The sequence below is a fragment of the Cheilinus undulatus genome, linkage group 3 (assembly GCF_018320785.1).
Source record: "Cheilinus undulatus linkage group 3, ASM1832078v1, whole genome shotgun sequence".
Lineage (NCBI taxonomy): Eukaryota > Metazoa > Chordata > Actinopteri > Labriformes > Labridae > Cheilinus > Cheilinus undulatus.
Window position 1 is genome coordinate 54,296,594 of NC_054867.1, and position 72,089 is coordinate 54,368,682.

Genomic DNA, 72,089 nt, shown 5'->3' on the forward strand with positions numbered 1-72,089 from the left:
GCCATTCCACTGAGAGCCCTGAGAAACCAGCGACTGGCAGAGAAACTCAGACAGAGCCCCGAGAAACCAGCGACTGGCAGAGAAACTCAGACAGAGCCCTGAGAAACCAGCGACTGAAAGATAAACTCGCAGAGAAACCAGGTCAGAATCTCAGAGAAACACCGACCACTGTTAGAAAACCTCAAGGAAATACTTGGAGAGAAACCAACAGAGAACACTGATAGAGAACCTCAGAGAGACACGGGTCGCCAACAGAGAACCTCTCGATCATCAGAGGAGCTCTGAGAGATGGAACTGAGCAGAACCATGCTGATCACGACTAAGGAGATTTGCTGATAAACCTGAATACCATCCTCATCAGTCCGTCTGGAAACTAAAAGCCCTCCAGGATCCATCATGGCCGACAGCAGCAGCCCCCCGCTGACGTCCTACATCATGGACGAGGAGACGCTGAAGAGGAAGCAGAAGGAGAAGCTGAAGAAGCTGATGGCTACAGGAGGAAACCCCAGACCTGCTCGCTCCCTGCTCTTCCTGACCCTGAGGAACCCCTTCAGGAAGGCCTGCATCAGCATCGTGGAGTGGAAGTATCCTCAGAGTCCATCTACAGTTATACATCTATGTATTTAAAACCTTTGATAGATCTATACATAGATCAGCTCTGAGTATCATTAGGGCACCCATGTCATGGAAGGAAACAAACAGGAAGTGAGTTATTTTTCCATACTAGGTGATTTAAACCAACATGTCAGAGGGGTTTCAGCCAATCAGCTCTTAATTAGCTCTTCTTACCGTCAACTTCTTACAGGTTAAAAGTCACAAAGAGATTTTGTGGTAAAAAGTAAAGGGTCAAAGTTTGGTGTGAATTCATGATTTTATGAAGGCAGATTCACTAAAAACAAAACACTTCAACCTCGACACAAACCCCAACAGGAAGTCAGACATTTTTATTTAATCTTCCAAATGATAAAGGGTCATTATTTCAACCACCTACTCTGAGAGACTTGACCTGGTCTTACCGGTGTTCTAGTCCAGTGGTTCTCAAATGGTTCTCAAAGAGGCAAGTCTAGATGTGCCGTGGGAACTTGTACAACCATACGTTGTAGCCTACTGTAACCAGGCCTGCCCACAGATCTGGGTGGAAAAACCCAAAGAATGGGCCCTCCCCAGTTGTGATTTATTGATGATGTCAGTCTATGTGAGTTGGATTAGCATTGGTGCTAGCATCCTGGCTAACAGTTACCTCATTTAGAAGTGAAAAGCATGGCAAGCTAATTTTGTGATGACTGGATTGGTTCTTTTGACAGCTAAAAGCATTTTGCTGCTTTTTTATGCTTTTTTTTTTACCATATTTGACCCAGTTTTGCTACTTTTTTTGAATGTTTTGCCACATTTAACCAATTTTTGCAACCTTTTTGGCCAATTTTGCTATTGTTTGTCCATTTTTTATTCTTCCTAATCACTTTTAACCCCTTTTTACCACCCTATTGTAACTTCAAACTTTTTTTTGCTACTTTTCTGCCACTTGTGGTCTATTTTGCCACCTTTTGGACACTTTCAACCCATTTATGCCACCTTTTCGCCAATGTTCACCCACTTTTGCCCTTGCCTTCACACACTTTTCTGCCCAATTTTGTCCTTTTTTAAAAAATCACTTTTAACCCATTTTTACCCCCTTTTACAACATTTAACCCTTTAAAGCCACTTGTAATCACTTTTTGCCACTATTTTGAAACTTTCAACAAGTTTCTGCCAATTTTAACCCATTGTTTGGCCACTTTTTTTTTTTCTTTTTACCAATTTTTGCCCACTTTTGCCCAATTTTACCATCTCCATGATCCCCCAGTTGGCTGGGCCCTGAAAGCTCTCCCCTTATAGGCCACCTTGACTGTAACATTTTTTAAATAGTCTATTTTGTATCGATTTAAATATGGCGTACCTTGACATTTTGCCTTAACCTTAGGTGTGCCCTGGGCGAAAAAAGTTTGAAAACCACTGTTCTAGTCTACTTACCTGTATTAGCCTTTAGCGCTTCCATGCTAGCCATGCTACTTTCCTATTACTCCTGTTCAGACCTTTTGAAATCATCATCCTGTTAGCCATCTTTGCTAACTGTGTTGCTCTGGCTGTTTATCTACCGATGCCTGAAGAAGACAGCAACAACACCAACAGTAACCTGGTCTGTCTGTCCGTCTGTATGTCTGTGTGTCTGTATGTCTGTGTGTCTGTGTGTCTGTATGTCTGTGTGTCTGTATGTCTGTGTGTCTGTGTGTCTGTATGTCTGTGTGTCTGTGTGTCTGTATGTCTGTGTGTCTGTATGTCTGTATGTCTGTGTGTCTGTCCATCTGTATGTCTGTGTGTCTGTGTGTCTGTATGTCTGTGTGTCTGTATGTCTGTATGTCTGTGTGTCTGTATGTCTGTGTGTCTGTATGTCTGTGTGTCTGTATGTCTGTATGTCTGTGTGTCTGTCCATCTGTATGTCTGTGTGTCTGTATGTCTGTATGTCTGTGTGTCTGTATGTCTGTGTGTCTGTATGTCTGTATGTCTGTCCGTCTGTGTGTCTGTGTGTCTGTGTGTCTGTATGTCTGTGTGTCTGTGTGTCTGTGTGTCTGTATGTCTGTGTGTCTGTCCATCTGTATGTCTGTGTGTCTGTATGTCTGTGTGTCTGTATGTCTGTATGTCTGTGTGTCTGTATGTCTGTGTGTCTGTATGTCTGTCCATCTGTATGTCTGTGTGTCTGTATGTCTGTATGTCTGTGTGTCTGTCTCTTATATTATTTTCTTTTCATACTTTTAAACAAAGACAGATGTCAGCAGAGGAAGGCACGGTAAATCAGAAATGTAGCCTTATCAACCATTAATCTCTGTATAGACTCATTAGTTAACAGTGATGCTTTATTTCTGCGTAAAACCCCTGAATGTTAACATTTAACAGGAATTACGTCACCTTCTTTAGGTGATTGACTTTTTCACATTAAAAGCCTCCTGATTAAACTTCACTGTCCAATTATTAGCTGGTCTCTGAAGTCCAAGAGGCCTTATGTTGTGGAGTTAACTGAATTTAACAGAAGTTGAAGGTTTGGATGTTGACTTTATAATCTAACATGTTAACCCAGGTCTGGATCCTGATCATCAGTCTGTAACATTCGGTCCTGATGTCATTATCACATATTCTATTGCATCTCTATGTATTGTCATTATGATATAGTTTTGATGCGTATAATACATTTTCATATTTATTTTATAGTAAAATGATTTCATTTTTTCTATAAAAAAAAATGTAATGTAATTGTGATAATTATATCATGATTACATTACATACATGAAAACTACGTGTCATTTTTTCCATTATGACACAGTGACTGTTTAATAATTATGTTGTCACTGAACCATAATGGAACCGTTTCAATGTCATAATAACATTATTCTAATTCAACAGTCACTAATGACATTTAATGATATTAACATAGTAACAATGATCAGTAGAGGTGCTGGTGTCCTGGTGTTAGGATCCTCTGATTGTTCTGTTTTTACAGCATGTTTTCACTCTAAATGAGTAAACTTGTAACATGAAAGTGTGACAGAGATTAATAAAACATTTTAAAAATCCGTTTGTCTAATCTTGTTTTTTACTTAATTGTTATGGTGTTCTTTTAGTTCCCTCACTTATTAGAGCCTGAGTTAACCCACTGATGCTTTTTTAAATAAAGAATGATGAATGCTGATTTTGATGAATACTAGATTCTATAAAATCATCTTTCTGATTTTATAAATATCTTAATTCTCAGTAAACATGAACATATAACTCAATCAACTGAAATTATTCCTTTTATTCTCTTAATCATCATTTATATTTGAATTAAGAGACTGCATGTAAGATGGGGAAAGTCTAAGTGAATGAGTGCAACCAGCACATCAACGTATCCAAATACACTGTTTCAAACGGTCATGTTCCCTGGTGGGACTGAAGTCACCTAACTTTGCATGTAGTTCTCTAGGATTGGCTTAAGTTTTCTAGGACTGACTAAAGTTCTCTAGCTTTGACTGTAGTTTTGGGGATTCATTGTAGTTCTTCAGGACTGACTGTTGTTGTTGAGGATTGACTGTAGTTCTCTGGAATTGACTGTAGTTCACTAAAATGGACTGTAGTTCTCTGGGATTGACAGTAGTTCCAAAGAATTGGTTTCTGTTCCCCTAAACTGATGGTAATTCTCTGGGATTGGCTGTATGTCTGTTGGATTTACTGTAGTCCTCAGGGACTGACTGTAGTTCTCTGGGATTGACTGTAGTCCTCAGGGACTGACTGTAGTTCTCTGGGATTGACTGTAGTCCTCAGGGACTGACTGTAGTTCTCTGGGATTGACTGTAGTTCTCTGGGATTGACTGTAGTTCTCTGGGACTGACTGTAGTTCTCTGGGATTGACTGTAGTTCTCTGGGACTGACTGTAGTTCTCTGGGATTGACTGTAGTTCTCTGAGACTGACTGTAGTTCTCTGGGATTGACTGTAGTTCTCTGAGACTGACTGTAGTTCTCTGGGATTGACTGCAGTTCTCTGAGACTGACTGTAGTTCTCTGGGATTGACTGTAGTTCTCTGAGACTGACTGTAGTTCTCTGGGCCTGACTGTAGTTCTCTGGTATTGACTGTAGTTCTCTGGGATTGACTGTAGTTCTCTGGGATTGACTGTAGTTCTCTGGGATTGACTGTAGTTCTCTGGGATTGACTGCAGTTCTCTGGGATTGACTGTAGTTCTCTGGGACTGACTGTAGTTCTCTGGGATTGACTGTAGTTCTCTGGGACTGACTGTAGTTCCTGCGGTCTCTGTGTTTACTCTAATGTGTGTTTACTTGTTCTAACAGGAGAGTCTTGAGTACATCTTCCTCATCATCTTTTCCATCGAGTGTTTCCTGAAGATCGTTGCATACGGATTTCTGTTTCATGCAGATGCTTATCTGAGAAACTGCTGGAACATTCTGGACTTCGTTTGTGTCTCTGTGGGGTGAGTCCACTAAGACCCTCATTAGAGGTGATTTACTGAAACAGGGACAGGCAGAGAACCGGGTTTCTGATCCATCTTCACATGGAGGGAAGACTGAAACAGAGATCGGCAGTGTGAGGGTCAGTGTAGTGAAGCATAGCAAAGTTAAGAAATGTAATAACAAAATAAAAATGTTTATGTAGCTTGTTCAAGGCTCTGAGAGCGTTCCGAGTGCTTCGACCGCTTCGACTGGTGTCTGGCGTTCCCAGTAAGCTCCTTCTCTGATCATCCTCACATGTACCAGTTCACCTGTTCAGGTAAGTCTTCAGCAGTGTGTTTCTTCAGGTCTGCAGGTGGTGATGAACTCCATCCTCAAGTCCATGCTCCCACTGTTCCACATCACACTGCTGGTCCTCTTCATGGTCACCATCTACTCCATCATGGGCCTGGAGCTCTTCAAGTGCAAGATGCACAAGACATGCTACCACATAGGGACAGGTGAGCACACCTGAGGAGGTAAAAAACCACGACACAAGACATGCTACCACATAGGGACAGGTGAGCACACCTGAGGAGGTAAAAAACCACGACACAAGACATGCTACCACATAGGGACAGGTGAGCACACCTGAGGAGGTAAAAAACCACGACACAAAACATGCTACTACATAGGGACAGGTGAGCACACTTAGGCACACCTGGGCAGGTAAAATAACACACTACAAAAGACATGCTACCACATCGGGACAGGTGAGCACACCTGGGCAGGAGAAACAACACTACACAAGGTGTGTTACCACATATGGACAGGTGAGTGCAGCCGGGCTTACCTGGGCAGGTAAAAGAACAAACTACACAAGAGGTGTTACCACATCTGGACAGGTCAGGAGAGGTCACTACCTTATTAGTGGGTACAGAGAGTTTTAAGCATGAAAATTAACACATGAAAACGTGAAAAAATTCGACAGTGACTTTTGATGGTATCTAAAATAACGATGGTGTCAGATAAATGGAAAAATAGGACGCAATTGCAGAACCAGGTTTCTTAAAAAATAAAGTTATTCCAGAAGGATAACTAGCAACAAGCAATGTTTGGGAAAGGGATGAAAAAGAACCCAAGGCTAGTTGGTAGCAAACCAGAACTAAAAATCTCCCCAACTTATTCAATAGTCAGAAAAGAGAACAAAACTACTTGGTCACAATCAGGAGCAATCAGCTCACACACACCTGGCACTGCAAGGGTTGATCACACCCAGTGAGTGCCCTGTGTGATCTCCCTCACAGACAGTGATGATCCTTAGTCATACTTTTCGCTTTAAGAGAAAGAGCAATGTTGAAATTGCACCAAAGTTTTTGTTAACATTTGGGAAAGTGGTTGGAATAAGGGCAATTCTTTGATTTAGTCTTAAAATTTATCAAATTTTGTGTTTCTTTTTTTGCCCAGAAATAACTGAGAAGCCTTCTGTTTTGAATTGAGTTTATGATTTTTTTTTTATTGTTATTATTTTTACATTTTATATGTGTACCATATATATATTATTTTTAATTATATTTAACATTTTATCAAATATTATCACCAGAGTGAAAGACAAGCTGTCTGTTTTATTTTTATTATTCTTTTAATTATGTTTACACAGTGTTTTGATTATTCTTTGGATTATATTTACACATTGTTTAAATATTTTGGCAGATATAATCGCCACTGTGGAGAATGAGAAGCCGTCTGTCATATTTATATATTTTTAAAAATTGTATTTATATATTGTTTGAATATTTTGGCAGATATAATCGCCACAGTGGAGAATGAGAAGCCGTCTCTTATATTTATATATTTATGAAAATTGTATTTCTATATTGTTTGAATATTTTGGCAGATATAATCGCCACAGTGGAGAATGAGAAGCCGTCTCCGTGCGCTCAGGCAGGAAACGGTCGACGCTGTACGATTAACGGTACGGAGTGCAGGGCAGGTTGGCCCGGTCCAAACAACGGCATCACACACTTTGATAACCTGGGCTTCTCCATGCTGACGGTCTACCAGTGCATCACCACGCAGGGCTGGACCGACGTCCTCTACTGGGTGAGACACCACACTGCAGCTGAACACGGAGGGTTAAAGATGGAGGACGGTTTAACGACGATGATTCCTAATGTTCCAGTGTCTAAGATTTAAACACTTATACATAGATAATAACTCGTGTTTTTGTAGAACCACTGCTCCTAACCTGACTGTGTGGATGAGATAATAGAGATCTAAGTCTGTGTTTGTCTGGGTTTTGGGTTCATTACACACCTGTACAGGTGAACGACGCCATCGGTATGGAGTGGCCCTGGATCTATTTCACCACGCTCATCCTGGTCGGATCTTTCTTTGTCCTAAATCTGGTTCTGGGTGTTCTCAGTGGGTAGGAACGCTTCCATCTTTTTATTCTTTTATAGTTTTTTTTTTTTTTATTGGCATCATGTCTCTGTCGCTGACATGATCCTCATCTGTCAGCTGATTTGTTTTATATTTTATATTTTAGTTTTGGAATGCCGGCTGTTTTAGGATTGTGTCTTCTTTCCTGTCTGAGAAATCATGAACTGACTAACAATGTTTACATGGACGCAAAAATCTGAATAAAAGTCAGAGACAGTAGAAACTTATTATTTTAAGTTTGATTGTACATGTTGGAGTTTATAAAGTTGGTTAAATTAGATGTGTTTGTAATTTTATACATTATCCTTAACACTATTTTATTTCTGTAGGAAGTTGATGAAGGCACAGTTGGTTATTGATTATTTCATGTTATAAATAATTATTTATTGATTGGATTTGTTTGTTTATTAACAGCATAGGATTATTTATATTTGTTTCTATTCTGGTGGAGGGGGTCAATAGAGGCTAAGTTAAGGTTAATGTTATGAATCTAATTATATATTGGTTTTATTTTGTATTGTAGAGAGTTTACGAAGGAGCGTGAGAAGGCGAAGTCTCGTGGAGAGTTCCAGAAGCTGAGGGAGACTCAGCAGCTGGATGAAGATCTGAAGGGTTACATGGAGTGGATCACACAGGCCGAAGTGATCGACAACGACCAGGAAGGCCAGGGTGACTCACACTGACACTAACAAAGGGTTAATTTAAAGAAACGCAACCGTCTAAGTTCTGCCATCAACAACTGAAGCTTAGCCTTGGTTCATGCAGGAACAGGAAGTCAAACAGTCAGCTGTGATCAGCTGATTTCAATCATCAGTTATTTGGTAATTAATGGTTGAATGTATGACAAGAGTGTTCCTTACTGTACGGCGTTCAAATTAATGAAAAAACTAAAAACACTGTAGTATCAATGCAAGACCAGTAGGTGGCACTACTCTTCCTCCTACAGAGTGGTGAGGTGGAAACATCCAAAACTGTTCATGTAGACGGACAACGAGGTGTGGACATCGCTCAAAGGGAGCATAACCTAACAAGGAAGAAAATTTAGGAAATGTGGACAGGAAATAGTTTAGAGTTTACCTAGACCAGGGATGCCAGACTCAATCACAGCAGGGGCCGGATTCTGAATTTGGGTCCAACCTGAGGGTCTAACTGGGTCCAAATTTCCCTTTCCCTTTAACTGGTAACAACCTATAGGGGGCAAAAATGTAACATTGATATAAATGATTTTGAGATTTAAAAGAAAAAGTCAAAAATTAAAATCATGATTTTTTCACAGTTGAAGTACTGAATAAAATTCAAAACCATGAGTTTAAAATGTCACAAGATGAGAAAAAAGAATTAAATTTTGAATTGAAAAGGTCAGTATTTGGGATTAAAAGTTATAGTTAGTAGTTGAAACTGTCAAGATATAAGAAAAAAAATCTAAATCATGAGTTTGGAAAGGGAAAATATGAGATCAAATTCAAAATCAAGAGTTTAAAGAGTGTAAATATGAGATAATATTCAAAATCAAGAGTTTAGAAAGTGAAAAATGAGATCAAATTCAAAATCGTGTGTTTAAAAAGTGTAAATATGAGATAATATTCAAAATCAAGAGTTTAGAAGTGTAGATTTGGGATAAAATTCAAAATCAAGAGTCCTCAAGATCAAAATAAGAGATCAAATTAAAAATACTGAGTAACAAAGTCCAAAGATGAGATAAAAATGTAAGATTTTAAATAAAAAGGTTAAATTTTGGGATTACAATTCAAAGTTTGGCATTGAAAATGTCAAAATGTAAGATAAAATTCAAATTCATGAGTCTAAAACATCAAAATGTGACTCAAAAATTAAAATGGTGAATCTAAATGCAGAAAATCAAAGTCAAAACTATGATTTGAAAAGGTCAAAATGTGATATAAAAACTCAAAACCATAACTTTAAGTCATTCCTGTGAGATGCAAATTAGAAAATACAAAATGAAAACACAAATTTCTTTTCCCACATTCCTGAATTTTTAACCAGAATCTTTTTACTCTTTCTAATTCTTCTGACTGAAGGAGATTTTCAGTCATCCAGGTTAAGTTTACATTATTATACTGGGGGAAATCTGCAGACCTCATACTGGTGGGCCAGTTACGATAAAAATATGATATGATCTGGTGGGACGGGTACAACTGTACCATGGGCCGGATTTGGCCCCTGGGCCTTGAGTTTGACACCCCTGACCAAGACAGTCCAGCAGGGGTCAGTCATTTAAAACGACTACTGGACAAAACCTTTAGAAGAAAAACATGGTTAATTAGAGGGACTGTGACTTTTAAATAGTCATCAGAGATGACGAGCGAACACAGAAATAAAGACCACAGTCCTCAGGTGAAATGGTTGTCATCTGAACACATCTGTAGTTAGTTAAGATCTGCTGACTGGTGTCTTTGTGTTTGATTCCTCAGGGCTCCTGGACACAGAAAACGGCGGCTCTGAGACTGGAAGTGTCAGTAAGATGGACACCATGCAGCTCATTGTTCATTATTAGTAAGTGAATTTAACCTGACACGCCAGACGGCGTTTGGGAAAGGGCCGAGCCTTCGAAACAAAACTTTGAGGGTGATTGGATGAATGTTCTGTCCGTCACATCTTTACAGGCCAGTCAGAGCAACAAAACTTGTGACGTAGCCGCTACTGAGGAGTAAACTCCATAGAGAACTGCATAATGTGAACCATGGCGGCTGTAGACATGTCGGTACACGACGACACTGCTGTTCTTTGTTCTTCTTTTAACCAAGAAATGTCGTCAAGTTCTGATAAAACTGGCGCTTTAGCAGCATCCACGCTAAGCTGTTCCACCATAATTGCACCGGCCTCTTGTTGCTGCCTGTTTACGTCACGACTCCACCACGCCCAAAAGTACCGCCCCTCATCACTGATTGGTCCCATCATTTTCTAACCGGGCCCAAACGGTTCAGACGGGAGCTTTGCAAGATGGATTCGCCAGTGAGAAATACAGAAATCCATCAGCTTTGCAAGGTTAAAGTGAATTTAGATTCTTTAAACTGTAACAACCACTTTATTAGGTACACCTAACTTTTATTAACACAACACTGATGCATGTAGAGGTGGTGAAGACTATGAGCTGAAGGTAAGAGTCACTTCAGTTAGCTTTGTACCTTTTCTGATGCTGGCTGTGACCTCAGCACATCATCACCTCGTCTACATGCATAAATGTGATTGGCTGATCAGACATTTTTGTTACTTGGCAGGTTTAAATTCATTTATCATTAACTCACTGAGTGCCAGCCCTTTTAGAAAATGGAAAGTGGCTTGGGCCAGCGTTTTCGGCCATTTTGAGTCATCTTTCAAGACCCACAGAATATTTTGTACTATGACTCTGAAAACACCAAATAGCTCCAAAACACCACTTTTCTCTAGAAAGCTGAAAAAAACGCATTTTTGTGAAAGAGAGTCTGTCAAGCAAAACAGAGATTTGAATGTTATAATTTTGCCTTCAATGAAATAAAAGACATCTGAAAATTGTATTACAGATGTTATTTTATTGTAAAATAAATAAAATAAATAAAAATACAGCACAATACAACTGGACAGCCGCCACGGGACCTCCGATACGCCCACGTCCTCTCCTGCTTGCGTGTCCCCTGGCACTGCCTGTAAATTATAGAAGTAATATAATATATAATATGTTTTATACATGTAATATATTATCTATAATATAGAATTTTTTTGTTCTTACCTCTTTTTCTGCCAAGAGACGGTGTTGTAGAACTGCATGGGGCTTGCTCATCTCTCAAGTCTGCTTCTTAAATTGCATGGGTGTACGCATGAGTTATGGCTTTATTTGATAAATTTGTCTGAATAATCAGGGGGATCCTAACGTTAACTTACCTCCATCGCTCTGGGACGGAGAACAAGATCCGCTCCGCTCACTCGGCAGCCATTCCTCAGAGTCCGGGTCAGAAAAGTCCGTCTCTGAAGTGTCGTCGCTGTAAGCATCCAGCTGGCCAGTGGATGCCTTTTTCTCCGACACACGGGGGAGACCTCGCCGCATTCTTTAGCCTCTTGGCCAGCTGAGGCAGATGAATGAACGCGCTGATGCCTGGACTCGCTGTCGGTTTCAGTGACTTACCAATTTCTCATGCAAAAGTTTAAAGTTTCTTCCAGCGTCTGCTGGTGAAACTGGCCACTTGATCCCTCAGATTTTTGGGGGGCATTTTGTGCCGATACTGAATATTTTAGAACTTTTAGCTTAGATCACCTCCATCCCTGCGTCTCCTCTTCATGCTTTGATCTCAGTGGCTTTGAGCTACCGTCGTCTGTGTTCTGACTACGTATCCCAGAACCCCCAAAATTACTCACAGGGAGCGTGAGAGTGCCCCCTTGTGCCAGCAGCTGAAAAAACAGTTTGACGTATATATACGTCAATGGCAGTCAATGAGTTAAAAATAATAATAAGTTCTATTTGTTTAGTGACATAGTTTTCTTATTAATAAACAATTCTTAAATTAGTTAGAAAGTTAAACAGATCCTTCCTAAGGTCTGATAAAACTAGATTGTTTGATTGATCATTGGCGTACCAACTATTACGAACTATTGCGACTGTGTTAAATCACAGTCACATCTGAACAGGTAGACTACAGCTGTCAGAAAACAGGATTCCGCGTTTACATGGAACAGGATCCTGTTTTCTTTAGGAGTTCTCCAGGTGGCCAACCAGGTTTCTCAAACCAGGATACACAAAAAAAAAAAAAAAACCAGACAGATATCAGGCACCTTTATTACTTTCTTCTTCTTTGACTTTTTTGATGGTGGTTTCAGACTCACTACAGCCACCTCCTGGTGGTGTTAGGGTATTACACCAATACTCTGGTAAAAATCATAGTTATCTTAACTCAAGTTTATAAATGTCCTTCCTATTCCTGTGTTGTAAATTAATGACTGATTAGAAAGGTAATAATCCTCATCTTTATTTTAATGTTCTCTCAGTAAACTGGCTCGTAAGTGGAACCGCTGGCTACGACGCCGATGTCTGGTTTACGTGAAGTCCAGACTTTTCTACTGGTGGGTCATCATGCTCGTCTTCTTCAACACACTCGCCATCGCCACCGAGCATCACCAACAGACAGAGAGACTGACACGGTGGCAAGGTGAGAAAATCCTAGCAATCCTCTTTAGGTCAACATTATTTTACAACTCTAACTGCAAAAAAGTTGGGTCGCTGTGTGAAATGTAAATAAAAACAGGAGTCAAAGACTGTCAAATATTATAAACCCATATGTTATTCACATTAGAACATAAACAACATATCAGATGTTAAAGGGGCTCTATGCAAGATTTAGAAAAATATCAGTGTAGCAACACCGCCGACCATTAGGGGAACTACAACAACATTGTGTTGCTCGTCCACGACGGCGCGCTCCTTGTTCATGAACGAGCCTCCGGTTTATCAGCTGATACACACGCAGACCAAGGTGATTTACCAGCATCATGTATACAGAGGAGTTAAGTGAAGTAACACTTTAAAGTTCCACAAACTAAAAATGAAAATGAATAAAGTATATTTAAACCTCTAGTGCAGACACTGCACAAAATTAAATATTGATTCATATGGGGTGATTAAAAAAGGATGATATTTTTGTGACCATTTCTATGAATGAACAAGTTCGCTACTTAGTGCAGCATTGACCAATTTTATTGTCTTTTTACATGTGTAATGTGAAAAGGACGCATTTTTAGGCAGAAGCAACAGGGCAAACTTGCTTAGCTCTGATAATGGTGCCTCGACTGCGGATATCAGATAGTCCAGTGCCAGGAAGCAAGAAAAAGATGCAGTATTATCCGGAAAACACTAAATGAGCAACGTGACATTCTCATTGTTTGGATAGCATCTTCGTAAGCAAGCTAACATGATGTAGCATATGGTTTATACAACATAAAACACTACATTGTATTTCATGGTCCGGAGTGATGCCTTACCTTTTCTACGGCAATCTCTGGATCCGTATTTATTCAGAGCACTGAGCGAAGCTCCTTCCATTTCTCAAATGCTCCACTGAAATAGTCAAGGCCTTCCCTGACAGAGACGTTGTCTGGATGGGAGCATATGTCAGTCTTAAACCTCTCTTTGTTTCTCAGCATTAATAGTTCCTTTCCAGATGTTAGAGCTGCCCACGCCATAGGGACTAATGCAACCCCATACCATCAGAGATGCAGGCTTTAGACCTGAGCCAGGAGAACAAGCTGGATGCTCCCTCTCCTCTTTAGTCCACAGGACATGGTGTCTGTGGTTTCCTCTGACCACAGAACAGTTTTCCATGTTTCCTCAGTCCATGTTAAATGAGCTTTGGTCCAGAGAAGACAGCGGTGTTTCTGGTTTCTGTTCACATATGGCTTCTTCTCTCCATGATCCAGCTTTAACTGTCATTTGTGGATGGCACGGCCAACTGTATTGACAGACAGTGATTTCTGGAAGTGTTCCTGAGCCCATGCAGTGATTTTAGTACAGAATCATGCCTGTTCTTAATGCGGTGCCCCCTGGGGGCCCCTGAGGGCCCCTTCAGCCTTGTCCCTTGCTCACAGAGCTTTGACAATTGTTGACTCCTGTTCATTTTGATTTTACACAATGTCCCAGCTTTTTTGGGATTGTGTTTGTACATCCAAACCTTCACCTGTGTCTGTCCTCAGATAACGCCAACAAGCTCCTCCTGTCCATGTTTGCCTTGGAGATGCTGATGAAGATGTACGCTCTGGGTCTGCCCTCCTACTTCATGTCTCTCTTTAATCGATTCGATTGCTTCGTGGTCTCGACTGGGATCATGGAGCTGATCCTGGTCCACATGGGGGTCATGTCTGTGATGGGGATCTCCGTGCTGCGCTGCATCCGCCTGCTGCGCCTGCTCAAAGTCACACGGTCTGAACCTGTCCATTCACAACAGCAACACCTGATCAGCTGATTCTTGAGGCCTCTCTGATTGGTCAAAACTGAAGAGCAGACCCTGATTGGTCTTGTAGCTACAGTAACACCTGATGAGTATTATTTCCATAGTATTGAATAATCTCATGTTTATTGATGTGTTTGTAGGTACTGGACGTCTCTCAGTAATCTGGTGGCTTCTCTCCTGAACTCAGTCCGCTCCATCGCCTGTCTGCTGCTGCTCCTCTTCCTCTTCATCGTCATCTTCTCTCTGCTCGGGATGCAGGTGTTTGGAGGGAAGTTCAACTTTCCTGACCGGCCAAAACCACGGAGTACCTTCGACAGCTTCCCTCAAGCCCTCATTACAGTCTTCCAGGTAAAAACACCAATTAAGCCCTAATCACCGTCTTCAAGGTTGGAACACCACTAAAGCTCTCATCACAGTTTCAAGGTAAAAACACCAATTATGCCCTCATCCCCGTCTTCAAGGCAGGAACACCCATAAAGTCCTGAATACTGGTTCAAGGTAGGAACGCTAATAAAGCCCTCATCACTGTCTTTAAGATAGGAACACCAATTAAGCCCTAATACCCATCTTCAAGGTAGGAACAACACTAAAGCCCTCATCACAGTCTTCAAGGTCGGAATATCAATGAAGCCCAAGTCATTGTCTTCAAGGTAGAAACACCCATAAAGTTTTAAATACTGGTTCAAGGTAGGAACACCAACAAAGCCCTAACCCCTATCTTAAGGTAGGAACACTAATAAAGCCTTCATCACCATCTTAAAGGTAGGAACACTAATAAAGCCCTCATCACCGTCTTCAAGGTAGGAACACTAATAAAGCCTTCATCATCGTCTTCATGGTAGGAACACTAATAAAGCCTTCATCACTGTCTTCAAGGTAGGAACACTAATAAAGCCTTCATCACCGTCTTCATGGTAGGAACACTAATAAAGCCTTCATCGCCGTCTTCAAGGTAGGAACACTAATAAAGCCTTCATCACCGTCTTAAAGGTAGGAACACTAATAAAGCCCTCATCACCGTCTTCAAGGTAGGAACACTAATAAAGCCTTCATCATCGTCTTCATGGTAGGAACACTAATAAAGCCTTCATCGCCGTCTTCAAGGTAGGAACACTAATAAAGCCTTCATCACCGTCTTCAAGGTAGGAACATTAATAAAGCCTTCATCACCGTCTTAATGGTAGGAACACTAATAAAGCCTTCATCACCGTCTTCAAGGTAGGAACACTAATAAAGCCTTCATCACCGTCTTCAAGGTAGGAACACTAATAAAGCCTTCATCACCGTCTTCAAGGTAGGAACACTAATAAAGCCTTCATCACCGTCTTCAAGGTAGGAACACTAAGAAAGCCTTCATCACCGTCTTCAAGGTAGGAACACTAATAAAGCCTTCATCACCGTCTTAATGGTAGGAACACTAATAAAGCCTTCATCACTGTCTTCAAGGTAGGAACACTAATAAAGCCCTCATCACCGTCTTCAAGGTAGGAACACTAATAAAGCCTTCATCACCGTCTTCAAGGTAGGAACACTAAGAAAGCCTTCATCACCGTCTTCAAGGTAGGAACACTAATAAAGCCTTCATCACCGTCTTCATGGTAGGAACACTAATAAAGCCCTCATCACTGACTTTAAGGTCAGAACACCAATTCATTTCTAATTACCATCTTCAAGGTAAGAACAGCAGCTTCTCTGCAGGCACCTGGGGCACCTTCCCAGGCCTGATCCAGCTCATCACATACTGGGTGCCCAGCAATGGGCTGGTCCAGGCAGTGGGGGGCAGGTGTGGGTTCTCTTTGGGTACTCTGAATTCTTAGGCTAATTTGCTGACTCTATATTGCTCATAGGTGTGAGTGTGTCTGGTTGTTTATCTCTTTAAGTCAGCCCTGTGATTGGCTGACAGCTGGTCAGTGTGTCTCCCAATGACAGTTGGGATTATCTTCAGCCCTCCGTGACCCTGAGTGGTATCAGTTGAATATAGATGACTGGATGAATGTAAAGATGGCTGTAATGATGGCATTGACGATTTGAAAGATTGTGACTCTGATCTAATGCTCAACGATGTTTTTCAGATCCTGACGGGTGAGGACTGGAACGCCGTCATGTACGATGGTATCATGGCTCACGGTGGACCGAGCATGCCCGGCATCCTGGTCAGCATCTACTTCATCATCCTGTTTGTCTGCGGCAACTGTATCCTCTCACTGGCAGTATAGATCTATGACCTGTCTATATTCAGTCACATAGAGATAGAGTATATAGATGTGATCTTTAACTCTAGTGTTCAGTCATCCTCCTGAATGTGTTTCTGGCCATCGCCGTTGATAATCTGGCTGAAGCTGAGTCTCTGACGTTGGCTCAGAAAGAGAAAGCTGAGGAGAAGAAACGCAAGAAAGCTCTCAGGTTACCGTCTTCTTTTTCTTCTTCTTAACTTTAAAATAAGAGATCCTATCAACTTCCAGTGTGATGGTTGTTGTCGCCCTGGCAATGGCTCTTTTGCACTCCTGGGGCTCTTTGGTTTGTGCTGTTGGAGGGTTTTCAGTGTCTTCATCTGTGATTTCAGCTTTGCACCATAAAGTTAGCTTTAAGACTCTTCTAAAAAGCTCAGCTACCCACTGTTATTAATAACAAAAGTTCAAGTGAAGAGCATTTCATTATTGTAAAATAGATAAGCCTGCTTCCTGTTTAACAATCACAATGACTTCTGTTGATTGCCTAAATTTCCTCTCTGTGTCGATCATAGAGCCAACATGCCTGAAAAAACCTCAGAGGAGAAAGCTAACCTAGCTAAGAAGTTAGCCGAGCAGAGAGCTAAAGGAGTGGAGGGAATACCGACGACTGCCAAGGTGAGGCGCTACAAAGCCTTAAATGAAATAAGGTCCTTACTAAATATCCATCCATCCATTTCCTATACCCCTTATCCCGTTCCAGGTCACGGGGGGGGCAGGGTACACCCTGGACTGGTCGTCAGTCAGTCATATAGAGACAGACAACCAGGCACGCTCACATTCACACCTACAGGCAATTTAGAGTGATCACTTAACCTAATGAGCATGTTTTTGATGGTGGGAGGAAGCCAGAGAACCCACACATGCACGGGGAGAACTAAATATCTAATACTAAATATCTTTAACCCTTTAATCACATATATTTAACAGCTGTTTATTCTCTGATCTTCAGCTGAAAATTGACGAGTTTGAGTCCAACGTTAACGAGATCAAGGATCCATTTCCTCCAGCTGACTTTCCTGGTAAATCCTTATCCAATCAATCACTCTGATCTCAGTGACAGATTCATTGACTGAATAATTGATCAATCCCTGTTGTTCTGATCAGGTGATGATGAGGAGGAGGACCCTGAGATCCCAGAGAGTCCCCGTCCTCGTCCCATGGCCGACCTGCAGTTGAAGGAGGAGGCCGTTCCAATGCCTGAGGCCAGCTCGTTTTTTATCTTTGGACCACAGAACAAGTAAGAAAATGCTGATACATAATCATCTGACCAATATGATCAAATGCTAAATATTATCTCGTATTTAACCCTTCATGGTCAGACCAAATCACACCAAATCAATCTGGTGTTTAATTCCTCAGGTTCAGGAAGCTTTGCCATCGGATCATCAATGCCACCACCTTCACCAACATCATCCTCCTCTTCATCCTCCTGTCCTCCATCTCTCTGGCTGCTGAGGACCCCATCGACCCAATGTCCTTCAGGAACAAGGTGACCCACCAGCCACCAACCTTTACATTTACACAAGTTTGTTGGACAGTTGATTTCTTAGTTGGTTGTCTGATATGTGAGTTGATTTGTTGGTTAACAGGATGGATGGTTGATTAGATCATTGGTTTGTTTGAGTGGTTGGTTGGTTGGTTGGTTGGTTGGTTGGTTGGTTGATTTTATTTGGTTCATTGGTTGATTTTATTTGGTTCATTGGTTGATATGTTGGTTGGTAGGACTGTTGGCTGTTTGGTTGGTTGGTTGGTTGGTTGGTTGGTTGGTTGGTTGATTTTATTTGGTTCATTGGTTGATATGTTGGTTGGTAGGATTGTTGGTTGTTGTTTGATTGGCTGTTTGGTTGGTTGGTTGGTTGGTTGGTTGGTTGGTTGGTTGGTTGGTTTTATTTGGTTCACTGGTTGATATGTTGGTTGGTAGGATTGTTGGTTGTTGTTTGATTGGCTGTTTGGTTGGTTGACTGGCTGGTTGGTTGGTTCGTTGGTTGATTTTATTTGGTTCATTGGTTGATATGTTGGTTGGTAGGACTGTTGGCTGTTTGGTTGGTTGGTTGGTTGGTTGGTTGGTTGATTTTATTTGGTTCATTGGTTGATATGTTGGTTGGTAGGACTGTTGGCTGTTTGATTGGTTGGTTGGTTGGTTGGTTGGTTGATTTTATTTGGTTCATTGGTTGATATGTTGGTTGGTAGGATTGTTGGTTGTTGTTTGATTGGTTGATTGATTGGTTGAGTGGTTGGTTGCTTGATTGGTTGGTTGATTAATTTTTTGGTTTGGTGGTTGATATGTTGGTTGCTTTGTTGGTTGTTTGATTTATTGGACAGTTACTTGGTTGATTGTTTGGTTGGATGGTTGAATGTTTTGTTAATTTTTTGTTTGGTAAGTTATTTGTTTGGTTGGTTGGTTGTCTGATTGGCTGATTGACCAGTTTGATTTTTTGGTTGTTTATTGTTCAGTGGGTTAGACAGTTGTTTGTTTGTTGATTGACTGGTATATTAGTTTGATGATTGTTTGATTTGTTGGACAGTTACTTGGTTGATTGTTTGGTTGGATGGTTGAATGTTTTGTTGATTAATTGGTTGGTTGGTTGGATGGTTGATTGGTTGTTTGTTGGCCAATTGGTTAGACAGTTGATTGGTTGGTTTGTTGAACAGCTGAATGGTTAGTTTTGTTTTTTGTTTTGTGTTTCTTTTTTTTTTTTTTTTTTTGGTTGAACTTAATGGTTTGTTGAATGTTGGTCGGTTGGTTCATAGTTTGATTGGTTGGACATTTAGTTGGTTGATTGTTTGGTTTGGGCAGTTGGTCGGATTGTTGAACAGCTGAATGGTGAGTTTGCTGATTGGTTGGTTGGTTCGGTGAACAGTTGAATGGTTTGTTGATTTGTTAGCTGGTGGTTGCATTGTTGTTCTGGTTTGTTGGTTGGTTGGTCAGTTGATTAGCTGATAATTGATATGATAAATTTGTTGTATAACGGTAATTATCACAGATTGTTTTTTTTGTTTGTTTGTTTGTTTGTTTTTGCTTGGTGTTTATTTCCAGGTGTTGGCGTATGCTGATATCGTCTTTACTTCAGTGTTCACAGCTGAGATTGTTCTAAAGGTGAACATTTTTTTCAGAATTCATGTTTTTATCTTCTTTTTATAAAACACAAACAAAAGTGAAACAGTTCTGCATTGACAAGTTTATCACCATGTTTCCTTCCTGCCTGTTGTCTTTGAAATATCAAGAACATTTTCAAACATAAAACATTTTAATTAAACTGTTACAGATAACGACTAAACAACAGACAGCTAAAATAATAAGAACAATGACAAGAAGTGAAAAAAAAAAAAAAATATATATATATATATATAAAAAACGTAAATGCTGTACAGATGTGTCTATGATGTTTGCTGATGATGTCTGTGTTTAGATGACCACGTACGGAGCAATCCTCCATAAAGGATCCTTCTGCAGAAACTCCTTCAACATCCTGGACCTGCTGGTGGTCAGCGTGTCCCTGCTGTCTATGGGCATGGAGTCAGTATGAATATTTATTATGACTGTTATCATGATTATTATGATTATTATTATTATTATTATTATTGTTATTATTATTACTGAATTGAAATTTATCAAAAAAATTACAATTACTGTTGTTATTACTGGCATCAATCTAATTTGTTTCTAATTGACTGAATGTCTTCAAAGATTTTTGAAGTTTCTGGCTGAATTCCTGAATTAAGAACCATAACACAGAGAAAAAAAATTGCTGTGGTCTCTTTGTGGTCAGGTCCAGTGCGATCTCTGTGGTGAAGATTCTCAGAGTGCTGAGGGTCCTGAGGCCCCTGAGGGCCATCAACAGAGCCAAGGGACTGAAGGTGAGAGACGCTTTTGGCCGTGTTTCAATAGTTTTGGCGTGCTGTCAGACCGTGAGGTTCAGAGAGGTTTGGGGGAATGCCAGTCTACATTCTGGTCTCTATGAGGACATGGACGAATCTGGAGTCTGGATTATCCTCCTGTTTGTTTATGGAGAGACAGGAATTTGACCAATCAGGCCCTCAGCTTTCATTCCCTTTAAGAACAGGGTGTTCATGTCAGCTGACGGTGTAGTTTTAGATTTTTTTCTTCTCTGAACACAAACAGGAGTCTGTCTGAGAGCTGCTGATGGAGAGTCGAGATTTTTATTCAATCAAACGCTCTAAATCTTCATTTCTGTCTGTTAAAACCTGATAAGAAACGCTCTGATATCAAACCACGGAGATGGCGTGCTGTCAGGTTGTTGATATTTCACTGTCATATGGTCATCAGAACATGTCTAACCCCATTTCAGAGATGGTTCCTTCAAAATTTTATTTAGTTTCAAACCATCTGAGAGTAAAAATGACAACTACGTCAGTTGGAAACTGGACAGACAGACACACTGACCACGCTTGAGCTGACCGCCATCACACTTTAAACTGAACGTCCCGTACCGCCCGGTCAGTGAGCTCCTGTTTCTGACTCTGGTGTCTTTTTTTGCAGCACGTGGTTCAGTGTGTGTTCGTGGCGGTGAAGACCATCGGAAACATCGTTCTGGTCACCATGCTGCTGGACTTCATGTTCGCCTGTATCGGAGTTCAGCTCTTCAAGGTGAGAGGCTAAAAAGTTAAAAATGTAATAATAATGATAATAATAATGATAATTATTACCATTATTATATTGCTATTATTATTATTGTTATTGTTGTTGTTGTTATTAGCATTATTATTATATTAATAACAGTAATAATTATAATAAATAAGAATATAATCAGTAATGATATTAACAATATTATTTTTTTTTTGCTTACATTTTATAATGGTTTTGTTCATACTGTGAAAATGTCTCTGTTTTCTACGTATTTTTATTTATTTATTTATTTTTTCTTAAAGGGGAAGTTTTACTCGTGCACAGATCCTGACCAGATGACTGAGGAGACTTGCAGGTAAATTATACACAGGTCAATAATGCCACATTTTAATCTGACCCTAACTCACCTGTCCCCGCCCCCATCACCTCTCCATCAGAGGCTGGTTCATCAGGTACCAGGAGGGGGCGCTGCATGAGATGGAGCTCCATCAGAGACGCTGGACCAACTCTGAGCTCAACTTTGACAACATCCTCAATGGCATGCTTGCTCTCTTCACAGTCTCCACCTTTGAGGGCTGGCCCAGGTAAGGAGGCACACCTGAGCATAAACCCTTACCTAGAGAACGCCTAAGACATACCTCTCTATTACCTGCTCCGTGTTGGTCCCAGACTCCTGTGTACCCCCTAATCTAATCTGCTCTGTGTTGGTCCCAGAATCCTGTATAAAGCCATCGACTCCAACATGGAGGACCAGGGTCCGGTCTATAACAACCGCGTGGCCATCTCCATCTTCTTCATCATCTACCTCATCCTTATCGCCTTCTTTATGATGAACATCTTCGTCGGCTTCGTCATCGTCACCTTCCAGGAGCAAGGAGAGCAGGAGTACAAGAACTGTGAGCTGGACAAGAACCAGGTGAGACAAGAACCAGATGACTTTAGAACCAGATAATACAATAACAGGTGAGACAGGAACCAGATGAGACAAGAACCACATAACACTAGAACCAGATAATACAATAACAGGTGAGACAGGAACCAGATGAGACAAGAACCACATAACACTAGAACCAGATAATACAATAACAGGTGAGACAGGAACCAGATGAGACAAGAACCACATAACACTAGAACCAGATAATACAATAACAGGTGAGACAGGAACCAGATGACTCTAGAACCAGATAATACAATAACAGGTGAGACAAGAGTCAGACTGGACAAGAGCCAGGTAATTCACTAATGCTCTAACTCTCATCCGTGTTAAAGGACTCTGTTCTCGTTTGTTTCCCTCCCAGCGTCAGTGTGTCCAGTACGCCCTGAAGGCTCGCCCCCTCAGGTGTTACATCCCAAAGAATCCGTACCAGTACCAGGTGTGGTACATCGTCACTTCCTGTTACTTTGAGTACCTGATGTTCCTGCTCATCATGCTCAACACCATGTGTCTGGGGATGCAGGTACACACAACACACACTTATGAGCACATATACACAACTAATACACCATACTATACAACAAATACACAACTAGTACACTTTACTATACAACAAATACACAACAAATACACTTTACTATACAACAAATACACAACTAATACACTTTACTATACAACAAATACACAACTAATACACTTTACTATACAACAAATACACAACTAATACACTTTACTATACAACAAATACACAACTAATACACTTTACTATACAACAAATACACTAATACACTTTACTATACAACAAATACACAACTAATACACTTTACTATACAACAAATACACAACTAATACACTTTACTATACAACAAATACACAACTAATACACTTTACTATACAACAAATACACAACTAATACACTTTACTATACAACAAATACACAACAAATACACTTTACTATACAACAAATACACAACTAATAAGCCATACTTTAAAACAAAATACACAATAATACACCTTACAATACAACAAGTACACACTTAACAACACGTGTCTGGGGATGCAAGTATTCACACAAAAACCCTAAATATACAGCCATATTCATTTAGTTATTGAGTATTCATGTGAATTTTCTATTAATGTATTTCTGATTATTGTGTTTTTACCTGTTTCAGCACTGTAACAAGTCAGATCATGTGACTCACCTGTCGGACATGTTGAATGTGATCTTCACCGTCCTCTTCACGGTGGAGATGATCCTTAAACTCATGGCCTTCAAGGCAAAGGTCAATGTCTAAAGATTATTATTAATATCTCTGTATATAAATCAGCTCTCCTCTATTAGATTTATGAATTATTACTGTGAACACACCTGGTCTGAGTGGCAGGTGAAACTGGAAAGATTCAGATTGAATTCCGTCACTGTCCTGATGAAGAGTTGACTCTGTTTGATTTTAAAAAACAGAAATTTTCAAACATACATGTATCAATAAACCCAAACCTGGTGTTCTGTGTTTCAGGGTTACTTTGGAGACCCGTGGAACGTGTTTGACTTCGTCATCGTCATCGGCAGCGTGGTGGACGTCATCCTGAGTGAGATCGATGTGAGGAACAACACTTACTCTGACCGAGCTTGAAGAACTTAGAAATCTCTACTTATTCAAAGTTTCTGTGGCCAGACAGCTGCGGATTTATCATTTTTAATGTTCATGAAGCATGCCAAGAACAGCTCTGAGCTGCAGCAGATGAATATATCCATGACTATTTAATCTTTAGTAGTCTTCATATATCATTAAAGATTTAGGGTTTAGAGGGTTAAGGGGCTAAATCCAAAGTCAGAAAAAATAACATTATCTTTATTATTTTCCTATGAAATACAGTCTGATTGAGAAGTGGTTTTAAATTTTATTCTGCCTCAATGTACCTGATGTTTGTTTGTTTAGTTTTTTATTTGGTTCTTTAAGTTTTTTCTGACGTCACTTCCTGTATGTGACTCCTCCTGTAGGCAGCTCTGGCGTCCTCTGGTGGACTTTACTGTCTTCATGGCTGTGCTGTAACTATCACCTGACTGTCACATGATGCATGTCCGTCACATGATAAATGTCCATCACATGATGCATGGTGGTCATATGATGCATGGTCGTCACATGAGGCATGGTGGTCACATGACACATGTCCATCACATGACGTATGTCCATCACATGATGCATGTCCATCACATATTGCATGGTTGTCACATGATGCATGGTGGTCACGTGATGCACGGTGGTCACATGAAGCATGTCCATCACATGACATGTCCATCACATGATGCATGGTAGTCACATGATGTTTGTCCGTCACATGACGCACGTCCATCACATTATGCATGGTGGTCACATGACGTATGTCCTTCACATGATGCATGTTCGTCACATGATGTATGTCCGTCACATGACGCACGTCCATCACATGATGCATGGTGGTCACATGACATATGTCCTTCACATGATGCATGGTGGTCACATGACGTATGTCCTTCACATGAAGCATGTCCTTCACATGATGCATGGTGGTCACATGACGTATGTCCTTCACATGAAGCATGTCCATCACATGATGCATGGTAGTCACATGACGCATGTCCATCATATGATACATGGTCATCACACACTGCATGGTTGTCACATGATGCATGTTCATCACATGATGCATCATGGTAGTCACACGATGCATGTTCGTCACATGGTGCATGGTCGTCACATGATGCATGGTCGTCACATAATGCATCATGATTGTCACACGATGCATGTTTGTCATATGATGCACCATGGAAGTCACATGATGCATGTTCTTCACACGATGCTTGGTTGTCACATGATGCATGGTGGTCACATGATGCATGGACATCACATGATGCATGTCCATCACATGATGGATCATGGTTGTCACATGATGCATGGTCATCACATGATGCATGGTCTCACATGAGGCATGGTGGTCACATGAAGCATGTCCATCACATGATGCATGGTGGTCACATGACGTATGTCCTTCACATGATGCATGTTCGTCACATGATGCATGGTGGTCATATGGTGCGTGGTCGTCACATGAAGCATGGTGGTCACATGACGCATGTCCGTCAAATCATGCATGGTCGTCACACACTGCATGGTTGTCACATGATGCATGGTTGTCACATGATGCATGGTCGTCACATGATGCATCATGGTAGTCACACGATGCATGTTTGTCACATGGTGCATGGTCGTCACATGATGCATGGTCGTCACATGATGCATCATGGTTGTCACACGATGTATGTTTGTCATATGATGCGTCAGGGTAGTCACATGATGTATGTTCTTCACATGATGCATGGTTGTCACATGATACATGGAAGTCACATGATGCATGGTGGTCACATGATGCATGGACGTCACATGATGCATGTCCATCACATGATGCATCATGGTCGTCACACGATCCATGTTCATCACACGACGCATGGTTGTCATGATGCATGTTGTTCACACATTGAAGACTCTCTAACTTCTCAGGCTTTCTTACTTTTTTATTATTATCTATTCTCATTACGGACCAGCTAGAAAAAGCTGGATGGCGTTAACCAAACAAACTATTATGCTGACGTCATCATTAACACCAGCTCCTATCTAAAACAAACTGGTTTCTCTCTGCAGGCTGTGGACCCCATGCAGGCCATCGCTGTAAGTTTAACTTCATTGGAAATGATCATCAATAATCACTTTATCAATAATCAGTGGCATCTAACCCAGCCTGTGTTAAGTCCTCAGAGAACATGAGCGTGTCTGTGACGTTCTTCAGGCTGTTCCGTGTGATGAGATTGGTGAAACTATTGAATCGATCTGAAGGGATCCGGAATCTTCTGTGGACCTTCATCAAGTCTCTGCAGGTTTTTATCTTTATAATAAAAATGATAATTATAATAATATCAGTGATGGTATCTGTGAGCTCTGTCTCTATCCCTCACTCTTTCTCTGCTTCAGGCTCTTCCCTATGTGGCCCTCCTCATCCTTATGTTGTTCTTCATCTTTGCTGTGGTTGGGATGCAGGTACACACTTCAAACCAGCAGCAGAGCATCATTAAATTTGTGTCTCTTTTCTGAACTGAAACTCTTTTATTCATGTATTTAATTGCTTTATAATAGAAAGTATAAAATTAAAAAAAGTAACATTAACTCATTCAGTGTGTCTGTAACTCATACTATGTTTCTACGAATGTTTTATTTTTAAGGATGTTTTTAACTTTTTCTCTACGTTTAACTATGAATTTGTTTTTAACATATAGAGAATAACTCAAGATATTTATTATTGATCGTTAAAGAATGAAATTTAGATTATTTAGACTCTAGTTATACTCAATGTCAACCCTTCTCTTCTAATTTTTCTGGAAGAAAGAGTTTATTTTAGTTAACCCCCAAATTCTCTTATCTTAACAGTCTCCTAACACTCCTTTTTCTGAGCTGACCTTAAACATATCATTATAATACATTATACATCCTGCCAATTAGCTTAACCCTGATGGTTTTAACATTGGATCATCATTCTTACCCAGCAGGACCAAAAGTTTGGAGCTCTAACCATAATGGATTTAGTGAAGCTAAAGTAACCTGAAATATTCTGATCACAGAACATTAGAACAGTGGTTCCAAGACTGGGGTCCTGGGACCCCTAGAGGGGGCGCCAAAGATTACAGAGGAGGTGCACGACCCTGTCTGCTCTGATGGTGTCAAAATTAGATGTACATATATTATTTAAAAAATCACGATTAGAAACATAGTTGTAAGGGACACAGATTTTTAAAAACGAGGACAATCCTTTCAGTTTCAAGCAAAAAAAGTTTACATTTATATGGAAAAAAATCAAAGATCCTGAGATTATAAAGTCATATATTTACCAGAAAAGAAACAGAATTTCAAGTGTAAAGTCTTACATTTTGACAACAGAAACTCAAAAATTTAAAGTTTTAAAAAATCCTATATTTACACAATGTAAAGCCAAAAATGTACAAGAAAACAAACTGAAATAGTGGTTTGATTTTTGATTCGTTATCTCAAAAATAGCAAGTGTTGGTTCACATACATGTACAACTTTTACAGTCAAGAATTTTCTATTTTTCTTGTAAAGCAACAACCTTTTAAGCTTGTATATTTGAAGGTTTGTCTTAAAAATGTAGCGATCCTTTTTATTATTTTTTCTAGAGAAGCTTTAATACACTGTAATAATAATAAATATTTTATACGTAGATTTTCTCAAGAACAAGTGTCTGTAGGTCTATTCTGTTGAGATTTAGTAGGTAAAAACAATTAAAATTGTTGTGTAATTTTTCCAAGTGGGTTCGGGGGGTCTTATCTTTAAGGATTAAAGGTTGGTAACCTGTGCATTAGAACATAAAGATCAACAATCAATAGAAGAATTAGAGCATGTGATTAAAGCTGATATTTAGGGTTCAGGGTCTGTGGTTCTATTGGATAAATAATGCTATGTATGCTATCTGACCTTCATGTAACACATCATCTTTCTGTCCCCAGATTTTTGGTAAAATCGCGTTAGTTGACGGGACGTACATCAACAGAAACAACAACTTTCAGACGTTCCCACAGGCAGTTTTGCTGCTGTTCAGGTGAGTTTACCTGTCCCGGGTTTAAAGAGAACATTAGGATCCAGGTTCAAACCAAAAGGTTGTTTAAGACCCATGAAGAAGCCTCAGCCAATCACCGTGACTCGCCGTCCATCAGACATTATATCTACTATTCTGTATGGATATTTTTCTAGTTTATCATCAGTGTCACTATTGTTTAAATGAAGGAACATTCTTTTACTGCTGAGCTCGTTTAGACTACAGACCATCCTCCAGAGGGAAAATATGAACAATTATTTCATGTTTTAAAGATAAAGAAAGGTTCTGAGTTATTATTCAGTCTAAGTTTAAGTCTTATAAATGTTATTGTTCATATCTCTCAGGTGTGCCACAGGTGAGGCGTGGCATGAGGTCATGTTGGCGTGTATGTATGGCAAGAAGTGTGACCCAAAATCGGACTACCTGCCTGGAGAGGAGAACACCTGTGGATCCAACTTTGCCATCATCTACTTCATGAGCTTCTACATGCTGTGTGCTTTTCTGGTAACAAACACTGAAGAAGACAGAATACTAGGGCTGGAATACAGAGACCTACAGAGAAAGACAGAATACTAGGGCTGGAATACAGAGACCTACAGAGAAAGACAGAATACTAGGGCTGGAATACAGAGACTAACTGAGAAACACAAGAAACAAGGGCTAGAATGTAGAGACAAGGAGAGAAACACAGAATATTAGGGCAGGAATGTAGAGACAAAAAGAGAAACTGAATATTAGGGCTGGAATATAGCAACTAACAGAGAAACACAGAAGACAAGGGCTGGAATTCGGAGACTAAGAGAAACACAGAATACTAAGGCTGGAATATAGAGACCTACAGAGAAACACAGAATCCTAGTGCTGGGATTATAGAGAAAATTTTATATATTCTATATGCCTGGTATCTCATTAATCTGGTATATCTCATATGTTTTGTATATCTCTTGTTTTTTCTATATGTCATTTATCTCATAGGTCTATTATACTGTATCTCATATACCTCTTAATGTCTTGTATTTAGAAGATCAGCCTTGGTTCCCATCTCTAGTTTAACGCCTCATAGTTGAACCCTAAAGGACGTGACAGCTGATTTGTTTAATGACCAACATTCTGTGTGGCTCCTCAGATCATAAACCTGTTTGTGGCCGTCATCATGGATAACTTTGACTACCTGACCCGTGATTGGTCAATCCTGGGCCCGCAGCACTTGGATGAGTTTAAGAAGATCTGGGCTGAGTACGACCCTGAGGCCACGTAAGATCCACCTCCTAGATGTCTGAAGATCTTTTTCATTCAACTATTTATCATGATTATTAAACGTTAATGCTGTTGGCCTTATTTCTGTTCATGCCTTTTATTGATATTTATATCTTTTGTCCTAAGGAGCCACCATACTTTGATAAATCAGTGCTAAATGTCACTACAAATAAATGGTTAACTGCATCTCTGAGTTTTAACTCTATATGTTTCCTGTCACATAGGGGGCGCTTTAGTGTAAGTTTGATGTAGAATACTGTATTTCTGTGAGAAATTAACCCTTTATATTATTGTTGTCCTGTAGGGGGCGTATTAAACACTTGGATGTGGTGACTCTCCTGCGGAGGATTCCTCCTCCTCTGGGTTTTGGGAAGTTTTGTCCTCACAGAATCGCCTGTAAGGTGAGAGCTGTTCCAGTCTGAAATTTCAAAGTTAGATTTAACCTCAGACTTACATTAGAATGGCATGAATCTAATAGCATTAGCAACACAGAGTGCTTACAAAACATAACTAGTCTACCTAAGAGGGGTCCAGAGAGGCTTCCAGACAGAACTAGTCCACCTAAGAGGGGTCCAGGGAGCCTTCCAGCCATAACTAGTCTACCTAAGAGGGGTCCAGAGAGGCTTCCAGCCATAACTAGTCTACCTAAGAAGAGTCTGGGGAGCCTTTCAGACTGATCCCAGCTGTCCCGTCATCGTCAACACTAGATCGTAGCATGTTCGACCCTTTACCATTGATAGTTTATTCCCAGCTGTCTGTGTTTGGGCTACAGAGGCTGGTCTCCATGAACATGCCTCTGAACAGTGACGGGACAGTCACCTTCAATGCCACGCTGTTCGCTTTGGTCAGAACGGCCCTGAAGATAAAGACTGAAGGTAAGACTGAGACCGGGAGGGGTGGATAACAGTCTGACCATGTGTCTGTCTGATGGATGGACGACTGGATGAACAGATGAGTCTTTGATGATAATGTCTCTGATCGTTTATCAGGAAACTTTGAACAGGCTAATGAGGAACTGAGAGGGATCATCAAGAAGATCTGGAAACGGACCAGCATGAAGCTCCTGGACCAGGTCATCCCACCAATTGGAGGTCAGTTGCCATGACACCAACGCTTCTTTTTATTTACATGTTTACTCTCAGTTTGAAATAAATGAATAGATAAATGAACAAACTTTATTGACTGTGTTTTCAGATGATGAGGTGACGGTGGGGAAGTTCTACGCCACCTTCCTGATCCAGGATTATTTCAGGAAACTGAAGAAGAGACAGGAGGAATATTACGGCTGCAGGTCCGCCAAGAAAAACGCCACTAATGAGATCCAGGTGAGATGAGCGCCACTGGTTCCTCTCTGATAAAGTAAAGGGATGTACTAGTGCTGTATTTGTTTGGCGAAGACTAACGGGGGTTTCTCTGATGATGTGGATCAGGCCGGTCTGAGGAACATCGAGGAGGAAACGGCTCCTGAACTTCACAGATCGATCTCTGGAGACCTGGTCACCGAGGAGGAGATGGAGCGAGCCATTGAGGAGGCCACCGACACGATCTTTAGGGTAAAACCATTAAATATTGAACCCTATGTTTAATAATCATACAGTTTAGATAAGGACTAGATCTGGATTAAAACTATGTAAAATACTTTATTTTTATAACTATAGAGTTTAAATAAGGAATAGAATACTGCTCCTGGTGTTTGTTTTCCTGTGAGAGGTAAATGAGTTTTACTCAGGGACAATGTCAGGGTAAGGTTCAGGCTGGATCAAGCAAAGACCCTGTTCCTTCAAAACTGATCCAGGTCCTGTCAGAGTCAGAGCTGATGTTGGGGTGAAGAAATAACCAACATGTTTTTCAGTTATCAGGTTTATGAGAATCACTCAGACACCAGGCCCCCAACATGTCCACAACCGGGGTTATCACCATTAAAGATACAACGTGTTAAAGGAAAAGAATGTTAGAAAACACAGAAACTCTCCAGCAGGATGCCAAAAGGCCCACAGCCTGGGTTATAACTGCTGAAGAGAAGATACAAAGTAAAAGAAAAATAGAATGTTAGAAACCAATAAAGACCCGTGAGCTTTGACCTCTGATCACCAGTGAAGACCCAGTGAAGACCTGTGACACAGAACATATTAGGTAAGATGCCAACATCACCATGGCTGGGGTTATCACCTGTGAAGATATAAAAAAAAATATTAGAGGAATAGAATGTAAGAAACACAGAATGTGCCCACTAAGATGCCAACATGCCCATGGCTGGGTTTATCCCCAGTGAAGACAAAAACTGTGAGAGGAAAGAATGTTAGAAACACAAAACCTCTTCAATACGACGCCAACATGATACTAGCTGGGCTCATCACCAGTGAAGATCAAAATTGATAGAGGAAAAGAATGTGAGAAACAGAGCAAATCAACCAAGATGCCAACATGCTCACAGCCAGGGTTATCACCTGTATCAGATCAAAATGGTTGGAGAAGAATGTTAGAAACACAGAACATCTCCACCAAGATTCCAAGATGCCTGTGGCTGGGGTTATCTCCAGTCAACGTAAAAAAATGTTAGAGGAAATGAATGTATGAAATACAGAATGTCTCCAGCAAGACGCCAAGATGTCCATGGCTATTGTTATCGCCAGAGAAATCAAAAACTGTGAGAGGAAGGAATGTTAGAAACACAGAATGTCTTCACCAAGAAGCCAACATGCCACGAGCTGGTGTTATCAGCAATGAAGATCAAAATTGATAGAGGAAAAGAATGTTAGAAACACAGAATATCTCTAGCAGGATGCCAACATGTACATGGCCAAGTTTATCACCAGTTGGGGTAAAATGTACGAGAAAATGAATGTTAGAAACACAGAATGTGTCCACCAAGATACCTGCATGCCCGTGGACAGGGTTATCAACAGTCAATGATTAGAATTGATGGAGGAAAAGAATGTTAGAAACATAAAAAGACAGTTAATTTGGTTTACCTTTACAAATGCAAAAGTAAAATTTTTGCTCTAAAAACCTGCATAGTAAGAGTAAAAAGCAATTAATTTAAACTTCACAGTACTGAGCAGGTATTTTTAATCCCACATGGGTTTTTACAGTCAAATCTGATTTTTCTTTGAACAGTATGAAGAGAATATAAATGTCTAATCAGGTTTGATGTTATAGGCTGTTACTAAACCTAATGTTGATTTATAGTGGTGGCTCATTGCTGTCAGAAAGAAGAAGCAGTAGAAACATGAATGAGATGCAGCAACAGAACCGCAGCTTCCTGTTGATGTTCATGATTCTTTATGGAGCAGTCTTTGGTGTTTGTACTAACATGGTGGTCCTGTTAAAACTATTGAAGTAAAAGTTTTAAGGAGAAGATGTTGGTCCGCTAGGTTAGTCCTTCTAATGACTCTAAAATTCTACGTACTGTCCCTTTACTCTCGCTGTGGATCATGTCACAGAGGCAGGGCAGTCTGTTTGGGAACTCTGAGCCGTTCACTGGAGACACCAACCAGAGGCCCCTGCAGATGAACGAGGGAAACCCCAACAACACAGCACACCAGGACAGGTACGACAGTGGGATATAGAGCTCAGCAGAGATGATCCTGCAGTAGAACCCTAACGTTCTCCATGGTGGATCTGACTATTCACCGTGATGTCATAACTATCTAACCACTAGATGGCAGTATCTGCTCCTGTAGGAGACTCAAGACTAGATATCAACTTGGTTAAATTCAAATATGGTTTATTTATGAGCTCAAGGAATAGAACTACATTACCCACAATCCTAGAGTCCCAGGGGTGTCTCTGATTGATGATACATTGATATGATTAGCACCTAATGGACAGTTTTAAAGACCATAACAGAGACATAGGAGCACCAATCAGACTCCAGCATCATTAAACCTCTACAGTAAGAGTACCGCTAAAGAGATCTAGACCTCCATTAATCTGGTGTCACTGGAAAAACTAACACTGGTAATGAATGATAGACTCAAGCTGGATTATGGGAAGTGTAGTTCCCTGATTTCTACAGTCTGGTCCCTCTGTCTCTGTTATTTAATAGTTTGTTTCTGGACTGATTCAGATGTTTACCTATTAATACTCCGGTCTCTGATTGGTTCAGGTCAAGGATTCTAAACACTGATAAAGGATTTCATGAATCCTGATTGGAGGATAAGAGTGGGGGTTAAGCTACAGAAACCAGACATTATGACAAGGTGGGCAGGCTCTGTTCAGCTCTTTTTATAACTTTTTTTATTTCTATCCTTCTAGTCTTTTCTGATGCCTGAAGACTTTTGACCTCTGATCACCTGTGACTTTTGACCCCTCATCCCAAATGAAGACCTGTGACACTTTACCTCTGATTACCAATGAAAACCTGTGACCTTTGACCTCAGCAGACCCAAAAAAATCACCAAAATGTTCTTCAGTTATCATCTTTATGAGAATCACCCAGACAGACACCAAGATGCCAACAAAAGAATGATAGAAACACAGAACATCTCAACCAAGATGCTAAGATGGCCATGGCTGGGGTTATCGGCAGTGAAGACAAAGTATGTAAGAAGAAAAGAATGTTACAAACTCAGAATGAATTCACAAGACACTAAGATGCCCACGACTGGAGTTATCACCAGTGAAGAGAAAAAAGAGGTTAAAGGAAAAGAATGTAAGAAATACAGAACATAACAACTGAGACACCAACATGTCCATAGCTTGGGTTATCACCAGTGAAGACTAAAACTGTTAGAGGAAAAGAATGATAGAAAAAGAGGAAGCCTCCACCAAGATGCCAACATGCTCATAACTGGATTTTTCACTTCTGAAGATTAAAATTAATAGAGGAAAAGAATGTTAGAAACACAGAACGGATCAACTAAGATGCCAACATGCCCATGGCCAGGGTTATCACTGCAAAAGATTAAAATTAATAGAGGAAAAGAATGCTAGAAACACAGATTGCTGGGGTAATCACCAGTAAAGATAAGAAAGTGTCGGAGGAAATGAACGTAAGAAACAGACTGGCTTCACCAAGACGCCAACATGCCCATAGCTGGGGTTTTTCACCAGTTAAGACAAAAGCTGTGAGAGGAAAAGAATGTTAGAAACACAGAATGTCTTCACCAAGATGCAAACATGCTCATAGCTGGGTTATCACCAGTGAAGATCAAAACCGTAAAAGGAAAAGGATGTTAGAAACCTTGAAAGACCTGAGACCTTTGACCTCTGATCACCATTGAAGACCTCACCTTTGACCTCTGATCACTAATGAAGACCTGTGACCTTTGACCCCACTCTCATATTCTGAGTCTTTTCAGAATAAAAGTCCTCCATTAGTTTAGGTGTTTTTCTAGCCCTGTCAGATGATTAAAGACTGTATGCTGTGAACATTTCTCTGCTCCTTTTTCCTCCATGTTTGTTAATAATGGGGCTTCCCCAGTAAACTTGATTCATATGTATGAGAGTATACATCTTTGGGCAAATATAGTTCAGTTACATCTTTAAAGTGGCATCCATTACAGCCAACATCATTCATTTTAAATGCAATTTTTTCTTAAAGTGTGCCTAGTATTTTAAAACCGTAACACGATGTAGTCAAGATCAATCATGTTCACTTCTTCTGCTTAAAAAAGGGGAAGAAACTGATTTTTATTTATTTTTATTTATTTATTTATTTGTTTTTAAACAGGACTAAGGTCTAAAAAGGATGTAGGGATAGATACATACATTAAGAACAGGACTGGAGTCAACCAGAAGTCTGGACTCATTCAGTGATATAGACCATATTTATTTATTTATTTTCTTTATTTTTCAGAATTTCTCTTACAGCTCTATTAAAACCTCCCAGTGGTTTAAATCAATTATGTTCTAGTTTTTCTCTCTAACATTTAATTAAATACTTCTACATAAAATCAAGTGGGTAAATCCATTATCAATGAATGGTAGAAAACTTGAGAACAAACATATTAACTGGTACAGATGTGTTAATAATGATGTTATTGATATTAATGATAACATTTCTAAAAACCAGAAAAAAACTTTTTTATGTTTATTTAGACATTCAGTGAATCAGTGTTTAAATAAAGAAGCTCTTTACTGATGAAACATTTTTAAAGTTGACAGGTGGAGTCCTTTCCAGGACGCCATCTTGGTGAGGGGTGATAATGACCCGTGTGCCTGACAACGTTACCACCTCACTAAAACATGAGCTTAATTATAGACTGGTTAAATTTATCCCAAACATCTGATATTTATGATCAGGGAGAGATGGTAATGTTTTACCTTTATTTGGAAAAGAGGGAGGAGCCATGTTTGATCTTACTCCAGTCCAAATGTTGCCTATGACATCATGTAAGAGTCCAGCCTTTTATTCTTTGATGTTTCTGTAACAAAGATCTGATATAAGCACTTCTAAATCAGATTTTCCTCCTGACATCACTCAGTTTTGTTTCCTTTGAGCTGTTCTCACCCCTCTCCAAGATGTCCGCCATGTAAACATACGTCTCATATATCAATGTTGTCATGGCTAATGCTAATGCTAATATCTGCTGAATCGCTTATCCACCCTGATGCTAACGTGACTTTACATCCAATGATTTTCTCCTCAGGTGGTCAGTGCCCACCCACAGGTAGTCGGGGGAGACAGATGTAGGCGGCGCCAAACAGGTTTATGTTGATAGGGTTTCCATCCAATCGGATGTCCTCCAGGTTTCTACGTATGAAGTTCCTGTCATGGCTGTTACAGAACGTGTCCACATGGAGGGACTGGATATTGTTGTTCTGGGGAGAAAAAATCAGGTCTGATCAATACAATGATTGATTAGTAAATAATCAGAAAATAAAGATTTATGGAGAAGAAAACAATGGTTGATAGAACCAAGAGAACGTAGTCTATAAAGAACCTGAAGGACATAGTTTGTAAAACCAGGAGAACATATTTTAAAGAACTGGAGAAGGTAGTCCAAAAAAACAGGAGAACATAGTTTAAAGAACCTGAAAGAACATAGTTTAAAGCACTAGGAGAATGTAGTCTAAAAAACTTGGAGAAAGTAGTCTAAAGACCCTGAAGAACATCGTCTAAAGAACCTGGAGAACATAGTCTAGAGAACTTAGAGAATGTTCTTTAAAAAACCTAGAGAACGTAGTCTAAAGAACTTGGAGAATGTTGTTGAAAGAACATAGAGAACATAGTCAAAAGAACTTAGAGAATGTTGTTGAAAGAACCTAGAGAACATAGTCAAAAGAACTTAGAGAATGTTGTTGAAAGAACCTGGATAACGTAGTCTAAAGAACTTGGAGAATGTTGTTGAAATAACCTGGATAACGTAGTCTAAAGAACTTGGAGAATGTTGTTGAAATAACCTGGATAACGTAGTCTGAAGAACTTAGAGAATGTGGTTGAAAGAACCTAGAGAACGTAGTCTGAAGAACTTAGAGAATGTGGTTGAAAGAACCTAGAGAACGTAGTCAAAAGAACTTAGAGAATGTTGTTGAAAGAACCTAGAGAACGTAGTCTAAAGAACTTGGAGAATGTTGTTGAAAGAACCTGGAGAACATAGTCAAAAGAACTTAGAGAATGTTGTTGAAAGAACCTGGATAACGTAGTCTAAAGAACTTGGAGAATGTTGTTGAAATAACCTGGATAACGTAGTCTAAAGAACTTGGAGAATGTTGTTGAAAGAACCTGGAGAACATAGTCAAAAGAACTTAGAGAATGTTGTTGAAAGAACCTGGATAACGTAGTCTAAAGAACTTAGAGAATGTTGTTGAAATAACCTGGAGAACATAGTCTAAAGAACTTGGAGAATGTTGTTGAAAGAACCATTGAGAACGTAGTCTAAAGAACCTAGAGAACGTAGTCTAAGGAATCTGGACGATGTGGGATAACAAAACAAAGGGAGTAATCTAAAGACAAGTGGAACATAGTCTAAAGAACCAGGAGAACATAGTCTTTATAGGTTATTACAGAAGTGTAGGTGTTGGCATACCTGCAAGTGTAGCGCTCTCAGACTGAGTGGCAAAGGGGCGGGAACATAATCCAGGAGATTGTTGGACAGGTAGAGGAATTGAAGTTGACTCATTTCCTGCAGAGAGAAGCACACACTGTAATACACAGGAATGTCCACCAGGGGAGCTCTGCTGCAGCATTACACCATTACACAGTGGTAGAATCAAATCCAAGTGTCCTGATGCCTCTGCTCTAACAGGTTTAAATCAGCTGAGGTTGATAAATAGTCTGTTGTCCTGCCAGCCTTCACCCAGGTGATCTGTCTCCATGACAACAGATTAATCACCGTGAAGAGTCTCTAACCTGACATACCACAGAGCTCCTCTGCTCCGTCTAACCAATCACCTTGGTTCTTACCTTAAAACCCTCTGCGTGGACGCCGCGGCTGCTCAGCTGGTTGTTCCTGACGTCGAGGACTTTCAGAGAGCGAGGGAGCTCAGGTAGCATCTTTAGGTTATTATCAGCTAACAGCAGGTCCTCCAGGTGAGACAGAGACAGGAAGACGTCCTCGTCCATCTCTGAGATCCTGTTCCCTGATAGGTTGACGGACTGGAGCCGCTCTGGAGAAACAAGCAAACAAACAAAAAAAACAAAACATCAATACATTCATTGACTATGGATGCTTTAAATTACCAACATAGAAAACACATCCCATTTCCATGAAAGTAGTGACTGATATCACATGTGCATGTGTGCTGTTTTCTCTAAGTTAGGGAATTAGAGGTTTCTGACTGTTCAACCACGGTCCTGTACTGCTCTGGCCTTGTGATGACCATCCTCCAGACCTGGCCTCCAGGCCTTCAGCTTGTTCACCACCTATCGAGTCTCAACAGTTGGTGGACCACAGCTTACAGTTGGGTCCTCATCACTGAGTCTGCAGCATCCATTTGGAGCTCATGACTGGGAAGATCTGCCAGATACAACTCCTCACAGTAGCCAGACCACGGTTCCCTGACATCTGACTCCTCTATAATGGCGGTATCATTAGGTGCCTCTACTGCAGAGCAGCATGGAGAGGATGCAGCTTACTTGAGGCTCTGTATGGCCCTGTAAGCCGGACAGGCATTACTTGTGCCTCAGTTGTCTCACACAGGCCGTGAACCCTGGCCTCCACATCTCTTCTCATCACCCTTGCAGCCTCACACCTCAGTCTCCTGCCCAGTTCAGTTTTGCCATCAAGTCTTGCCCTGGGATTGTCCTCAATAGCTGGGTTTCCATTACGTTTTTTCGCAAAATAAAAAGCGTTATTTCTTAAATCTCGATTAAGTACAGTTGTGCTTTGAATGCGTTTCCATTGAAGGGAGTTTTGGGCATAGGCCTTGCAGTTCTCATAAAATCTCATCTCGCGTGAACCCGCTGCAGGGAAGCTTGTGGCTCAAAACCTGTTGTGTGTCGGTACGGTTTGGTTATGCCGGTTGCCTTGATAATTATGAACAAAGACGAAGGCAACAGATAATAGTTCAGAGGTAAAGTCCGTATGTGTGGCAAAAGCCATGCATAAGGGTAGAAGTATGATGTTAAGAAAAGTCTCGTCTCTTCTTCTGTCTACACGTACCGCGCCATGTTGTCTCGGAGTGACTGGTCATGTGACACCATACGTCACGTCCCGTGACTTGTAAATGCAGAAAAGGTGTTTCCATTGCACTTTTGTGATATATATTCTTTATCGAAACACCTGAAAAACCTCCTCATGAAAGCGTAAAAACTTTTTTGCGATATTTTAGGGTTTTTTTGAAATTCAGGTGTTTCCATTACCAGTTTTTTATTGCGCTATTTCGATTTTGTGCATTTTCAAGTGTAATGGAAACCCAGCTAATGATACAATGTTTTCTCAGGGATGAGGCCCCCCCCTCTGCCTCGGTAACCTCAGGATGCATTCACTGGCAGCAGCAAGGGTACCAGACCCGAAGTCCGCTCAGAGAGACCCAGGACCTAAAGAGGTATCTGGTGTTCCAAGAGTGGCAGAGCCCAACCGCATACTTCTGTACAACATCTGACTCCCCAAGCCAACTGACATCCAATCTGATTTGTCCAGAGTCCACTTTCCAGGGGCATCTCAGCTGCAATTTCAGGGTTGTGACCTAAATGCAATGGGCACTACTAAAGAACTGGGCACTCCTGAAAACCCGTCAGTCCCTGAAAAGCCCCCAGCATCCGCTTACAAGTCTATGGTTAATCTGTTTCTTCGTTCTTCGACGTCACCAAGAACAACTGAGACATCATCACCAGGGACAGAATCTACCACCGAGGTGAGTGCAGAGCACTTCTATCGCAGAGAGTTCACTCACCCCTGTTGGAGCATAGACTGTGGCAAACCAGACCAAACCCAATGAATGGGTCAGTCTGGCGTGCAGTAAAAGCTCTAGATCGACCTTACCTCCAGTATCAAGGCGGCAAGTTGGCTTGAAACCACCAGTACCACCAGTGTGGCACCCAACAGCACAGCCAGACCAGTAGAAGGTGTATCCACCCACACTAGTCTCACCTGGGCCAGGGTGCCTCAACTCAGAGAGGGAAAACGAGCCAAGTCAGCTTCCTCGACGTCGCAGGTATGTGAGATTCCTCCTGAAGAGAACTCATGTTCCAGGTACTGACCCGGATTGACTGGCTCAGGTTGACTGGAACCAGTTCATAGGATACCCAAGGGCTTTGTTCCGCCGCCTTCATGCGATGTGCAGCTCATCTAACAGCTGCAGCATCAGGAGTACTACGCAGAGGCTCCGGAGGTAAGGGACCCTTGACCCCCCTTGATTGGTTGATTAGTTCATTGATCAATTGATTGGTTTCTTACTCAGGTAGCTGAAGTCAGTGTTCTTGACGTGTCGGATCCTATTGAATCGCCCGTAGAAGCGTGTTGTGTCTTTGGGAAGGGGCGGGATCTGGTCTAGACTGATATCATCACAGTAGACGCTCCCACTGATACAGACGCACAGCAAACAGGTAGGCATACCTGCAGATAGACAGGTAGACAGGGGGAGGAGCTTAACACTGGGGATAAAGGTGGTAAACAGGTGTATGAACTGACTTAGGAACCTACCCAGACCGCTGTCAGGTCCAAACAGACCTGGGACCTTAAAATCCAGAGTGGGGGGGTGGGTGGGGAGGGAGGGCTGAGTGGGTGGAGTCATGTCTTCCTCCTCCTCCTCTTCAGGTGTGGGTGGGGGGGCAGGAGGGGCGGTGTCAGGGACCAGAGGGCTGACCTCAATCTGCCAGAGAGAGAGAGAGAGAGAGACCATAACCATGGTTATAGATCTATTAGAGTCATCATTATCACTGATCCCAACCCCCCCCACAGACCTCCTGGTCCAGGTCCTCGTAGTCGTAGCTGTCCCCATAGATGTTGGCGTCCAGGTTATCCCAGTCCACTTCAGCTGTCAGGTCGTAGTTCTCCAGGTCAAACACCTCTCCATCAGGTTCACCTGGGGGGGCCGAGAGGGCAGGGAGGGGGCCCAAAACCACCAGAACCAAGGCCAGCGCCAGGACCCCCATTAGAGACCCCCTCAGCTCAGACATGGAGACCACCTGCTGAGATGGGGAAGAGGTTCAAATGTAGGCCTTCAGCTCTAATGTGACTGTGGTAATGTTGGTAATGTAGTCTTCACTGAATTAAAGGAAAACTGTTCATTTATACAGTCACCAACCTCTCAAAACCAAACTGACCTGCTGGTCTCAAACAGACCCGAGAGAGAATCTTTAGACTGGTTTATCAGACCAGAAAGGAATTCTCCAGAGAAGGTCTCATTAATTTATCCATCTGATAATGAACCATGCTGCTTATCCCAACAAAAAAACATCTAAACCTTTAACTGGCTCTGGCTGGCTGAGTGGGAGAACATTCTGGTCTCTGAGAAAGTTAACAACAACAGGGATTACTTTAAAACACAATAATACGTGTTATTGCAACAACCTCCAGGAGAGGGAGCCAAAGACAAAGACTAAAGAGTCTACCCAGGCTGACCACAGTTTAAAAGTAATGAAGGATAGGGATCAACCATCTAAAACAGATTAAAGGCCAGGACTACAGACGGACAGAAATCCACATCAGCTACACTTAAGAAAATACAGAAAACTAAAGTAAAAAAGTTTAATGATCAAAGGTCTGAATGTCTGTTGGGAATCAGGAAGTGGAAGACAGCCATGAGGAATGAATGTGAGCAGAGAAGAATTAGTACTTTACAGCTCTGAAAGTAAACTGGGATTTTTACCACAGTTTAAATGTTTTATGTGGAGAGGAGGTGATCCAGATCACTAATACTCAGTGCAGTAGACCTCCTAGTGTGGTCTAGCCAGATGACGGGAGACCAGAGCAAAGTCCAAAACTAGACTGCACCAAACCAAACCAATCAATCCTTGCCTTTAATGATGATGCCATCAAATCTTATAAAACATTCCAACCATGCTGTTTAAGCTGATGACATCAAATCTTATCAAACATGTAATCCTTGCCTGTACAGATGATCACATCAAATCTAATAAAACATTCCATCCTTGCTTTTAAAGATGATGTCATCAATGCTTACTAAACATCCTGTCTTGCCTCTAATTATGATATCAATGCTCGTAAAAAGTTCATCCCTTCCTTTAAAGATCATACCAAAACTTAAAACACATTCCATCCATGCCTTTAAATTTGATGTCATCTACGCTTATAAAACATCCTACCTTGCATTCAAAGATTATATCAATATTTGTAGAAAATTCCATCCGTGCCTTTTGATGATCATATCTAAGTTTATAAAACATTCCATTCCTGATTCTAAAGCTGATGTCTTTGAAGCTTTTATAACATTCCATCCTTACATTTTAAGATGTCATCAAAGCTTATAAAGCATCCTTTTTAGTTTTTAGAGATGACATCAAAGCTTGTAAAAAAAATCCCTCCTTTAAAGAGCATATCAAATCTTGTAAAACATTCCATCCTTGCCTTTAAAGATGATGTCATCAAAGCTTATAAAACATTCCATTCTTGCCTTTAAGATTATGTCACCAGAGCTTATTAAACATCTTGTCTCACATTAGGAGATGAAATCAAAGCTTATAAAACAATACATCCTTTTTTAAAGAGCATATCAAATTGTATATAAAACATACTATTCTTGCCTTTAAAGTTGAAGTCATTAAAGCTTAAAAAAACATTCCAACCCTACCTTTAAAGATGATGTCAACAAAGCTTAAAAAAACATTTCATCCCTACCTTTAAAGATAATGTCAACAAAGCTTAAAAAACATTTCATCCCTACCTTTAAAGATGATGTCAACAAAGCTTAAAAAGCATTTCATCCCTACGTTTGATGATGATGTCAACAAAGCTTAAAAAAACATTCCATCCCTACCTTTAAAAATGATGTCATCAAAGCTTATTAAACATTCCATTCTTGCCTTTAAAGATGATGTCAACAAAGCTTAAAAAAAAAGGTTTCGTCCCTGCGTTTGAAGATGATGTCAACAAAGCTTAAAAAAACATTCCGTCCCTACCTTTAAAAATGATGTCATCAAAGCTTATAAAACATTCCATCCTTTCCTTTAAAGATGATGTCATCAAAGCTTATAAAACATTCCATCCTTGCCTTTAAAGATGATGTCATCAAAGCTTACAAAACTTGTTTTCTAACCTTTAGAGAAGACATCAAAGCTTATAAAACATTCCATTCTTGCCTTTTAAAGATGATGTCATCAAAGCTCAAAAAAAAATTTCGTCCCTACGTTTGTAGATGATGTCATCAAAGCTTAAAAAGAACAATCCATCACTACCTTTAAAGATGATGTCATTAAAGCTTAAAAAACATTCCAACCCTACCTTTAAAGATGATGTCAACAAAGCTTAAAAAAACATTCCAACCCTACTTTTAAAGATGATGTCAACAAAGCTTAAAAAAACATTTCATCCCTACCTTTAAAGATGATGTCACCAAAGCTTAAAAAGAACAATCCATCCCTACCTTTAAAGATGATGTCATCAAAGCTTATAAAACATTCCATCCTTGCCTTTAAAGATGATCAGGCCCCCAGTTATCATTCCAATCTTAACAGTCCCCCACTAGATTTTTTGTATAATTGTATACCAGTGTGTCCTTTGAAAGCATGTTTATGACAGCATGAGGGAGAAAAGCTGTTAAACAGTCACAGTTAGCCTCTTAGCTGGTGGCTAACTGGCCTCCATTCATTCTTATCAGCATGTAAAGATACCAACCAGAGGCTCAGAGATGATGTATGGACTGTTGTTAGATCCAGAGGAGGGACAGAGAGTTCTGATACCAGAGTCTGGACTGGTGTCTGAATGAACCAGAACAGACCCTTAATGAGGACTCTAGCAGGGTCTGATCCTGAGTGCTGATGTTCAGAGGAGTGTTTGCTGACAGCAGAGTGTGACTCTGATGTTTGTTTGTTAATGAAAAGACAGCTGACCCCCCTCTTTCTCTGTCTATCAGGAGTTAATGGCGTTCAAAGGGTTAATAAAGCCTCCGCTGGTCTCTGATCAGTCTCAGATTAAAGAATTCCTGCTGAGATTAGAGCTGCTGCTGCACACTGACCCTCTCTCTCTCTGTTTAATACAGCTGCTCTAAAAAACCATTATTCATGCTTTTATTGGTCCTTTCGAGACCGGACTGCCACGTTCTGACCTTCCTCATTAACCCTTCTTCTCCTGATCACTCTGGAGGGTTTTTAAAATCTTCACTGATGTTGAAAGTCTGAGAGAGCTAACAGCCTGTCTCAGCTGTTCTCAGGTGTCCCCCACATATCAGGATCTCTGATCAGAAAAACTGAACCCCAGAGCAGCTCTGATGAGACCATGAAAGGGTTAAATCCTTCCTTAGATTCCTCAGACTCCAGCAGAGAGACTCTGGTAGATCCATGAGATCCATCAGACCTTTAGGCCTTTATTGAGTCCAGTCAGATGGAATCTGGACTAAAATCACCAGGATTATCTCTGAGCATGTAAACTGCTCAAACTGCTGCAGGGATCAACATGAGGAAAGTTTTAGGATCAGCTCAGGGTTATCAGAATCAAACATCCTCAGGGTCATCTCTGATCCGCTAAAGGGTTAATGAAGTATCTGATCCTCTCTGTGCTCTTATTTAATCATACAGAGCCAAAGAAATATTAAATATAATCCTATAATTCTGATCGTTAACATGTCTGCTACACTTACAGGAACTCTGATCACCACTCAGTCTCTAAACACGATCAAACTTACTGATTGTTGATGAAGAGTCCAAACGTCCAGATTGATCCTGATGATCTGCTCAGCCTGAAGCTCTGCTGCTCTCTCTCTCTCTCTCTCTCTGTGTGTTCAGACTGAGAGGACAAAGCTTCATTATGAGCCGTTAAATGGGGGGGCGGGGGGGTTTACTTCAGCCGGCGTGTACTCAGCTGTGACCCCTAAACTCTCAGAGACAGCAGAGCCTGCTGGGACCAAAAATAACTGCAGCCATTTGAATGAAATCTGCTAGTTTACGATGAAGTCAGTTTTACGTTAGTACACTGCAGGAGTTACAGGTCAGATTCATACTGGGACACTATGGGGTTATTATTCATTTCATCAATTTCTTCACTACTTAATATTTCAATATTTCAATATTTGTTATTTCATTACATGATTAGTTCATGATGTCATTTCTTAATTATCTTATTTATTATTTTTTTCCTCACTTGGTTATTTCATCTCTACAATATTTCTTTAATTCATTGTTTATATTATTTCCTTGTTTTAATTTCCTATTACATCACCATTACATATTTAATTTTTTCATAATGTCAGTATTAATTATTTCACTTCTTCATTATTTCATTTATTTAAATTTTCATTATTTCAATTCTTCGTGGTTTTATTATTTTTCATTTTATTTGTTCATTTTTATTCATTCATCTATTTCATTGATTCTACACTTTCATCACCACATTATTATAGTATTTCATTATTTCATTCATTCAATTTTGCATGACTTTATTAAATCACTTCTCCTTTACTTTGTTATTTTGTTACTTCATTATTTCTTACTTTGTTTTTCCCTTTCATTCTTACTTCAGTTTGTTGTTACTTCATTATTTCATTTCTACGTTACTTTGTTAATTCCCTTTTTCATTTCTTAATCATTTTTTTATGTTGTATTTTATTCTGTTACTTTGGTCTTTTTACTTAACCCTCTGGTATCTCTACAAATTGCTGCCTAATTTTTCTTCTAGTGTGCAAAAATGTACAGAATGTATGGTTATTACTGCAAATAAAAAAGTTATATTAGTTTATTTTTAATTGTTTAATTTTTTCCTTGTTTCATCAACTTGTATGGAGTAGTGAGAGTGCCAAATTAAAAAAAACTATAAAAGAATAAGCAAAAAAGTGGAAATATAAAGAGGAATAAATAAAATAAAAAATAAATAATGTGGCTATATAAAGTAATATTAATCCAAAAAATGAATCCATAAGAGGAAAGGCTAATAAAAGTAGAAATATAATTTTTTGTAATTTGGCACACTCACTCCTCCATAAATTTGTGCCATTAACAAAATACCAAATACTCAAAAATTGTCATACCTTTTAACCCTTTAATTGCCATGTTTGTAATGTAAACAAACACAATTTTTTTATGAAAAAAAACACAAATGGATTTTTTCAAGATACTACACTGAAAGTGAATAACTTATTTATGGATGACTGCAGCCTGGTATATGTCATTGATTAGTAGCAACATTGGTTAAAATGCATTAGTAGTTTTACTGTGAGGTCAGTTATTCTAAAATACTCACATTTTTCACCCTTCTGCAAAAAAATGCACACCTTTAAATCACGTCATAAATATACATTTCAAAATTGTTTTACTTTTATTAAATTATATTTTTCTCATTTAAGGTCAGCCCTAACCATAAATGTCAAATACTCATTCATTTTAATTTTTTAACCCTTTAAATGCCATGTTTTATTGATGATGTCACTGCATTTTTAGATGCAAAATACACAAAAAATGTTTTTTATTTGCAGGTTACTACATGAAAATTAGCTAACTTAGTTTTTGATTATAGCACAGACACACTCACAGACTCACACACTGATCTGCACTGAAACAAAACCTCAGAGAGTTCGTGAGAAGGGGAGCAAGTGGAAGTATAACACTGAAATCTGGTGGAAAAACATGTATTTCCTGCCCTCGCCCATATATGGTAAAAGTGATGTCACAGGGTAAAAAATGGTCCTGGTGCAAATGTAAAGCCCCGACTCTCAAATGAAGCCCAGAAACCAGAAAATGCATGATTCAGGCCTTAATGGTGTAAAGATCAAAAGAAGTGGTTTGAATGGGTTTCAATGGGGACTTTTTGCACACCAGGGATATTAACGCTATAAAAAAGGTTTATTTATGTTGGCCTGATTGTTGTGGTTGGGACAGAATTTTGAAAATTGTGCAAAAATGAATGAAAAATACAATACATGATGATATTAATTGTGAAAGAGGACCAAGTTTAAAAAAAAATATCAACTAAGTGTGCATTTTTGGCACAAGGGGCACCAGAGGGATAATATTTTATGTTCCTTTCTAGTTTCCTTACGTCATAATTTCGTTAAATTATAGTTTCGTTACTTTTCGTTGTTTTTACTTCATCGTTTTATTACTTCGTGCATTACTTTCATTACCTTGTTATTTTATTACCTCGTACCTCAAATGGGTGCCAGTAACGTTAAAGTCGTAGTGATCGCTTGTTTTGATGAGCGGTCAACAGGTGCGTCACTTTAATTGAAGCTGACGCAAAGTATTGTGGGTCGTCTTTTCATCTCTCCTTAGGTAAAGGATGGTCCAGTGTTTCCTGGGCTAAAGGAGAAAATAAAGGGAGTAATGAAGCTTCTTTCCTCATTATTTAGAGAATTCCCACAGCCTTTATCATGGCCGACACTAAAATACTTCCGGGTCGTTTCACTCAGTTAGGAACCTTCCTAAACAAAAAGGACTCTTTGGATGTCCCCTTGGTTTTCTTCTTGCCGTGGGGTCCGTCCCAATAGTCCTTTTTGCTTAGGAAGGTTCTTAACTGAGTGAAACGACCCGGAAGTATTTTAGTGTCGGCCATGATAAAGGCGGTTGGAATTCTCCAACTGAAAAGGAAAGGAGCTTCATTACTTCCTTTATCATCTCCTTTAGCCTAGGAAACACTGGACCATCCTTTACCAAAGGAGAGATGAGAAGACGACCCACAATTCTTTGCGTAAACTTCATTTAAAGTGACGCGCCTGTTGACCGCTCATCAGAAGAAGCGATCACTTTGACTGTAACTTAATTAGCGCCGACTTAAACAGCAAAATTCACTGAAAACTTTATCATTCCACTTATGATAACGTTTTCATTTCTTCTCATTTCCATTTTTATCCAAACAGTAAACCGATCAGTCAGTTTGGCAAACTGCATTCGTTTCACTGGTCTGAAATATTAAAGTAAATGTGATAAAAGTTTGTAAATCAAAACCAATTCAAGCAATAAAGTTGGCATGTTGCCATATATACATATGATTATTATACTTCTCATCATAATTATGCAAGTCAGACGCGGTTTATAGAGCTTTTCACGTAACACACTAAAAAAGTAAATTAACAGAGACGACAGAATTAAAGAAAAAATTGTATAGGTAGGGAATAAAACAAAACAATTGAATATGGTTGTGAAATAAAAGGGCTTGAATATTATTCATCTAGTCGTATGGACTTTGCAGAGAGTTCAGATTAAGAGAAATGTTTCCGCTGTTCTAGATATTCACAGTCAGTTCCTCGTCCTGAAGAGACTTTAGAGCAGTGATACTCAACGTGTGGCTCTTTTGTAATAATTTGTGGCTCCTTTATGTCTTAATTGGAAATATTATCCCCCCGGAAAACCTTTAAAAAAGGGAAACTTTGACCTTTAGAAATTATCCATTGTGGGTAACATCAATCAGTTTGTTTCCCATTTTTGCCCATTTTGCCCATTTCTTTTTGCCCATTTTGCCACTATTGTCCTGCTTTTTGCTATTTGTAATTTTTTTCTACTTTTTTTTTGCCATTTTCTGCCCCTTTTTGCCCAAATAAGCTGCCTTTAGCCATTAAATGCCACCTTTTGTCCAAGTTTTGCCACCTTTTTACAGCTTTTTGTCTATTCTTTGCCCGCTTTATGCTACTTTTTTTGCCTGTTTTAGTCACTTTTCACTCACTTTTTGCTATATTTTTCCGCTTCTAACCAATTTTGCCCCATGTAACTCCTTTTTGGTCGCTTCTCACCTATTTTTGCCTGTTTCTGCCCATTTTTCCAACTTTTTCTCCCCATTTTTGCACCTTCTCAACCATTTTTGCCACTTCTTTATGCCACTTTTCACCTATTTTTTCCACTTTTGTCCTGCTTTTTGCAAACTGCTATTTTTTCTACCTCTTTTGCCGTTTTCTGCCACTTTTCTTCCATATAAGCTGTCCTTTGCCATTAAATGCCACTTTTTTTTCCCAGGTTTTGCCACCTTTTTACAGCTTTTTGCCTATTTTTTTTTTTTTGCCTGTTTAATTAACTTTTCACTCATTTTTTGCTATTTTTTGCCACTTTTTAACAAATTTTGCCCCCTGTTACCATTGTTTTTGTCACTTCTCACCTATTTTTGCCTGTTTCTGCCCGTTTTTCCTACTTTTCCTCCCCCATTTTTGCACCTTCTCAACCATTTTTGCCACTTCTTTTTGCCACTTTTCACCTGTTTTTTCCACTTTTGTCCTGCTTTCTGCTAATTGCTATTTTCCTCCCTTTTTGCCATTTTCTGTCCCTTTTGGCCCATATAAACTGTCATGTGCCATTAAATGCCCCTTTTGTCCCCATTTTTGCCACCTTTTTAGTTTTTTTTTTGCCCACTTTTACCACCTTTATGCTTCTTTTTGCCTGTTTTAGTCACTTTTCAATGATTTTTCACTGTATGTTTTTTGCCACTTTTGACCAGTTTTGCCCCGTTACTCATTTTTTCGTCACTTCTCACCCATTTTAGCCTGTTTCTGCCTGTTTTTGATACTTTTCCTCCCCATTTTTGCCCCCTTTCGCCACTTTTTGGCCATTTTAGCCACTTTTAACTTATTTTCACTGCCACTTTAACCTTTTTTTGCCATTTTTCACCACTTAGATTGTGGCTCTTGCAAAGGTATTTTTCAACTATTTGGCTCTCTGGTGGAGCAGGGTTGAGTAACACTGCTTTTGGATGTAAAATCTGAATGAGCTCATATTTATCACTGAGGTTTGCACATTTCATTCGCTGCTCAACAACACAGAGAACACACTGAGTGGTAGATGAGAATTTTGTAGTCCATCAACGTTAAATTGTAGTTTTTACATGAATAACACACGTCACACACGTAACATCCGCCTAGGGAAAGTGTGTTTGGATTCCCTAATCACCACTGTTCTCCTTTCCTTGCTTACTCCCACCTTTCCCTGACCCTGTGACATTTTCACCAGGGTTAAGGAAAAGTGGATAGGAAAGGACTAAGGAGGTCATTTTCTGGACTTTTCAAACAGACCCTTGGTTTCCCTCCACTTTGATTGCCCTCACCTGTTCCACCTGCGTCTTGTTTGCCACACCTGTCTCCCTGGGTCTAATCACTCCCAGCCTGTTTAGTTTCTGTGTTTCCCTTTGTCTTGGTCACTTCACTGAGTGTCTTAGGTATGTCTTTTTGTCTTGTGAGCTGTTTCAGTGAGCATTTTGTATTTTTGAAGGTCTTGGTGGACTCTGTTCTTTTCTTGGGCGTAGTTTAGTTTCAGTCTTTTGACTTTGTTTGAAGACATTGTCAAGTGAAATCCAAAATATGTAAAGTAATAATAACATCACACTTATACAGCGCTTTTTTGGACACTCAAAGATGCTTCACAAACAAAACAAAAACACTGAGACCTACTGTACATGTGTCTGAATTTTCAATTTAGACCATTAGAAGGTTTTTTTTTACCTCTTTTCTGGCTGGGTTTAATGTGGGTGGGGCAAATATGTGGGCTGGTGATGTCACCAACCCATTGACCCCGCCCCTCTCACAGAGCAGTTCATCTCAGTCCAGTCTGTTGTTTGCTGATGTCTCTGCCTTTACTGAACGTTAACAGTCAGTTAAATGCTGTTTTTTTGTTCATTGTGAGGTAAAGTCACCAAATCTATCAGCCACAGTGGTCTATGGATCACTGAAAGCAGTGACACTCAACCTGTGGCTCTTTTGTGATTATGTGTGGCTCTTTAATGTCTAAATTTGAAATATTATTCCCCAGAAAACCTGATAACGCAAACTTTGACCTGAGAAATCAATCACATTGATTCACACAGTTAGTTTCCCAGAGGCTTTAATTGTCAAAGGTAATTGTCCCATTTATCCAATTTTTCATATATTTATTCAATTTTTGGCCATTTTCATAATTTTATTGCCACTTTTAACCCAATTAAACTACGTTTGCCATTTAAAACCACTTTTTTCCTATTTTTGCCCATTTTTTGCCACTTCTTTTTGCCACTTTTATCCAATTTTTGACCTTTTTTACAATTTTTTGCCACTTTTCGCCCACTTAAGCTACTGTTTGCCATTAAATACCACTTGTTTTTGTATTTTTGTCCATTTTGGTACTATTTTTGTCACCTTTATTCCATTTTTGCCTTTTTTCACCACTTCTTGCCAATTTAAGTTATCTTTTGCCATCAAATCCCACTTGTTTCCTATTTTTGCCACTCTTGACAGTTTTTTGCCCATTTAAGTCACTATTCACTCTTTTGTTGCCACATTTTTGGACCTTTTTTTTTTTTCCACCTCTAACTTTTTTTTATTGCTACTTCAAGCCGTTTTCGTCACTTTTTACCATTTAGATTGCGGCTCTTGCGAGGGTATCTGTTAACAATTTGGCTCTTTGGTTGAGCAGGGTTGAGTAACACTGATTTAAAGCATCAGAACAGAGATTTGAGACAGAAAACAGACTTTGCCTCTTCTCTGGCACAGAGCCAGGCAGCTGTGCTTTGATCATGAGGTCAACGTAAGTTAAAGGGGTGGGGCTAATAGCCTGAGAGCTTTCTTCCAATCAGATTGTAGCATGTTTTTAAATTTGAGAGGATGGTATTTCTCCTGAGTGGGCGTGACTTCAGCTTATCAACAGACACGCCCACACCATCCTGGAGCAGATTTTACTGCCTCATTTTTCATGATTTTGAAGCTTAAATTTATAAACTTAGAGATGTTTTATTTGACTGAAATTTGACCCGGGGGTTGATAACAGTGACCTGTCATCCAACAAACCTAAATACAGATTTATTTTCTTTTTACAGGATCTTTAAATCAAACTTTTTGTTGTGCTTGGTTGGAACTGCTTAAGATTTTTTTTTTCTTTTGCTACAAATCTTCACAGTATTTATTTAGTTCATTATTTTTTTATTTTTACTTTTAATTTCATACTTTGAAGCATTTCAACTCATAATTTTGACTTCTCATATAATATTTTGAGCCTTAAGATTCATAATTCTAATTTTTAAGTGATATTTTAACCAGTTATTTTGTATTTTACCTTATATTTTCAACTCCAAACTTTGACTTCATAATCCCACAGTTTGACCTTTTAGACTCACAATTTAAAATTTTGAATCATATTTTGACTTTTAATTTCATGATTACAAATTTCATTTCATATTTTGACCTTTTAAACTCAGGATTTTGACTTTCTTTCTAATATATTTGACATTAAAAAAACATTATTTTTTAAATTTCAATTTCATGTTTTGACCTTTTTGAAGTAATAAATTTACTTTTCTCAGATTGTGAGCCTTTAAACTTATCTTTTTACTTTCTAACTGTCAAAATAATTTATCATCAGTGCTTCTTTTTTCTTTTTTTTTTTCATATTTTTTTATTGGTGAAAAAAGGTTGACAGTTTATGGTTAAAAAGTTGACCCTGTTGGGCTCTCAGGTTAGACCTGAATCCAGAATCCTGACCCTGTTGTGATCAAGTTTGACGCCCCTGGTCTAGTCCTTTCCTGAGTTATAACAGTGTAAGTATTCTGTGCTCAGTCCTCTGTTGTGTTCATGTTCACTCCCATGTTTTTATTGTTTCTATTGTGCTGGAGTCATTATATTAAAGTCTAAACTTCTTACTGTGCAGTTATTCTTAAATAGACTGGGCCTTAAATTAGCTTTAACTGAAATCTGACAGTTTAAATACTCCAGCATCAGTTAGGAGACATAGTCTGTGTTTGTTTGGCTCCACTGTCAGTCAGCCGGGCTCCTCTCCAGGAGGAGGGCTGGTCAGAGGGTGGACCAGCAGCCTCCTCCCTCCTCTCTCTCTAATTCACCCTCTCTCTCTCTCTCTCTGTGAAGGATGGATGTCTAGAAGCAGAACTTCAGTCTCAGCTGGACGCTCTAACGCTGCCTTCACTGCCTTGTGGTGTCCTCACTGCCTCGTGGTATCTTCACTGCCTCGTGGTGCCCTCTCTTCCTCGTGGTGCCTTCACTGCCTGGTGGTACCTTCATTGCATCGTGGTGCCTTCACTGCCTCGTTCTGCTGGATTCTACCGACCCCCCTCTGATCCAATGAAGCTGAAACAGGACGTGGTTCTCCCGTTCTCCTCCAGCTCAGCCAGATGAACAGACACAGGAGAGAACTTACAGCCAAGGTAAGAACCCAACAGAGCACGCTCAATAACCAAATCCAGGTCTTAATAAGACCTGGGTCTGCAGGCGGTTCCCTTTCTTCTCTGAAGACCCACTGAGCTCATCTGGCTCTGATTTACCAGGCAGTGTGAAAACAATTAAAAAAGGAGAGGGAGTTCTAAATCCCAGCTGGTTATAATGACTACAGATGTACAAAATCAAACATGATATTAGACAGTCAGGGATCAGAACTGGAACAGCTCCTCTGGATCCATCTGTCAGAGACCCTGGGACCTTTGTGATCTTAAAGCGAAGGCAAAGGCAAGGTTGGAATGTTTTTAAACTTTGATGACATCATCATCAAAGGCAAAGAGGAAATGTTGTACAAGCTTTGATAACATCATCTCCAAAGGCAAAGATGGAATATTTTAATTACTTTGATGTAATCATCAAAAGCAAAATGGAGTGTTTTACAAGCTTTGATGACATCATCTTCAAAGGCAAGAATAGAATGTTTTGTAGGCTTTGATGACAACATTATCAAATGCAAAAATGGAATGTTTTACAAGCTTTGATGGCATCATCATCAAAAGCAAAGATGGAATGTTTAAAAAGCTTTGATGACATCAATTTTAAAGGCAAGAACCAAATGTTTCACAAGACTTGATAACACAATCATCAAAGGCAAGGATGAAATGGTGTAAAAGTTTTAATGAAATCATCATCATCAATAGCAATGATGGAATGTTTTACAAGCCTTGATGACATCGTTGCCAAAGGCTAGGCTGGAATGTTTTAACAGCTTTGATGCGTCATCAAAACCAAAGATGAAATGTTATACAAGCTTGATGGCATTCTCTTTGAAGGCAAGAAGATAATGCTAAAATGTCTGATGACATCATTATTGTAGGCAAGGTTGGAATGTTTTAAAGCTTTATTGGCATCATCATCAAAGGCAAAGATGGAATCTGTCACAAGCTTTGATGACATAATCTTCAGAGGCAAGAATAGAATGTTTTATCAAAGGCAAGAATAGAATGTTTTATAAGCTTTAATGACATCATTTTCAAAGGCAAGGTTAGAAAGTTTAAAATCTTTGATGACATCATCATCATCAAGGGCAAGGTTGGAATGTTTATAGGATACGTTGACCTCATCTTTAGAATAGAATAGAATAGAATAAAATAGAATAGCTGTTTATTGCCATTTGCACAGGTACAGGACAGTACAGGTATATTGGAAATTTTGTGCGTTGCTTCTTGAGTCAGCTCTACAAAAGACTAAAAAAAGTAGAAAAATATAAAAAATATAATATTTATAAAACTTAACAATATAAATAAGACATGATATAAATAAAGTTGTGTTACCAAGCTACACAAAGGAGTGTACAAAGTACACAAATATAAAAGATAAAAGAGTAATTAAAGATAAGATCAAATAAAAAGAAAGAAAGGTAGGTTAGGTAAAATAACATGGCTGTAGAAAAAACATTCCAAGATTTCTACATATGCTATTAACTACGTAAAGCTTGACTCGCAGAGCTACGCTGTGTTGCACACCGGGGAGCGCCATCTTGACCAGATAATACAGATAATAAAGGCAGAAAATGGAATTTTCACAAAGCTGGGGATGTTGCAGTCTTTTTCTTTTTTGCCAAATAGTAAGCCATAGTTGGCAACTTTTTGACAGGTGAGTGGAACTGTGGACTCCTTGCGTTTTACCCCACTTTCCAAAATTTGCCAACAAAGAACAGTCAACATCAGGTAAAGATTCTTGGTATATCTGTGTTCTTATAATGTAGATAATCTCTACATAGACTTTATAAAGGGAGCTCTACACAGTTGATCTCTGAGGTTAGTCTTTTTGAGCTCTCTATGATTTCGTGATTTCTTTTAGAGGAACATTTCTAATATTGCTCTTCAGTTGTATAACAACCGCTTTTTATTGTTTCTCTGAGTATTCCTGTCTATTCTTAGATACAGCCAGAACATTCTTCTGTCACTCCTCTCTGTGTGTGACTGAAACAGCCTCTGTATAGATGTGTAATTGTGTATGGTTGCCTATAGCTGTGTAGTACTTCCTGTGCGCGGCTGACTAAAGCATATGTTATGTGACTCTGAGTTTGACTCAGTGTTCCATCTGACTCTTGTTTCTCTTCGTGGTTTTCGTGTCTTTTTGTTCCCGCCAAATTTTCTCTGACAGACTGTGACTCATACAGGGGGAGGGGCCGGACTGTCCTTATGTCACACAGAACTGGAGGGAGTCCAGACCAGGAAAAAGGCACACGTGATTCCTTCACGTCTGAGTCACTATATGGACAAAAGTATTGGGCCACCTGACCATTCCAGCAGCAGGGACTGTAATATTCAAATCCATGTACTTTAATATGGAGTTGGCACCTGTAAGCAGCTATCACAACCTCCACTCTGACACAATGAAACAGGACACAGACACAATAAAATAAGAACTGGAGCTCTAGAAAGAAGTGCTAAAACAACAATTTTTAAAGTCAAACACATTTTATAATGTTTATAATTAAATATTATAGGGTCAGGGTTAGACAGAAGGCAGCACTTCCTCCTCTGTCACTGCTGTTTCCTTCTGTTAGTCACATGACTCCTCAGCTGATCAATGACCTCTGACCTCTCAGAGCCACAATACAGCTGTCAACGTTCAGGTTTCAGAATTCTAGGGGTGGGTGTTGTTATATTTGAGCTATATGATGAGTCTCTCTGTGCAGGTTAATCTTGGTGTTACTCATCACACACCATACCAACAGACATAACTTACCTTACCTACGTGACCGCATGACCACAGCGCCCCCTTTCAGCAGATCCAGCTCCAGGTTTTTGGACTGCTTGGACTGAGCCAGAATGTCAAAGGTTTTAAAAGAACCACAGAAATTAGGAACTTTAAAAATCTTTGACATCTATCGTCTTCATCTCTGTTCATAAATATTAGAGATCATTGTAACCTAAGAAAACAAGCTTAAAATTGACGGTTTGGTCAAAGTTAAGCTGTTTAAATATTCTTATTTCTGGAATATTTACTAACCTTAATAAAAAATTTTTTAGGTCTATGCATTTTTGGAAACTTTATCCTAAACAGAGATGTTATGTTTTGTTACATTACATTTTGCGATGTTATGTATGTTACATTACATTACATAACATATGCTATGTTATTTACGCTATATTACAATTATGTTGTAAAAATAAATCTATTAATGTACCATTACTTTACCTTACATATGATACATTACATAACATTTCTTATTTTTGTTATGTTGTGTTACATTATGCTTAATTAGTTTTGAATACATTACATAACATTGCATTATGTACATTACATTAACCTACATTACTTTACATTACTCAGTGTTACTTTGTTATGTTATGTTTTATGGGATTAGATTATATAAAATCATGTTAAATTAGTACATTACTTTACTTTATTATGTTATATTATGTTAAATACATTGTGTTATGTTCCATTCTATTATAATGAATTATATTGTATTATGTTATGATATGTTGCATTATGTTATGTTACGTTATGCTTTATTAGTTTAGATAGCATTACTTACGACACACAATGTACATTACATTACTATTCATTCTCTAACATCACTTTATTATGCTGTTTAATTGGATTATATTATGTAATGCTGTTAAATCTGAACATTACGTTACATTACTTTATTATGTTATATTGAGTTGTGTTCTGTTCCATTTTGTTAAAGTAGATTATATTGTACTATATTATGTCACATTGCATTGTTATGTTGTGTTATGTTACTTATAATTAGGTTATGTTATGTACATAACATTATGTTATTATGTTATTTTACATAATGTAACATTGCATTATGTGCTGTTATATGGTTGCGTTCTATTAGATTATACTGTGTTCTGTTATGTTAAATTATCTTATATTACCTTATGTATGATACATTACATTACTTTATGTTGAAACATTACATTACTTTATGTCGATACATTACATTACATTTGAACTTGTTAACATTAGAGCATTAGAAATCTGCAACATTAGAACACTGTAATATTGGAACATTAAAACAATGTAATGTTGGTGCATGGGAACACTGGATCATTAGAGCACTGTGATATTATAACATTACAATTCTGTTACATTTGAACACTGGAATGTTGGAATATCAGAACTCAGATGAATTTATTCAGGAATGTTTGTCTTTCTGGAACATGAAAACACTGTAATGTTGGAGAACTAGAATGCTGGAACATTAAGACACTAATGCTGGAATATTAGGACACTAATGATGGAACATTAGAACACTGGAATGTTGGAACATTAGAACACTGTAATGCTGGAACATTAGAACACTGTAATTCTGGAATATTAGATATAACACTGTAATGCCGGAACATTAGAACACTGCAATGTTGAAACATTAGAACACTGTAATTCTGGAATATTAGATATAACACTGTAATGCCGGAACATTAGAACACTGGCATGTTGGAACATTAGAACACTGGAACATAAGAACACTGCAATGTTGAAACATTAGAACACTGTAATGCTGGAATATTAGAACATTGGAACATTAGAACACTGTAGTGTTTGAATATCAGAACACTGGAAAATAAAAAAACTGGAACTTAAGAACATTTGAATGTGAGAACATTTGAACATTAGAACAATGTAATGTTGGAATATCAGAACACTGGAATATGGGAACACTAGAACATTGGAACGTTAGAACACTGAAACACTAGAGCATTAGAACACTAAAACACTGGAACTTTAGAGCACTGAAACATTAGAAGATTGGAATATGCTGCCAGCTCTCTGTCTCTGTATGGCGGCCCTTAAACGTAAACATGGTGAGATGGAGGGCCCCTGAAGCGTCAGAACATTAGAACACTGAACAACTAGAACATTAAAACATTAGAATGTGTAGAGAGTGTTCTTCGTCTCTGTATTTAAATCTAAATGTAAACACAGACTGAAGGAGAACCCTTCTGGCTCCAGGTTGTTTTGACTCAGATAAATTTATTCTGGAATGTTTGTCTTTCAAATTCAAGGATTTTTGAGTTGAGATAAAATCAAATCAAATCAGATGAGATAAGATAAGAGAGAACTTTTTTAAGAGAAGGAAGTTTGTCCAGAATTACAGCCAGGAGAGGAAAAGTTATTCTTCTTCATCCATAAAGACACTCGCACTGATTTAGAGAGAGGATCTCTCTTAGATTTGAGAACCCAGAGAGAGATACAGAACTGCAGAGATCAAATAGAGGACTGAGATCTGAGCATGGTCTCATCATGGTTGGGGTTTTTCAGAGCTGGTCTAGAAGGAGATGTTGGACTGGTCTAAGGTTATGGCGGCTCCATCAGTTCTAAAACTGGAGAAACACATCTTTAATGATCCAGTCTATTTGATATCAGCCTCGTCTCCATCCTGATACTCAGCATTTAATGATAGATCAGCTCTCTGATTATTACTTATGATAGAAACATTTGTTATGGGGGCAGACGAGGAACTAAAGGGTATAAAAACAGTTTAATCATCCAGAATTCTCAGAGTGACCCCTGGTGGGCCAACAGAATAATGCATGTTAGAACAGTCGTGTTAGATTAACAGATCTTTCCTGTTTGCAGACGTTTCCTCACAGCATGGGTCAGAAACACGTCTGAGCTGATCTAGATTCATAGATTTAGTCATTGTAGATCAGCCTCCTACTGTCAAAGACTCACATTCACTTAGTGATACAGTGATACTCAACGTGTGGCTCTTTTATGATTTGTGGCTCCTTTATGTCTTAATCGGAAATATTACTCCCCCAGAAAACCTTAAAAAAAGGGAAACGTTTGTCCTGCTTTTTGCCATTTTTTCTACTTCTTTTGCATTTTCTGCCACTTTTCGCCCATATAAGCTGTCTTTTGCCATTAAATGCCACTTTTGTCCAAGTTTTGCCACCTTTTTACAGCTTTATGTCTATTTTTGCCACCTTTGTGGTACTTTCTTGCCTATTTTAGTCACTTTTCACTCATTTTTCGCTATTTTTTGCCACTTTAATCAATTTTGCCCTCTGTAACTCCTTTTTTTTTGTCACTTCTCACCTATTTTTGCCTGTTTCTGCCCATTTTTCCAAGTTTTTCTCCCCATTTTTGCAACGTCTCAACCATTTTTGCCACTTCTTTTTGCCACTTTTCACCTATTTTTGCCACTTTTGTCCTGCCTATTGCTATTTTTCACCTTTTTTGACATTTTCTGTCCCTTTAGCCCATATAAGCTGTCTTTTGCCATTAAATGCCCCTTTTATCCCCATTTTTGGCACTTTTTTTTTTTTTTTACAGCTTTTTGCCTACTTTTACCAACTTTATGCTTCTTTTTGCCTGTTTTAGTCACTTTTCACTGTTTTTTGCTAGTTTTTGCCACTTTTAACCAATTTTGCCCCCCTGTAACTCATTTTTTTTGGTCACTTCTCACCCATTTTTGCCTGTCTCTGCCCGTTTTTGCTGCTTTTCCTCCCCATTTTTGCTGCTTTATGGCCATTTTAGCCACTTTTAACTTATTTTTACTGCCACTAACCTTTGTTTGCCATTTTTCACCACTTAGATTGTGGCTCTTGTGAAAGTAATTTTTTTACTATTTGGCTCTCTGGTTGAGCAGGGTTTTGTAACATTGACTCAGAGCCTCCTCTACCGCTCCAACACCAGAACCAACACCACTTTAATGATGAACAGAGGCATGCTGGGAATGTTTCCCTGTAGGAAGAAAACAAAGAGAATAAGCAGAGCATCTGAAACTGCTGTTAGCACGTACACAAAACATTTAACACCTCCTGTTTACAACCCAGAGAGAGAGGAGGGGGCGGGGTTATAGATCTACTAATGCAGAAGCCCCCAAATAAAGGCTCTTCATCAGTCACTGTTATTTAGATTAAATTTCATACAGGTGTAAACTCAGAGTCTTTACAGGAGATCAAAACAGAAACAAAAGTATGCAAATGAGACAGAAAATCCAGACATACCAATCCTGGACCCTGGACTGGTCTGAACAGGATTCACTGCTGCACTAAAGTTGGGGTCTGCTATAAGGGACCAAACTCAAATCCAGAGAGGACTCTGCACAGACAGACTACCAGGGAAAGACTGGAGAGAACGTCAGTGTTTTTAGGTGACTTTAAAGATCTCACAGGTTCTACAGGTCAGCTGACAGTTTGTTCTAGAGTGGTGGGTCGTGATCCAGAAGTGGGTCGCAAAGCTGTTTCCAGTGGGTCGCGACAAATGTCTGCGAAAGAATGGCGGAGAATGTTCTAGAAGCACTGCAGTTAGTCATCATGCATGCATACGTGTTATTTTACTGTTTCATCATAATAATGGGTAAATGTAAATGTTTTCTCAATATTTCCACTAATTTGTCTCCTGTTCTTGCAGAAACATTTTAGCTTCTCCAGTGATAACGAGGGAATTTCTCAACATTTTCTGAAATTACAAACAAAACAGGTTTTCATGGGGGAGTGCGGTATAACATGTGTTTCATGTCTTTTTTTTGCAGTGATTTATTTTGTTCTATCTAAAATTAAAAATTGTGAAGTTATTCTTTAAATGAGTTATGACATAGTTATGACCACTGGTTTGTTTGTTCAGTTTAGTTTTTTATTTTCCAAAAATGCTTCGTTTTAGTTTAGCTTTCATTCGTTTTAGTTTTTTTATGGATAGATTTTGGGGTGCAATGAGCATCATACATTTTTAAAAACACATTCAAACAGGCTACTCTTCAGTTATCATTTATTTATTTAATGATGATGTTTGAATACAACTCCAGATATAAAACTACCACTGCGTGAAGTCTTAACCAACCACATCAGGCCATTTTACACTCCCCAGACTTGGGTGCAGGGCCATTTCTAGCTGTGTTGAGGCCATATGCAAGAAGCTGTTTTGGAGCCCCTTGTTTGCTGGCTGAATGGAGAGATTTTTTATCCGTTAGATGATCCACAAACACGCCACAATCTATAACACTTCATGAGCAAGACAGGCAAGTCAAGATAACATCTCATATCAAACTATTCATGCTCTTAACCTAAGCTTTACTACATAGAAAACTTAACTCAGCGGTAGGAATGGAGGCAGGATTATTCAAACTAGAAAGCTGTTTGTCACAATCAATATTCTAATAAATGTGGCAAAGAGGGAGGCTGCAACTAACTCACTTGAGTTAGCAGTAATCCCCTACCACAATAGTCGGAAATATTCAACAATAGGCCTGATATTTATCAGTCACCTAATAAACAACTATTGCTTATGATTTAAGGCCTTTAAAATGCACACTAAACTTCATAAATTAATCTTATGTGATCTTAAAGTTGTGTTAAGTGGCAAGTATCTGAGAAATAACTTCTACTGGACAATGGCATAGCAGACATCTGCACAACACCTTCAGTTTATCACTGCGGCTTATTTTATTCTGACATATTTTTAAGCATATAAGGGATAAAGACAGATCATTTTAATTCTCCTCAGGTGAGAATGAACATTCAGCTTTGGGGCCCCTTAGTAGTTTCTGGGGCCCGATGCATTTGCATAGTCCGCATACAGCAAGAAACGGCCCTGCTTGGGTGTCGGAGCCAGTCAGTATGATTGCGTCAAAAACTAAAGCTAAGGAGATTTTGTCTCCATTTTTATTTTATTTTAGTTAATTTTGTAAGCGCACTATACTGTTTTAGTTAGTTAGTTTTTGTTTTTTGGTAAAGCTTAGTTTTTATTTAGTTTCAGTTAACTAAATTGATTTTTGAATTTCAGTTTTAGTTGTTTAGTTTTAGTTAACTATAATGACCTTGCTGAGGGCTCTGATTGGATGGTAGTCAGTGAGATGGTTAGGCAGATATTGGGGGGCCATACCGTTCAGAGATTTAGAGATAAGGAGTCATATTTCTAAATTAGTTCTGTATTGAACTAGAAGCCGATGAAGACGTTTCAGCGTTGGTGTGATCCGTACCGCTTAAAATGCAGTTATTGGTATCGGTGAGTACACGAGTTTATGCACCGATCCGTGCTGTTTGGTTAAGCTTTATATTTTGCTTCGTCTAGCCATGCTAACTGTTCGCGCTATAAACTGGAAATCAATTCTTCTTTGCTACTGGAGAACACTAAACTTGCAAAGCAGATGGATACGCCCGTTTCCTTGTTTTTCATTGGTGAATCCATCTTGCAAAGCTCCCATCTGAACCGTTTGGACCCGGTTAGAAAGTGCCAGGACCAATCAGCGACGAGGGGCAGTACTGTCAGGCGCAGCAGAGTCGTGACGTAAACAAGCAGCAGCAAGAGCTGGTGCAGTTATAGAGGAAGAGATTAGCATGGATGCTGCTAAAGCGCCAGTTTTATCAGAACTTGACATTTCTTCGTTAAAAGAAGAACAAAGAACAGCAGTGAATTGTTTTCTTTTCAAAAACGACAAAGTTGAGTACTTACATGTCTGTAGTCGCCATGTTTCATGTTATTCCTCAGTAGCTGCGCACACGCAGTTTGTTAGCGGCTACGTCACATGTTGCTCTGATTGGCCCGTAGAGATGTGACAGACAGAACATTCACCCAATCATACTCCGTTTTTTTTTTTTCCATCTGGCGTGTCAGGTTAGACCGGCGCTTGAACACGACAAGAAGTGCCACAGTTTATCAAAAGTTAAATAACTTTTGAACCATAAATCGTCGCCTCTTACTTGTTTTTCCTCTTGAAGCTAGCTGTTGTGCCTTCCCAATGACAATGATGCCTTTGAATTCTGTGCGGCAGCATTTTGCTAATTTATTAAAATCTATGTAATCTCGTCGTTTGAGCTTTTTATTCCAAAAACGTGCACAGTCCTTGTCTACTGTATTGAATGACATAGAGACTTGCCTCTGGCAACATGGCGGCGATGTCAGCGTCCAGCCAGCCAATCTCCTGTCGCATATTTTGTCTGTGCAAAGTGATTCTTGAATTTGAATCATAAATCAATTAAGTAAAATTAATGTTATGTTATCGCTGTGCTTGTTAGTCCAAAAGCTCACATATTTTTTGTCAACTTTCCTTATGTGATGAACTTGCCTATTTTAATATGGTGCCGACACACGAAGAAAACAACGAAGAAGACATTCAGTTCAAGTGACTTCCGGTATTAGAAGACGAGATATGGCGGCACTCGTCCAACTTCCGGTGTGAGGTGGAAGTCCTCGGCTGCATCCAGGTACCTCTCTTACATTGTCATGCTCAGCAGTGAACCGTACGTGCACGTGAGCCATGCTGCATGCACAGAGTGTGGCGCGGCGAAGACTCTGCACTGTGACTGAGCTTCAGACACTTACGCTACAGGAGATGGAGCATTGAATCTTTCAGGTGAAACATTTGTTTCCCTCCACCTTCTATCCACATAGGATCTATATTTATCCCTATGGATCTGCACGCTCCCATTGTGTCCCTAATTATGTCTAATTTAATATCCTGGCAAGTGTGTGATTGAAAAGACTAACATGAAAAGGAAATACGAGTGTTTATAGTGGATATAGAACATGCTCAAAAGTCTTTGCACCCACTAATAAAGCACAGAAAGGTACGACGGAGTATTAGGGCCACACAAAGAGAAAAAAAAACAAAAGAACAATTTTTTTTTGATATTACAAGAATAAAGTCATAATATTACGAGAATAAAGTCGTAATGTTATAAGGAAAAAACTCTTAATATTACAAGAAAAAAGTTGAAATATTTTGAGAATAAAGTTGTAATATTACGATAAAAAGTCATGATATTACGAGAATAAAGTTGTAATATTACAAGAAAGACAGTCTGCCACGGCCCCGTGGATCTTGGACGGAGTACTGTCCTGATTCTGATAATAATTTGATGCTGATGTGCCAAAAGATGAAGTATTTCCTTATTTGTGAAACCGATACTAAAGTTTAGCTTCACAAGATGCTCTTCATTGCTCATTTCAATGGAGATGGCATCCTGGCAGACTTTCTTTCTTGTAATATTTTATTCTCGTAATATTACAACTTTTTTTCCTCATAATATTAAGACTTTATTCTCGTAAATTGCGGGTTTTTTTCTCGTAATATTACGACTTTTTTCTCGTAATATATGACATTATTCCCGTGAATTACGATTTTTTTTTCTCCTAATATTACAATTTTTTTCTCATAATATTACAACTTTATTCTCGTTATATTATAACTTTATTCTTGTAATATTATGAATTTTTTGTCGTAATATTATGACTTAATAATCGTAATATTATGACTTTATTCTTGTAATGTCTAAAAATAAAATTATCATTATTATTATTATTTTTCTCTCTTTGTGTGGCCCTTATACTCCATCGCAGAAAGGGAAAGCGGCAGTCAGGTTAAATGTTTTCAGCTCTAGCTGAGTGAAATGAAATATATAAAAATATAATTAAATAATTAAATGTGTCATTAATTATTTGAAATGTGAAATAAATCAACAAATATATAAATAAATATATAATTATTTAATGAATTAAACGCATATGTTATTAAATGATTAAATAATTAAATTGGTCATTTATTTTTTTAAGATTGGTAATAAATAAATAATGATGAAATACATAAATAATTAAATAAATGTTTAAATAATTATTTAAAATGTTCATTCATTCTATGTAAAAACACATCTACTTATTTCAGTATTTATTTAATTATTTCAGTATTTACTTAATTATTTCATGGTTCCTGCTCCAGCAGTGCATCATGAAATAATTTTATCTGTCATCCTCTCCCATCAAACTCAGTGGGCGGGACTAACGCTGAACTGTCACAAACCATTGCTTTGGTCTGCGGGGTTGCCAGACGAGGGCGTTTCCCACCAAACAAACAAACAACCAAACATGGCAGCATTCACTGAGGCTCTGCATGAGCTTTTCCATGAGTTGATAACAGATATTTTAGTCCTGGCAGAGAATGTTGACGCTGGAATTTCAGACCCTGAACATGTGGCTAGCTAAGCAGAGGGATTTATTGAAGTTCTTGGAGTTATTTCTGCTCTGTCTGACCAAGATATTGACCGAAGAGTGTTTGCAAACTTATTAAATTACTTTGTAATTTACTTTCCAAATGATGAATTTGTACGTGTTGATGACTCAGTATGCATAATTGTTGTTTTTAGGCTGTAAAATGGCAACAGATTATACGATATCTGATCTGACACTGGAGTTATTTCAGCTGACCTGGGATCAGCAGCCCTGTGAGGAGAGAGAGAGAGAGAGAGAGAGAGAGAGAGAGGTTCATAGCGGAGAATTATCGCTCACAGCATAATCTGGAGCCTGATCAGAGTTCCAAGCACTTCTGCTGAATTAAAACCCAGACTCTTTAGCTCAAATGAGCCCCTACAGTCATTCCTCTGTGTGTCCGGACACTATCTGAATTCCTCTTGCAGTCCTTTATGTGCTATGAACTGTACTATTTCTATGTGTAATTCTGGATGCCTGCTGCACCAACAAGCTCTCATGTCCCAGGACAGCCTGTGTCCAGACCACGATTAAAATGTTCAGTTAAAAGTTTGGGTTTTTTTGACGAGAGCAATTTTTTTTTTTTTTTTTAGATTTTATTTTTTGGCCTTTTTGTGCCTTTATTAGATAGAGGAGGACAGTGGATAGACTTGGAAACAGGGAAGGGGGCAGGGAGAGACATGTGGGGTATGGTGCCATAGGCCAGACTCGAACCCTCGCCGCCCATACATGGTGCACGCCTTAAAAACTCAACTACTGGGGTGACCTATGACGAGAGTAATTTTAACCCTCTGATGAGAGCTGGAGGTGAAAACACCTAAGGATTAATAAACGATGTTCCGTTCAAACGTCAGCGATGAAGATCACATTTTCACTTCTTGGTGACATGAAATAGAATTAGAGGTAAGTTAATTCAGTGGATGATAGTTTGGCATTTTAATTTGATAATAAGAGAGGTTAAATCAGCCGTGAGATTAACCCCGGCCAGTGTTGCCAACTTAGCGACTTTGTCGCTATAGTTAGCGAGTTTTCAGACCCCTCTAGCGACTCTTTTCAAAAAAGCAACTAGCGACAAATCTAGCAACTTTCTGTGGTGTTACTGGAAACTTAAAGCTAAAGCATGTAACGTTGTTGCTCCTCTCCGTGGGCCCCTCCCCGTCCCAAAGCACTCATAGGCAGCACAGTCCTCACAGGAGTCTGTCTCAGCTGCAGTCGGAGCAGGAGATTTCACGTATTCACGTATTTGGCACTCTCCTTTATGCACGGAGGATGAAAGGTGTTTGTTATCCTGTGAGCTGCTGGTTGTGACTCAATCAAGGGAAGAAGCTTTATTTCACAAACTAAAAAACCTCTCACAGTCATTAAAGCCTGATTTTGCCAGAAACTGGGTAGAAATGTGAACTGGACTGGGATCTTGCTTGTCTGTAGCATGCGGCTATGTGTGCTCTCTGTGCTCTCAGGCGGCTTCCTCTTGTTGTTACTTCACGTTACTTCACATTCCCGCGCTTGTGCTCCTTCATTTGCATTCATGCTGTGCCTACGCCCACCTGATCCTTCTGTGCTGGGACCGCGAAGCATGCCGCGCTGAAGCATGATTGCGATTGCACTCACACTGGCCAAACGTACCGGACTTTAGGCTGAAACGGGCCCAGGCACGTTACGGATGGCCTAGTGTGAATACACCCTTAGAAGAAGTTCTTCAGTGCTTCTTCTGGTCTGTGTGTGTCCCGTACCCGGCCGCAACACACACACGGACCAGGAGAAGCGCTGAAGAACTTCTTCTAAGTTTGCGAACATTCTTTGGTCAATATCTTGGTCAGACAGAGCAGAAATAACTCCAAGAACTTCATTAAATCCCTCTGCTTTGCTAGCCACATGTTCAGGGTCCGAAATTCCAGCGTCAACATTCTCTGCCAGGACTAAAATATCTGTTATCAACTCACAGGAAAGCTCATGCAGATCCTCAGAGTTTGCTGCTAGTGGTGGGCGTATCGATCCTGAAGTATCTTTATTTACAAAGTACTCATTTGGTATCAAGTACTTTTTAAAAGTAGTAGAATATTAAATGAGTACTTTCAATAAACCTTTTAACCATGCACCCCATCTGTTTGTTTGCAGTCGCTCTCGTCTGTCTGTTGTGCCTAAAGTCCGCTGCTGCACTGTTTTCCGTGTCACGTGACTTTGGCAACCAATCAGATAGAGCAAACGTGCACATACACACTCAAGGCACCAGCGCACACACGGTTATTCAGAGTCCTCATGTCTGTATCAAACTGGAGAGAACGGCAGAAATAAACTGCTGCAGCTTTGTGGTATAACTTTCCACAAAAATGCAAAGGTGAGTCAGCATTTCCAGCGTCTGAAAAGTTTTTATCTTAAAAGTAATAAAAAACTGACACATGAAGAAGATGTTAGAGTCATGTCTAATCTGCACCGCTCACTTTCCAACTAAAGACATTGATGGTGTTTTTCATTGAGCCAAAGCCACAGCTAGTGCTGTTAGTCATAAAAACAGGAAAGAAAGAAGTTCTGTATCTGACTCTGATGCATGTGTGATTAATTTTCATTGACTTTGAGAGTGTACTTATAAATCTGTTCCTCTTTATTACTGTTTACTAGTTTTTCTACTATAATTTGACTGCCTTTTCCAAAAATTTATAAAGTTTTTTGCGGCATTTTGTCAAACCACACATTGGCGGATTAATTAACTGATTTAAACAGAATAACTGTTGGGTACAGTGGGGAAACAAAATAAATGAAAACAAGTCCCATATTACAAAAAATACATAAGTTAAAATCCTGATATGAAATATGTTTCACCCCGAATACTTAGTTCATAGTTAAAGATAACTCGGAAAAGAATTAGTTCTGTTTATTAAGACTGATAAATAAATGATAGATTATGTTTTTTGAGTTTTTATTGGCTTTATTCATATCAATTTAATAATTATGTATACTGCTTCTTTTATAAGTCAAAAGTATCAGTATCGGTGATTCTGGTCCTGTATTTACTTGCTATCGGATCGATATCAAATTTTGCAGTATCACCCACCACTAATAGATTGGTGCAGTCGTGACGTAATTTTGTAGGCAAACCCGGAAGTTAGTGTAGCATGGGTTCCCTTGTCTTTGAGCCTATGGGATTTTTCAATGGGTTTTTGGATTATTGCTGAAAATAAGCTCTGTGTCCAATAAAAGTTTATGAAACGCACATGTGTTGTTCATGAAGATAATCCTCATAAACTGATACTATAAGAATTGTATCTGGTTCGTTAATATAAAAAGCCAACGTCAGGCTATATTGAACTACAACACAGTCGACTGAATTTACGTCATCACACACACATACAAGTGAATGGCTCAGTTGCCGCGCTTCGGATGATGACGTATGTAGTCCTTGTTAGCTATCTTTTAGCAACCGCCTTTATTAAGACTCGAAAAGACACATAATTCAAGGTTGGGGTATGTTTCAAATGTATTTTATGTCGTTGGATTAAACGTTAAACTCTCCTGAACTTTTGTTCACCACAGACCTTATTTCAGGCATTTAACCAAAAACACATTAAAAATTCCCATAGACTTTCAGACGAGGGAACCAGAAGTGCTAAAATGCTAAGTTACTTCCGCGTTTTAGGACTCATTCCTGCACCACTCTATTGCTGCCATGTTTGGTTGTTTGTTTGGTGGGAAACCTCCTAGTCTGGCAACCCTGCAGATCAAAGCAATAGATACAGTCGGCCTCGTGTCACAGTTGCGTCAGAGATGGGGGCGAGGCATTTCGAGGGGGAAAACAATCCTTTCCCCCTCGCCCGCAGCAATGTCAGCCCGCGGATTCTAAATTCTGGTATGCTAACCGCTAAAATGTCATACATTCATTCCTTACAGCAAATTGACAGAGACAGAAACATTAAGAAATTACTCTAAAAGGATCCGATTCTTGTCCGTACCTTATTAAAGAGTGGACAAATGATCCTATTCAATGGCCTGTTGTTTCGTTCCCTGACATCTTCTGCTACCTGGTTGAATCACCCAGTAAGAGGCAAAATTAGGTTTACTGATGAATTAAACCTGTCACAATTTCAATGTCTGACAAGGAAATGAGTAACCTGACACGCCAGATGTGTTTGTTTCACACATCCATCTGGGAAAGCTTCAATAGGAAACGTTTGAGAAAAGGCAGAGGATTTGAAAAATCCTTGGAGTATGATAGGGTCAACGTTCTGTCTGTCACATCTCTACGGGCCAATCAGAGCAACAAAGCACGTGACGTAACCGCTATTGAGCTGTGTGTGCGCAGCTACTGAAGAATAACGCGAAACATGGCGACTACAGACATGTCAGTCCTCAACTTTTTCATTTTTGAAAAGAAAACAACTCACTGCTGTTCTTTGTTCTTCTTTTAACCAAGAAATGTCAAGTTCTGATAAAACTGGCGCTTCAGCAGCATCCACACTAATCTCTTCCTCCATAACTGCACCAGCTCTTGCTGCTGCTTGTTTACATCACAACTCTGCTGCGTCTGAAAGTATTGCCCCTCATCGCTGATTGGTCCTGTCACTTTCTAACCAGACCCAATCGGTTCAGATGGGAGCTTTGCAAGATGGATTCGCCAGTGAGTATTTTTTGTGCACAAGGGTACACAACAGTTGCCCGGCATTGTGGAAAGTGGTTTGTGTCGGACGTTTCGTGGGCGTTCCTCTCTATGCCGACTGTATCTATGGTTTGTCACAGTTCAGCGTTAGTCCCGCCCACTGAGTTTGATGGGAGAGGATGACAGATAAAATTATTTCATGATGCACTGCTGGAGCAGGAACCATGAAATAATTAGATAAATAGTGAAATAAGTAGATGTGTTTTAACATAGAATGAATGAATGAACGTTTAAAAAAATTATTTAAACATTTAATTATCTATGTATTTCATAAATTATTTTTTATTTATAACCAATTTTAAATAATCAATGACACATTTAATTAATTATTTAATTACATATGCATTTAATTAATTAAATAATGATATATTTGTTTTGTATATATATATATTTATTTGTTGTTTTATTTCCAATATTAAATAAGTAATGAAACATTTAATTATTTAATCAATTATATATTTATATATTTCATTTTGGCACTTTCAGTCCTCCTCAGAAACGGTCTCTGATTTTAATTATTTGTTAAATAGTTCATAATTGGGTTAGTGCTGTCGCCTCACAGAAAGAAGGTTCCTGGTTCGCTTCCTGGACAGGGCCTTTCTGTGTGGAGTTTTCATGTTCTCCCTGTGCATACGTGGGATTTCTCTGAGTACATCAGCTTTCTCCCACCACCAAAGACCTGCTGATTGGGTTACTTGGTGACTCCACTGTACATTTGGAAAAGGTTATAATGTACTATGGATATTTTGAGTCAGCGTTGGTCTAAATATGTTTATGATGAGCCAGGGTTGATCTATATGTGTTTATTTTAAGTCAGCATTGGTCTATATATGTATATGATGAGTCAGCTTTGGTCTAAATGTGTTTATGATGAGCCAGGGTTGATCTATATGTGTTTATTTTAAGTCAGCATTGGTCTAAATATGTTTATGATGAGTCAGCATTGGTCTAAATATGTTTATGATGAGTCAGCATTGGTCTAAATATGTTTATGAGTCAGCTTTGGTCTAAATGTGTTTATGATGAGCCAGGGTTGATCTATATGTGTTTATTTTAAGTCAGCATTGGTCTAAATATGTTTATGATGGGTCAGCATTGGTCTAAATATGTTTATGATGGGTCAGCATTGGTCTAAATATGTTTATGATGAGTCAGCATTGGTCTAAATGTGTTTATGATGAGTCAGCATTGGTCTAAATATGTTTATGATGAGTCAGCATTGGTCTAAATGTGTTTATGATGAGTCAGCATTGGTCTAAATATGTTTATTTTAAGTCAGCGTTGGTCTAAATGTGTTTATGATGAGTCAGCATTGGTCTAAATATGTTTATGATGAGTCAGCATTGGTCTAAATGTGTTTATGATGAGTCAGCATTGGTCTAAATATGTTTATTTTAAGTCAGCGTTGGTCTAAATGTGTTTATGATGAGTCAGCATTGGTCTAAATATGTTTATGATGAGTCAGCATTGGTCTAAATGTGTTTATGATGAGTCAGCATTGGTCTAAATATGTTTATGATGAGTCAGCATTGGTCTAAATGTGTTTATGATGAGTCAGCTTTGGTCTAAATATGTTTATGATGAGTCAGCATTAGTCTAAATATGTTTATGATGAGTCAGCATTGGTCTTAATATGTTTATGATGGGTCAGCTTTGGTCTAAATATGTTTATGATGAGTCAGCATTGGTCTAAATATGTTTATGATGGGTCAGCTTTGGTCTAAATATGTTTATGATGAGTCAGCATTGGTCTAAATGTGTTTATGATGAGTCAGCATTGGTCTAAATATGTTTATTTTAAGTCAGCGTTGGTCTAAATGTGTTTATGATGAGTCAGCATTGGTCTTAATATGTTTATGATGAGTCAGCTTTGGTCTAAATATGTTTATGATGAGTCAGCATTGGTCTAAATATGTTTATGATGAGTCAGCATTGGTCTAAATGTGTTTATGATGAGTCAGCATTGGTCTTAATATGTTTATGATGAGTCAGCTTTGGTCTAAATATGTTTATGATGAGTCAGCATTGGTCTAAATATGTTTATGATGGGTCAGCTTTGGTCTAAATGTGTTTATGATGAGTCAGCATTGGTCTAAATGTGTTTATGATGAGTCAGCATTGGTCTAAATATGTTTATGATGAGTCAGCTTTGGTCCATACTTGTTTATGATGAGTCAGCGTTGGTCTAGACATGTTTGTGATGAGTCAGCATTGGTCCATACTTGTTTATGATGAGTCAGCATTGGTCTAAATATGTTTATGATGAGTCAGCATTGGTCTTAATATGTTTATGATGAGTCAGCTTTGGTCTAAATATGTTTATGATGAGTCAGCATTAGTCTAAATATGTTTATGATGAGTCAGCATTGGTCTAAATGTGTTTATGATGAGTCAGCATTGGTCTTAATATGTTTATGATGAGTCAGCTTTGGTCTAAATATGTTTATGATGAGTCAGCATTGGTCTAAATATGTTTATGATGGGTCAGCTTTGGTCTAAATGTGTTTATGATGAGTCAGCATTGGTCTAAATGTGTTTATGATGAGTCAGCATTGGTCTAAATATGTTTATGATGAGTCAGCTTTGGTCCATACTTGTTTATGATGAGTCAGCGTTGGTCTAGACATGTTTGTGATGAGTCAGCATTGGTCCATACTTGTTTATGATGAGTCAGCGTTGGTCTAAATGTGTTTATTTTGACACAGAAATTTTGAGTTTCTTTTGTTCAGACATAAGGTGAAAATAACGATTTGACAGCCGGCAAATGCGGCACGCCCAGCAGCGCTGCCAGATTCGCCAGGCCAGCCACGCCCATGCCGTAATGGCATGTCGTGGCGGGCCCAAACGAAACCAACCGCTCCGCCAAGCACACCGCGGCCCGGCCGTCCCTTTTCCTC

At 39.2% G+C, this 72,089-nt stretch overlaps 3 protein-coding genes across 6 annotated transcripts in view; 2 read left to right on the plus strand and 1 right to left on the minus strand.

Annotated features, from left to right (window-relative positions):
* Window positions 1-396: 396 nt before the first annotated feature.
* LOC121507344 (dihydropyridine-sensitive L-type skeletal muscle calcium channel subunit alpha-1-like) lies at window positions 397-32,545 on the plus strand. The gene is made up of 41 exons (XM_041783627.1): window positions 397-584; window positions 2,071-2,176; window positions 4,856-4,995; window positions 5,178-5,242; window positions 5,320-5,472; window positions 6,849-7,054; window positions 7,276-7,379; window positions 7,917-8,062; window positions 9,826-9,907; window positions 12,371-12,531; window positions 14,069-14,294; window positions 14,466-14,673; window positions 16,398-16,518; window positions 16,614-16,728; window positions 17,069-17,171; window positions 17,506-17,575; window positions 17,661-17,793; window positions 17,916-18,045; window positions 19,594-19,653; window positions 19,967-20,073; window positions 20,327-20,414; window positions 21,058-21,165; window positions 21,447-21,499; window positions 21,582-21,728; window positions 21,859-22,060; window positions 22,443-22,601; window positions 23,251-23,361; window positions 23,596-23,679; window positions 24,081-24,128; window positions 25,759-25,785; window positions 25,866-25,991; window positions 26,086-26,151; window positions 27,631-27,722; window positions 28,064-28,223; window positions 28,846-28,973; window positions 29,281-29,377; window positions 29,749-29,851; window positions 29,966-30,067; window positions 30,171-30,301; window positions 30,407-30,529; window positions 32,420-32,545. Exons 1-41 carry the CDS (start codon window positions 397-399, stop codon window positions 32,543-32,545), a joined length of 4,905 nt encoding a protein of 1,634 aa, XP_041639561.1.
* Window positions 32,546-34,736: 2,191 nt separating this feature from the next.
* optc (opticin) lies at window positions 34,737-44,238 on the minus strand. Of its 2 annotated transcripts, none has more exons than XM_041783519.1 (7): window positions 44,166-44,238; window positions 40,267-40,491; window positions 40,007-40,175; window positions 39,761-39,919; window positions 37,327-37,529; window positions 36,950-37,045; window positions 34,737-35,741 (listed from the first exon to the last, which is right to left on the minus strand). In XM_041783519.1, the coding sequence occupies exons 2-7, from the start codon at window positions 40,480-40,482 to the stop codon at window positions 35,574-35,576; spliced, it is 1,011 nt and encodes a 336-aa protein (XP_041639453.1). In that variant the 5' UTR covers window positions 40,483-40,491; window positions 44,166-44,238; the 3' UTR covers window positions 34,737-35,573. The 2 variants fall into 2 exon arrangements, with proteins under 2 accessions (XP_041639453.1, XP_041639455.1); XM_041783521.1 differs by having other exon boundaries at window positions 40,267-40,494; window positions 44,166-44,236.
* A 5,297-nt stretch (window positions 44,239-49,535) lies between these two features.
* LOC121507136 overlaps window positions 49,536-72,089 on the plus strand; it is a 49,133-nt gene continuing 26,579 nt past the window's right edge. The window contains exons 1-3 of one of the 3 annotated variants that reach the window (XM_041783317.1): window positions 49,565-49,606; window positions 51,871-51,952; window positions 52,278-52,573. In XM_041783317.1, coding sequence (XP_041639251.1) covers window positions 52,541-52,573 — 33 coding nt within the window. In that variant the 5' untranslated portion in view covers window positions 49,565-49,606; window positions 51,871-51,952; window positions 52,278-52,540. Of the gene's footprint in view, window positions 49,607-51,826; window positions 51,953-52,277; window positions 52,574-72,089 lie in introns of those variants that run through there. The other 2 variants (XM_041783318.1, XM_041783316.1) reach the window with 2 other exon arrangements.

Excerpts from the sequence above, each read along its gene's own strand:
- LOC121507344 (XM_041783627.1), top strand. The coding sequence starts at position 397 with ATGGCCGACAGCAGCAGCCCCCCGCTGACGTCCTACATCATGGACGAG. Across the intron at positions 16,729-17,068 it reads AAACGCAAGAAAGCTCTCAG|AGCCAACATGCCTGAAAAAA; the intron begins GTTACCGTCTTC and ends TGTCGATCATAG. Across the intron at positions 29,378-29,748 it reads CTCACAGAATCGCCTGTAAG|AGGCTGGTCTCCATGAACAT; the intron begins GTGAGAGCTGTT and ends TTTGGGCTACAG.
- optc (XM_041783519.1), bottom strand. The coding sequence starts at position 40,482 with ATGTCTGAGCTGAGGGGGTCTCTAATGGGGGTCCTGGCGCTGGCCTTG. Across the intron at positions 37,530-39,760 it reads CACTGACTTCAGCTACCTGA|AGCGGCTCCAGTCCGTCAAC; the intron begins GTAAGAAACCAA and ends TTGTTTCTCCAG. Across the intron at positions 35,742-36,949 it reads TGAGAGCGCTACACTTGCAG|AACAACAATATCCAGTCCCT; the intron begins GTATGCCAACAC and ends TTTTCTCCCCAG.